General features: G+C 33.6%; 11 protein-coding genes across 17 annotated transcripts in view; 5 read left to right on the top strand and 6 right to left on the bottom strand.

Annotated features, from left to right (window-relative positions):
• The first annotated feature begins 963 nt into the window (after window positions 1-963).
• Window positions 964-1723, top strand: LOC118056331 (21 kDa protein-like). Its single transcript, XM_035068508.2, has one exon. It carries the CDS (start codon window positions 1003-1005, stop codon window positions 1633-1635), a length of 633 nt encoding a protein of 210 aa, XP_034924399.1. The 5' UTR covers window positions 964-1002; the 3' UTR covers window positions 1636-1723.
• Window positions 1724-2837: 1114 nt separating this feature from the next.
• On the top strand, window positions 2838-5413 carry LOC118056333 (protein RMD5 homolog). The gene is made up of 2 exons (XM_035068510.2): window positions 2838-3003; window positions 3981-5413. The coding sequence occupies exon 2, from the start codon at window positions 4031-4033 to the stop codon at window positions 5186-5188; it is 1158 nt and encodes a 385-aa protein (XP_034924401.1). The 5' UTR covers window positions 2838-3003; window positions 3981-4030; the 3' UTR covers window positions 5189-5413.
• Window positions 5414-9460: 4047 nt separating this feature from the next.
• Window positions 9461-10266, bottom strand: LOC118056334 (21 kDa protein). Its single transcript, XM_035068511.2, has one exon. The coding sequence runs from the start codon at window positions 10193-10195 to the stop codon at window positions 9596-9598; it is 600 nt and encodes a 199-aa protein (XP_034924402.1). The 5' UTR covers window positions 10196-10266; the 3' UTR covers window positions 9461-9595.
• A 3036-nt stretch (window positions 10267-13302) lies between these two features.
• On the bottom strand, window positions 13303-15381 carry LOC118056335 (pentatricopeptide repeat-containing protein At4g25270, chloroplastic). Its single transcript, XM_035068512.1, has one exon. The coding sequence runs from the start codon at window positions 15275-15277 to the stop codon at window positions 13688-13690; it is 1590 nt and encodes a 529-aa protein (XP_034924403.1). The 5' UTR covers window positions 15278-15381; the 3' UTR covers window positions 13303-13687.
• A 3658-nt stretch (window positions 15382-19039) lies between these two features.
• LOC118056336 (pectinesterase inhibitor 4) lies at window positions 19040-19990 on the bottom strand. Its single transcript, XM_035068513.2, has one exon. The coding sequence runs from the start codon at window positions 19821-19823 to the stop codon at window positions 19224-19226; it is 600 nt and encodes a 199-aa protein (XP_034924404.1). The 5' UTR covers window positions 19824-19990; the 3' UTR covers window positions 19040-19223.
• A 1855-nt stretch (window positions 19991-21845) lies between these two features.
• LOC118056337 (UMP-CMP kinase) lies at window positions 21846-25129 on the bottom strand. 5 transcript variants are annotated; one of them, XR_004688793.2, is made up of 10 exons: window positions 24579-25121; window positions 24397-24453; window positions 24099-24156; window positions 23797-23914; window positions 23543-23699; window positions 23133-23213; window positions 22950-23057; window positions 22687-22750; window positions 22222-22319; window positions 21846-22151 (listed from the first exon to the last, which is right to left on the bottom strand). XR_004688793.2 is itself a non-coding variant. In XM_035068515.2 (9 exons), exons 1-9 carry the CDS (start codon window positions 24642-24644, stop codon window positions 22309-22311), a joined length of 720 nt encoding a protein of 239 aa, XP_034924406.1. In that variant the 5' UTR covers window positions 24645-25118; the 3' UTR covers window positions 21846-22308. The 5 variants fall into 5 exon arrangements, 4 of the variants coding, with proteins under 4 accessions (XP_034924406.1, XP_073260857.1, XP_073260858.1 ...); XM_035068515.2 differs by having other exon boundaries at window positions 21846-22319; window positions 24579-25118; XM_035068514.2 differs by lacking the exons at window positions 21846-22151; window positions 22222-22319 and having other exon boundaries at window positions 22328-22750; window positions 24579-25129.
• Window positions 25130-31173: 6044 nt separating this feature from the next.
• Window positions 31174-33794, top strand: LOC118056338 (MYB-like transcription factor ODO1). The gene is made up of 2 exons (XM_035068516.2): window positions 31174-31505; window positions 32660-33794. Exons 1-2 carry the CDS (start codon window positions 31243-31245, stop codon window positions 33216-33218), a joined length of 822 nt encoding a protein of 273 aa, XP_034924407.1. The 5' UTR covers window positions 31174-31242; the 3' UTR covers window positions 33219-33794.
• A 5523-nt stretch (window positions 33795-39317) lies between these two features.
• LOC118056339 (probable serine/threonine protein kinase IRE) lies at window positions 39318-50588 on the bottom strand. Its single transcript, XM_035068518.2, has 17 exons — window positions 49695-50588; window positions 49229-49296; window positions 48940-49119; window positions 47489-48823; window positions 46319-46491; window positions 45528-45777; window positions 44337-44429; window positions 44109-44249; window positions 43912-44004; window positions 42739-42940; window positions 42541-42626; window positions 41989-42077; window positions 41673-41724; window positions 41536-41592; window positions 41270-41428; window positions 40315-40395; window positions 39318-39931 (listed from the first exon to the last, which is right to left on the bottom strand). The coding sequence occupies exons 1-17, from the start codon at window positions 50209-50211 to the stop codon at window positions 39842-39844; spliced, it is 3666 nt and encodes a 1221-aa protein (XP_034924409.1). The 5' UTR covers window positions 50212-50588; the 3' UTR covers window positions 39318-39841.
• Window positions 50589-52481: 1893 nt separating this feature from the next.
• Window positions 52482-61214, top strand: LOC118056340 (mitochondrial intermediate peptidase, mitochondrial). Of its 3 annotated transcripts, none has more exons than XR_004688794.2 (18): window positions 52482-52790; window positions 53217-53298; window positions 53389-53441; window positions 53536-53590; window positions 53716-53854; window positions 54043-54097; window positions 54220-54442; window positions 54739-54834; window positions 55249-55368; window positions 55477-55602; window positions 55816-55971; window positions 56817-56933; window positions 57532-57657; window positions 57745-57812; window positions 58475-58610; window positions 58706-58871; window positions 59161-59577; window positions 60514-61214. XR_004688794.2 is itself a non-coding variant. In XM_035068519.2 (17 exons), exons 1-17 carry the CDS (start codon window positions 52582-52584, stop codon window positions 59412-59414), a joined length of 2181 nt encoding a protein of 726 aa, XP_034924410.1. In that variant the 5' UTR covers window positions 52482-52581; the 3' UTR covers window positions 59415-59834. The 3 variants fall into 3 exon arrangements, 1 of the variants encoding a protein (XP_034924410.1); XR_012168011.1 differs by lacking the exon at window positions 60514-61214 and adding an exon at window positions 60040-60269; XM_035068519.2 differs by lacking the exon at window positions 60514-61214 and having other exon boundaries at window positions 59161-59834.
• A 796-nt stretch (window positions 61215-62010) lies between these two features.
• Window positions 62011-63079, top strand: LOC118056341 (fasciclin-like arabinogalactan protein 12). The gene has a single exon (XM_035068520.2). It carries the CDS (start codon window positions 62082-62084, stop codon window positions 62802-62804), a length of 723 nt encoding a protein of 240 aa, XP_034924411.1. The 5' UTR covers window positions 62011-62081; the 3' UTR covers window positions 62805-63079.
• Window positions 63080-64592: 1513 nt separating this feature from the next.
• The window catches only part of LOC118056342 (uncharacterized), a 4783-nt gene continuing 183 nt past the window's right edge, over window positions 64593-69192 (bottom strand). The window contains exons 1-14 of the mRNA XM_035068521.2: window positions 68938-69192; window positions 68545-68678; window positions 68241-68390; window positions 68032-68143; window positions 67621-67924; window positions 67111-67324; window positions 66860-66949; window positions 66438-66693; window positions 66194-66306; window positions 65537-65635; window positions 65407-65454; window positions 65209-65319; window positions 64993-65083; window positions 64593-64900 (exon numbers count right to left, since the gene is read on the bottom strand). The exon at window positions 68938-69192 is cut by the window's right edge and continues 183 nt beyond it. Coding sequence (XP_034924412.1) covers window positions 64800-64900; window positions 64993-65083; window positions 65209-65319; window positions 65407-65454; window positions 65537-65635; window positions 66194-66306; window positions 66438-66693; window positions 66860-66949; window positions 67111-67324; window positions 67621-67924; window positions 68032-68143; window positions 68241-68390; window positions 68545-68678; window positions 68938-69187 — 2073 coding nt within the window. The 5' untranslated portion in view covers window positions 69188-69192 and the 3' untranslated portion in view covers window positions 64593-64799. The remainder of the gene's footprint in view (window positions 64901-64992; window positions 65084-65208; window positions 65320-65406; window positions 65455-65536; window positions 65636-66193; window positions 66307-66437; window positions 66694-66859; window positions 66950-67110; window positions 67325-67620; window positions 67925-68031; window positions 68144-68240; window positions 68391-68544; window positions 68679-68937) is intronic.

A 69192-nucleotide genomic window follows, 5' to 3' on the forward strand; every position in this document is an offset into this window, starting at 1 on the left:
AATATTAAGATATTTGGTTGATTTTTAATTGGTTTCATAACTTATTTTTTATTTTTATGAGGTTATCATAATCTCAAACAAATATGTTAATATTTGATTTTTTATTAATTTTGTAATAATTTATTTTTATTATAGTATAATTAAGAAAAAAAATTAAAAAGACAAAATTATCAAAATCTAATGAGAATTCATGATTCGAGCTGTGATTCAGTGGGATAAATTATAAAACTTAGGCAATCCATCATGTCATGGTTTTAGTATTCAAAGAAATACCATCTTAACAAAATTAAAATTAAAACATATTTTTTACCCATTGTCTTTTGGATTTGGGTTTTCGACACTAACTATAAACTAGTATGGTACTAATTTTTAAAATCTTTTGCAATTGGGTTTTCTACACTAGCTAATTCAATCATTTTCATAACCCACTACATCAACAAAAGGAGTTTCAAACGTTAAAAGAACTTACATGACATTAAAGTACGTGGAAAAGGATAGGGTGATTACAAACTTACAATTAGACAAGAGTAAAAGATAGGCATATGGGCAGTCATCTAGATAAGTCCACCTTCGTAATTTATTTTTGGAGGTATTTTTTACGTACCAGCAACCATATAAACTGATGTAACTATTAATTTTTATATATATTTTGCATATTAATTGAATTCGTTTCCAAAGGAAATATTTGAGTAAGTTATTCGTATTTGAAATATTTTTCTCGTAACCTTTTTTCTAGTACTCAAATCTCAAATTATAACGTGATTAGCATGCGTACCTTCTAGCTCTTCAATCATGTGTGACATCTCATATTGCATGGCTGAGAGCCACCCATGTGATTTATTTAAATTCCATCTGATTTCTCACAATTTTATGTTCATACGTACGTCACCTGCACAGTTGACAGATTTAATTTTCCTATAAATTGGGATCTTCACACACCAACCAATGCAAAATAGAGATTAAGAGATCATAGAAAGAGAGAAAGGGAGCTCTAGATCGATCATGGAGGCTAAAATTATTCCAAGCTCAACATCTTTCAATGTTTTATCGTTGCTTCTTACATTTCTTCTTATATGCATCTCAATATCATCAAATGTGCAAACATCCTCCGCAGCTATCACCACCACAGCAACTTCAAGCAAAACCTACACAAACTACCTCAAAACAGCCTGCAATTCCACCACATATCCACAACTTTGCCTCAAGTCCCTCTCTTCTTACACCTCCACCATCAAAACCAATGAGATCAAACTATGTAGCACGGCGTTAACTGTGGCCCTCAAAGCTTCCAGAAACACATCCAAATTGGTAAAGAGTTTATCGAAGATAAGGGGGCTAAGCAAGACTGAAGCTGCTATCATTAGAGATTGCATCGAAGAAATTGGAAATTCCATTGATGAGATCAAGCAGTCTGTGAAGGTTCTACGCAGCTTAACAGGTTCTGACAGAGGATTTCAGATTGATAACTTGAAAACATGGGTCAGTGGCGCGATAACGGATCAGAATACCTGTACAGATGGATTTGACGGCAGCAATATGAATTATGCAGTGAAGCGCGCGATCACGAAAAGTATAGTGAATGTTGCTAGGTTGACTAGCAATGCTTTGACATTTATAAATAATCTAAGTTACTAGGTACTTTATTCCCTTTATTTTTATTCAAAATTTGTACACAGGTTCTTCAATTCTGATCTTCATGAATGTTATATCTGTTTCGACTTCTTCTAAGTCTTTAATGGTAGGCTATCCCCAACCATTAAGCTTCACATATCTTAATTACTTGTTTAATATTGGTAAGAACTGATGTGTCTCGTAGTTATTTAACTAATAATGATACTTATTCATTCTCACAAAAATAATATATTCTGACTTTTGATTGCTGTATTCTCTTACTCATAATTATTTTATTATAATTCCATAAATTAAGCGTGCTTGGTAAGAGAGTTAGGCTTTTGATGAAGTGAAATGAAAGGATTAAACTCTGTCCAGTTACAAGTCATTGATGTTCCAAGACTTTACTCCAACTAGATTTTAAATTAAATTGATAATTAATCAAATTAAAATTGTTCAATTTTAATAAAAAAACAAGCCTAATTTTTCTCAAGAGAAAATGCAAAGTGAAATTGTTTTACCATTTAAAAAAACATCTTGAAATAATATTGTTTTAAATTGATTTATGTCAGCTTGTAAGCTAAATTTCGAGTTGAGTCAATAAAGCTGGGTTTAATAATTTTAGTTTGAGTACTGATATTTTTGTTTGTATATTTTTAAAATTCAAGGGCTAATATGACTAACGCCTGAAACTTAAGGGGCTACCCTACAAGTAATCAATCTAGATTCTTACGCTTCACGTTTCGAATCTTTCGATAAGACAATCCACCTGCTTCCAACAGTACTGTCATGATGGAACCAACGGTTAAACTCACCAATATCTCATAGGAGGAGTTTTTGAGCTTATAGAACTCTACCTAGAATTTTACCCACACCAATATCCACGTCACTATCCACGTCACTGGTAAGAAAGATCAACCCTGGTTGATAAAAAAGAAATTTAAAAATAAAAAATTCAAAATCAAAATAATGTTTGTTGTTTTGTCAAAAAAAAATTATTAGAGTTAAGATTCCTGTTTCGATCGATTTTTTCTTTAAATTATAGATTAATATCTTAATTTTTGTTTTTAACGTGGATCAGTTTAAATCTCACGTATCCTAATTGACCTATTAGTCTCGCAGAAACATAATATATAATTCGGGGATGACTTGTGAAAACTATAATACGTTGAGGGACTAATTTGTACTTACGCATTGATTTTTTTTTTTTATTTTGTAAAACAACCGATCTGATCTTCAAAGGCCAAGGAGATCAGCTTTTTCATTCTACCATCTTCTACCTCTCTCTCAACTCCACAACCGTTAAAACCGCCGCCCAAGCCGCCAGCAACCTCCTCCCTGCCGCCGACCAATCTCCCAATAATCTAACGCCCAAGCCTCCAGCATCCTGTGGTACGTCCCTCCTCTCTTTCTCCCTTGTTTTTTTTTCTCTAACGTTGCTCATCTTAATGTTTTTTTTAACGATTTTGTTGGGATCTCTGAATCATTACTCTTGTGAAAATGGTTGATAGTCTCGTGATTAAGGCGAAACCCAATATCATACTGTTCTTGTTTCATTGCTATTGTGAGTAAAAGTGAAAGTTTCTGTTTTTGGTTATTGGTTTTTTTTCATGAGATTGCTGAAATACCTTGGAAGATTGAATCCTTTTTTCAAGAAAGTGAAGCAGAAGGTGTCAGTGGATTTGGATTTGTTTCATTTTTCCAGTTGTTATTTTTTAGTGAAGTTTCCTTGGAAACTTATGATTTAATATAAATGAATTGATTTATTGACTATGTTGTTTGTACAACGATGATCCTGGTGACAGATTAGCAACGGATGTAAAGGTGTTGCTAATTTGCAATGGATTAGTGACAGGATCTTCAATGAATTTTTATGATTTGCACCAGATTGACAGCAATTTTTTTATATTTTCGTTCAAATTTAGTGTCAGAATTTAGAAAATCCATTGCAAAAAATAAAAATAAAATTGCAACGGTTAATCTAGCAACGGAATTATGAAATCTGTTACAAATGCTTTGAGTGTTGAGGCTTTTTGCAATGGACTGGATCGGTTTGACAATCTGCTGCTAAATCAGATTTGCGATGGAGTTCTACTAACTTGCAATGGGTTTCTGCTACTTTGCAATGGATAAACGTCGGTTTTCTTGTAGTTGAAAATCATTTACTCTTTTCTTTTATTTCTTGTGGCAGTGATAACAGCTAATATACTCTTATCCGCACTTTGATACTTCAAACTCAGCATGAGACATTTTTTGAAAAGCATTGAGATTTTTGTTTGAAAATATTACCAATTAAGTATTACTTTGTGTTGCGTTGGTGATCTTTGCAATTGAGATTGGTGATGACCTTCCCTTTTCTGATATTGCAGGTGCTTTGTATAGCTGTTTCTCAGCTCAAACTAGTGACAGTGAAGTGAAAATGGATCTGAATCCCATCAAGGATGCATTTGATCGTGTTGCCAAAAAGCAAAAGATGTCTGGTTCTAAAACACAAGAAGTCGTTGCCCAGATGATACGAGAGATTGAGAATTCATTAGAGATAATTAAGGCAGAACATTTTGGTTCTGAAGTGGACTGTAAATCTGTCTTTGGTGAACTTAAGAAAAAGTTGCTGGAAATTGCTCCACTCAGTCAGCTGGAAGGCACACAGAAGGAACTAAATATAGCACTGAGCAAGTACCCAAAGCAGCTTGAGAAATCGTTCAACCCAGATATATCCAAAGCTTATAGAAACATCGATTTTGATGCTCACACTGTTAACCAGATAATTGCCGGCCATTTCTACCGGCAAGGACTGTTTGATGTGGGTGACTGCTTTATAAATGAGGCCAATGTACCAGAATCTACTGCTGCTATGAAATCTCTTTTCTCAGAAATGTATCTGATACTCGAAGCTATGAAGAACAAAAATCTAGAACCTGCGCTAAACTGGGCTACTGCTAATTCCAATAAGCTCAAGGAAAATGGGTCAGACCTGCTGCTGAAACTTCATTGCCTGCAGTTTGTGGAAATACTGCAAGGTGGAAGTAGAAGCAAAGCACTCTCATATGTTAGAACTCACATTTCTCCTTTTGGTGCCAACCATTTTTCAGAAATCCAGAAGCTTATGGCCTGTCTCCTGTGGTCTGGAAGGCTCCATCAGTCTCCATATTCTGATTTACTATCACCCACGAATTGGAATGTGGTGTCTGAGGAGCTTACGAGGCAGTTTTGCAATCTTTTGGGGCAGTCTTTTGATAGCCCATTGAGTGTGACAATAGCAGCAGGGTTCCAGGGTCTGCCACCTCTTTTGAAGTTTATGAATGTGATGGCAGGGAAGAAACATGAGTGGCAGTCAATGAAACAGTTACCGGTGCCAGTGGAGTTGGATAGGGAATTTCAGTTCCATTCCATCTTTGTATGTCCCGTGTCAAAGGAGCAATCAACTGACGAGAACCCCGCTATGTTGATGCAGTGCGGCCACGTGCTATGCAAGCAGTCTATCAATAAGATGTCAAAGAACTGGTCCAAAACTTTTAAATGCCCTTACTGTCCGTCTGACATCGATTCAACACAGTGTAGGCAGTTGCATTTCTGATTTGTACCCAAACTTGTACATTAATTTGTATAAAACTCACTCATGAACCGAGTGAAATGATGTAGAACTGGTGGTTGTGTGTTGTGTAGTGTAGTCAGGGGTGTGATGGTGGTGGCAAAGCTGGTGTGTGGTGTACTGTTTCTCTATGAATTTGTTGTAAATAGACATTCTTTGGATTTTATCGTTGGCCGTCGGAAGCCATTTCCACAGGCTTTTGTTTCTCAATGCTTTGGTAACTCGTGTAAATGTCCTCACAGCTACTATCAAGCCTGTGGCCTGCGGGGCTGTCTCGCAAGCAGGAAATGGGTATTTCAGCTGTCAAGTTAAGGCAAATGGCACCTGGCTTTCACCCTGTCTTCCGCCGCTCCTATTACCTGCGTTGGTGAGTTACTTGGTCCTTCACCTGAGTTCGTTTTGTGAGAGTTTACATATAAGATGGGTTCATCTTATATATATACAAATCAAACTTTTTATTTCCAATGGAGTGGAATTCCCAGCTCACATGTGATTCCCAAACAAATCTCCTCTTCACATGAGAGCCTGGCTTTCACATTGAAAATTACTTCCTCTCCAATGGAGGGTGCCTTCACAATCTGAGGGCCTGTCATGATTTGTGGCTCACAACTCTTGTAAGGGCGCCAACCCTTCACTCCTATCATGGAAGTCTCTGTCTTACTGCTCCATGAGCACAGCCATGAAAGTCAATCCACACTATTTTCATACTCCTCTTACAGTGTGTTTGGTAGTATAATAGTGGTTGCTTTTCAAATAACTTTTCGTGTTAAAATGCATATCAATGATTTTTATTTTTATTTTTTTAAAATTATTTTTGACATCAGCACATCAAAACGATCCAAAACATACAAACTGTATTAAATTTTAACAAACAAAAAAAATTGAATTTTATGAGTATACAGTTTCTACCTCATTCTCAAACGCTATTAGTCAATATTGTGTTTCTGATATTCAGTTTCGGATTTCTAACATAAAAACATGGATAAGTGCTGCGATTACAGATGAGAATATATGCACTCTAGGATTCGATGACAGGAAGATATCTGAATTAGTTTTAATAGTTAGATCTGAATTAGTTTTGATGAATCAACTAAATTCTAAAATATAAAATTAAATTAACTGAATTTGATCATATCAGTACTATTTTTTTTTTATACTGGTTCAAGCTTCAAATCACAAAATGCCAATCATATCAATCTAGGTTTTAAGGTATGATAATTGGAGCCAGCAACCCAATAATTTGAACCACCAGCACCCCAGGTGAGGGGCTCAATAATTGGAACAGAGGCCACCGGCAAGCAAGCTGGATCACGTTCAAAATAATTAGAAGCAATTGCGCATTCCTCTAGAGATATGGCAGCTAGCTTGAATTGTTGTCCTGTGTTGGATCAATTGAAGCTTGAGAGGTTCAAAGGAAGTTTCTTAATTTTTGTGATTTTTTTTTTTACCTTTTAATTAGCTACTAGAGAGTTACACTGTGATTAAAAATAATAATAATAATAAAAAAAAGCTTGATTAGGAAAAACTATATATTCTAGGGGCTTAGTTGTTATTGATTGGTTAATTGAGGGCTTCCCCATCAATTAGCCACCAAATTAAGCTCTCATACAGAGTGTGTTTGGTATTGAGATAGTTATTATGGTTGTGATTTGAAAAAAATTATTTTTATAAAAAGTACTTTTAGTTGAGGTTGGTTTGAAAAAATAAGTGTTTGGTTAAAATTATAGTTAAAATTGAGGTTGAATAAAAAGTAGTTTAACGCGTTTAGTTAAAAATACTTTTGAAATTGAGGTTATAAAATAATTTAAAATATATATATATTAATGATTTTTAATTTAAATATTGTGAATTTAACTATTGCTTTTACATAATAAAATAAATCATACTTTATATAAAATATTTTTTATTATTCCATGAAATCATCTACAATTCCATTACATATGAAATACATCCGACAAGAACTACAACTTCCATAATTTTTTGAGCATGTAATAAAATTAGATAAAATATTATTAGGTATAAAATTGATATTACAATGTGAGTGAATTTAATTTACTCTATACTAGTTTTTTTGGGGGGGAAATATTGTTCACATCACAATGCAAGTAAAATTAATTCACTCTAAACTAGTTTTTTTTTTTTAAATGTTAAAAAAATTAACACAAAAAAAAGTTCACGCAGTACACTGTGAACAGTGGAATTTACTTCTGAACAGTGTAAGTAAATTGCGCTATTTATTATTTTTTAGGTGAACACTGCAATTCTCTTGCACTGTTCACATGAATAGTATATCAATGAACAATGCAATTAGTATGAACAGTGCAAGAAAAACAAGAATTCCTTGTTTTTCTTTAATTGCATTTCCAACGCAAAAAAAACATGTGGGATCCATGAAAAATAAATCATGTATTTTTCATTATTAAATAGCTACAAACTATATTGTAATTAAAACATAGTCACATCCACGGCCTCAAAGTCTCAACAAGTAAACACTTATGCCATGAAAATCACAGCTAACGCAATAATTTAATTAATCCACAAGTCAAATATTTCTGGCTGACACAAGAAGTGCGCATGGAGAAAATCCACACAAGAAAATCCCGATTCATATATATATATTCTGGATCTTGCAAACCATTTTGAAAAATTCTGTACAAGAATTATCTTATGATTCATGTGACCCTGCTAATTAACTGATCAAATTAATAACATGTTACACTGAGTTAATTCAAGGTTGTGGGAATTTTTTAAAATTTACTATATGTTATTATTATTATTAGCATATACTAAAAAGGTTTGACTTTTTATTATAGCAATGAATGGTGAAAAACTAAGCTCTTTTTAGGGTTGTTTTAAACAAAATAATATTATTTTAATAAATAAATAATTTAAAATAAAAATATGCTTAATCCAGATTTTAAGTTAATGGATCACTAAATTAATTTATCAAATTATACTGGATTTTATAACAATACACTGAATTATTTTGAGGGCATTTGAGAATGTAATAGCGGTTGTTTTTCAAAGTAATTTTTACTTAGAAATATATAAAATAATTTTTTTTATATAAAAATTATTTTTAACATTAACATATTAAAATAATCTGAAAATATATATACAAAATATTAATTTAAAGTAAAAAAAATAAAAAATAAAATACTTTTTTATACATTGCAGCACATCAAGTTCTTTTTTCTCTCTCTTTTATGACTCCAACCATTTCTTTAGTAATGTTATGAATACCTATTAAAGACTCAATTGGGAGAAAAAAAAAAAAATATATATATATATATATATATATATATATATATCTTCAAATTGGAAACCTGCCTGAAAGGTTGAGAAAGCATATTCTAACCTTCGAAAACCAACGAATCCACTTGATCCACTTGGACACTTTGACCTAAATGATAACTGAAATTCCACAATCCTTTGAAAAAGTGTAGACTGTGGCCGTGTGCCTGCTTTCTTTTCCAGAAGCCGAAAAGGATGAATGTGGCCATACTGACAAACATATCTGAAAGCAGAATCCAAGCAGACAGGTTAGAAAACCATGGCTGCCGCTATGGGTTCAATTAGGCTCTGTCCCATTAGCTAATTTCTTGAAGATATCCATGTGCCATCCCCCTCTTTCAACTAGATTCACATGTCACCTGCCTAATTAAATCTCTGAATTTTCAGTAATTTATTCCAAGAAATATATTTTTTCGTCTTCTTACTGCTTCTTAAAGTCCTCCATGGCTGCTCTTAGCTCTGAGCTTTCACACCCCTCAATCCCGTCAATGTGTTCTTCACGATTGCCTGATATTTTTGGGGTCCATGCAGCCTTATTTCCTTTCAAGGGTCAAGGATTAGGGCCCATGTCCCGTTCAATCAAGGGATTTTATTTTTTTTCTTTTCTTTTCTTTTTAGTGACATATCGTATATCACAAGAGGGAAATAGTTTTGAAATGAAATTGATTTGTCCAAAAGGAAATATTGATTTGAATTGAATATAGCTATTTAGTGCATGATGGTGACTTTGGGTCATGTTACCTTCAATTAAGGAGTTTTTTCCTCATTTAAATTAAGAAAAGCATACATCATCAAGAATTCATGAAAATTTTGCTTCTTTTTTTTTTTTAATTTAATCAAAATTTGAATTCTGGGAAATATATCTCTAATCATCAAACCAACCACCTAAAACTGGGTTATAAAGGGGATTCTAGTTCTTGATTAAGAAAAACAGATCACTCAAAATGCCTCTACAAATTATAGTACATTATCACATAAGTATTTTTTTATATATAAACATAAAACCCTTACATAACTCAAAACTCTTTGTGATACACAAACAGAAAAACCCAGACTCAACAAGAAGGAACCCAGATCAATCCCACTAGCTGGAGTCACTTAGTACTTAGAACCAAACTTGTTAATCAAGGCAAGAGCATTACTGGTAACCCTTTCAACATGAACAAACCTAGCCGTGATGGAATTCTTTACCCTTCCATCCAAAGCCTTCCCAGCAAAACCATCAACGCAAGTATTCTCATCAGTCAATGCAGCACTAATCCAAGTCTGAACGTTACTGATATGCCATTGATAATCCTGGCCCTTGGATGACCCCATGTTCTTCAACTCCTTAACTGACTTAACAAGCATGTCCAGAGTATTATCAATCTCTTCAAAGCAATCCTTAATGGCTGCCTTTTCTCTAGGCTTGATTCCCTTAAACTTTGTTAACTTGTAGACAAATGTCTTAGTTGACTGAGCCTTGTCTAGGCTGACAGACAAGGCTGTCTGAATTAATTGGCGTGGACTTTGGTTAATTGAGGAGGCATAAAGGGAGAGAGATTGGACGCACAAGGCAGGGTATGTTGTGGCACTGCATGAGGCCTTGATGAAATTTGAAGCCCTTGAACTCGACCTTGTGGCGGTGCTAGCACAATTTGCCGTGCTTGCAATGTACAATATTGAGAGGAGGAGCCAAATATGGCTAGGTTTTGCCATGTTAGACCGGAACTTGGATCTTTTTTTGGATTGCAGAGTGGCTTGGTGAGTTGGGGATGAAGGAGAGGAGAGAGGGTTTAAATTTATAGAGGAGGCTAGTGAGGATTTTATGCCCTACTGCTGCGTGCTAACTTGCGCTAGGTGCGTTGAAGTGTGGGTGTACGGAATTGTGGGCGGTGATTTGATCACTTGTCGGTTTCAGAAAAGAAATGTGAAAGAAAGCGAGCATTTCTTTTTTAAGCTTACCTGGAACTGTTAGTAGCCGGTTATAAACAGTTTTCTACATAGTTTTTTTTTTTAAAAAAAAAAACAAATAGCACATGTGATGAAAAGAAAATTTGCAAATTACTACATTTTAAAAAGAGATATAAAATAGCACATATTCAGGGGTGTTTTGTCTTGAAAGTAATTTTTTAAAAATTATTTTTTTATATTTATTTATTATTAAAAATTTTAAAAATATTAATTAAAAAAATTAGAAAAAGCGATTTCTTTTTATTTTAAGTGAAATACACTTTATAAAAGTTGTTGTTATTTAGTACATATCATAGCGCGTATTTCCTTCAAAAGTAATTTTTTTTAAAAAATAAAATTTAATTTTTTTTATGTTTGCTTATCATTAAAAAAAAATTCATAGTTGGAAAATACTTTTCAATTAAAAAAAAATTAACTTATTTTTTAGAAAAGTGTTTCCTTTTTATTTTAAGTGAAATATATTTTTTAGAAGTTATTGTTAGTTTTTTGATTATATTAAATTTGATTTTTAATTCTTTAATTGTTATATATTTTGTTTTGAATTATTTTTTTTTATTTTATCCTTTAAAACTTGATTTAATTTTATTTTTATATCAAATTTAAAAATAATGCAACTCTTTAATTTTTTTTTTCAAAATTTTAATTGCATCGCTCAACTAATTGAACTATGTTATTTTTTTTAATTCTTTTAAATATAATAATTTGCAAATTATATTTTAATTTGTATTTGATTTATCTAAACCTCTTATATGAAATCTCAACGATTGCGCTATTTCTAGAAGCAAAATCTTTGAGATTTTTTTTTAATTTCCAGAGTTGCATTACTAGAAGTAACACAACTCTTTAATTTATTTTTTAACAAAATTTTAATTGTACACAACTAATTGAACTATGTTATTTTTTAAAATTCTTTTAAATATGCTAATTATTTTTGTCATCCTTGCTATTTTAAAAACAAATCTTTTCTATACTAAATCCTATTATTACCTGAACAAAGGAGGGGTTTTGATGTATATTTTGACTACGATTGGCTTCAATCCAAGAGACAAGCACCTTTCATCGGACGTGAAGGAAAAATATGTCATCGCGAGAGAAAGAGGAAAGATTGTATAGGTGTTTTTCCCAAAACTGGCATTACTAGGTTCAGGTTAGCTTATGATTCTTTAAGAAACACGGCATTTTGCGAGTATCCAACCGCGTCGGCGGTGGCCCTCCTCCACTCAAAGTTCCTGACTTTTGTGTACCGACGGGACACAAAACCGAATTGAAAGTACGTTCATAGTTCAAAAGAAAAAAAAAATGTGGTGCCTCATAACCTCTCGGAGAAAGATAAGAAGCAGTGATGGTGGTGGCCTTGGCCACTAGCCACCGACGTGCTGCCGTTACTTGGTTACGGTTGTGAAAATTGACCTGAAAAAAAAAACTGAAATTATTGTATCAGTATATGTAATTGAATCAATTCAGTTTAGATTAATTATTTTTATTAGAATTATATATTTGTGAAAATTGGTTAGATTAATTCTTTTTATTAGAATAATTTTGTTTTTTTACCATATCAAATTTAGATTTGATTTAGCTAGGTAAATCTAGTTTTATCAAATTATAATGTCCAACAACAGAAGGGATTATATACAACCAATTGGCATGCATAAACAATTCCATTCAACTCGTATATTAAAAATTAAACAAAAAATTAATTAGTTAAATTAAAGAATACAATAAGAGAACTCTGTGTGCGAGCCAGAGAAAAACAGGCGTGAAAGTTCATATTATTTTACAAAGGAATGCGAAATGGTATTTAAGTAAGGGCTGTTTGGGAGTTTGATTATGATTATTTTTTAAAATGTTTTTTTATTTAGAAATATATTAAAATAATAATTTTTTATTTTTTAAAATTATTTTTGAAATTAGTACATCAAAATAATTTAAAAACACTTAAAAAATATATTAATTTGAAAATAAAAAAAATATTTTTTTAATTTATTTTAAAATACTTTTAAAATAAAAAAATAAACAGGCTAAGCAGAAGATAGAGCAAAAAATGGTAAAAGAGTCTCAAGAAAGAAAAGAAAAGGTAATCTTGCACGCAAAAATGATAATGCGTGTCAAAAGCTGCATTATGGAGATAACGACTAAATTAAACGATGGCCAAAAGGCTTAAGAGATACTAATCCTTCAAATAATTCATCAAAATCCCTTTTACTAATCATACAAGCCAAACAATTAAAATAATAATGGAAGATTGCTTTGCTGACAAGCCCCTCAAATTAATCATGCATGTCGCAGGGTAAAACTATTCTACTGAATTGTGCTCTACCGCGAGTTTGATAAAAAAAAAAATTATAAAAAGTGTAGCCATTAACAACGTATTTCTTGTGGCGGCAATAAATTATTTTTTTTACCGAGTTAATTTTTTTTTTTTTTTATCATGAGTATAAACCTAGAGGAAGGATGTAAAAAAGGAACACTGGGTAATGTTATAAAATTTTAGGGAGGAAATCAAATAATCTTTTTGATAAAAAAAAAAAAAAACAGCGATAAAAAGTAATTTTAAAAAAATAATCATGATACAACTAGATTTAATAGTTTTAATGACAAAAATTTCTTATTAATATTTGTATTTATAACCTGTCAATACATATATTATTAACGACGAGCTCACAAACATAAATAAAAAACGTCTTTTCAATAGTTTATAGACTATAAATTTATATATAACAAATCTCATAAAAAAAAAAAAAATTAAATTCAGTGATCTTGAAGAGTTGTAAGGCAATGTAATCTTGTTTTTATTGTTTACTTGAATCAATTATAAAAAAATTTGGAAACCATAATCTATGAAATTTAGTGAATAAAGAAAAAAAATAGGATTGAGATTGACCACGGATGATCGTATGTTACACATTTACAATCACAAGAAGTTGTTTCAGCACCATTTTTTTTTTTTTTTTACAAGTGAGAAATTTACACCACCAAATCCATTTTTCTACTTTCCGCAACAGCTAGCCTTCTAAAAATCTTGATACTCCAATAAGCTTCCTATATACTCAAACTACACAAGTAAAACAGCTGGTTTGACCATGGATATCTTCATTTTGTCCCCTCAATTTACGTGACTTCCAAAAGAAAGATGCAGCTCGGCCGACGCCGCATCTGACAGCAACTTGGCTAACACAAAAATATTTCCTCCTTGAGATGGCGATCATATCAAAACAAATTCTGTACTGATGTATACAATTACAATCCCCTGTCAACCATCATTTTTCTTACTCTTTCTGCATCCTCCAATCTACCTGCATTGCCGTAGATCTTCATCAAGAGTTCAAAATTGTGTTCATTATCTGGCTCCAAGTCAAAAAGATATTGAGCTGCAATCTCTCCAGTATCTACATTACGGTGGAGATAACAAGAATACAACAACGCTCCCCACACAGTTGGACCAGCCTCGAACTCCATTTGATCCCTAACGATGGCGTATGCCTCGTTGATTAACCCTGCCCTTCCATAAAGATTCACCATACAAGCATAGTGCTCCATGATAGGATTTATCTTGTATTTCGCTTTCATCAGTGAAAATAACCTCTCCCCGTCCTTCACTAAACCCAAATGAGCGCAAGCTGATAGTAATGACACAAATGTGATTTTATCTGGCAAAGCACCATCCCTCTCCATCAACTCAAAGTAAGTCAATGCCTTGAGGTCTTTACAATGAGCAGAAATTATAGAATTCCATGATACAATATCCTTCTCTGGCATGTGATCAAACAACCAACGTGCTCGATCCAACTTCCTGCCATTTGAGTAGACAGCAATCAAAGAATTAGCAATAGAAAAATCCCACTCCATTCCTCTCCTGACAATCCATCCATGAATTTGAACTGCAACCTCAAAGGACGATACATTGGCAAGGATTGTTGAAACAGCCACCGAATCAAGCTCCATCCCATCATGAACCATACTATGAAATGTGTGTAATGCCTCGGCTATTAACCCATGACGAATATAACCCGTAAGCATAGAATTCCATGAAATAGAGTCCTTACAATCTATCTTATCAAATACCCTTCTAGCCTTAACAATGTCACCACATTTCGCATACATATCAACAAGCGCATTTAACACAAACCCATCATTAGCAAAACCCAACCTAACTAAATCCCTATGCACCGCCTCGCCTATCCGAATCAACCCAATTCCCCCGCAAGCTTTCAAAACCCGAGGGAACGTAAACTGGTCCGGTTCAACACCCTCTTCTTCCATTTGAAAGTAAAGCGCCATGGCGTCCTCATACAGACCCAATTCAATATACCCTGCAATAAGCGAGTTCCATGGAAACGCCGACTCCCCTCTCTTAAACATTTCATCAAACACCTGGTGAGCTACTTCAACATCCCCACATGACGAGTACAACCTCACCAATTTCGACGAAATGCCAGCATTTCTACGTAACAGATTAATGGGTATTAGCCTATGAATTTTAACACCAAGTTCTATAGCATTTAAACGGTAACATGTTTCTAAAAGTGAAGAGAAAATTTGAGTATCAATTCTAATGCCCTTTTCCATGGAGGACTGGAGGTCTTTGATAACATTTTCTAAGGCTTCTAGTTGGGTTTGGGGAGGGGGCCTGTGGTTAATAAGGAGAGGAGTTGGGGAAGATTTTGGGAAAGAAAGGGTTCTTTTGTTAAGGTTTTTTTGGAACTGTGTTTGTTTGTGTTTCTCTTTTAGCTCTCTTTTTTTCCTGCTTGTTTTGCTTGTGATGGAAGGGTAGTGGTGGAGAGTTCTTGAAGGTGTGTGGAAGCTTGGTGGCTGGAGAATGGTTACCATTTTGGGAAATGTGAAGAGGTGAAGAAGAGGAGGGGAAATTGGAGGGAATTTTATTTTTATGGATTATTTCATGGCATGGAAATCTATACTCTATAGAAGGCCATTGCTAGGGTCATAGTTAAGCTGGATCTATCAATTATCAAGAGGTTCACTTTTGGCACTTTTTTTTTTATTATTATTATTGACGTGATGTTTGAATCAATCTATGTGTAGTTTAATTAATTTTATAAATTTTAATATTAACAACTTATACAAGGTTTTTTTTTAGTACTTTTAATAAGATACTCTTAGTATTAAAAAAAAATGTAAACTAATTCTTGTCATATATTCCTAAACTTCTTAAAAAGTTGGGATTCCGTATGATTAAGTCAAAAATGGATCTGTAAACAGCCTATACAGTTGGCCAAATAAAAGCAATTTTCCTTGTTTTTTATTTATGTTTTATTGGAAATTTATGTAAGGTCGTCCTTAGTGAATATACGAGAATTTTCATCCTTAAGTGATTTAATTTAATTATATCAAGGAAAAATAGACAAAGTGAACGAACTTTTTATTTTCGTGAGTCAAAATTAAAATATTTTAAAAGAAAAAGGACCAAATTTACCATATTTATATAAAGGGAGAAAGGGGAAGCGGTAAAAGTACTCTTTATGCAAATGTTTCATATATATATATATATATATAGAACTGATTGAATTAACTAGCTAATCTAGTGTTGTTTTCTTTTCGAAACTCTATTTATTTTCCCTGAAATTATGAATTCTTTTGATAAAATTAAAGAAATAGTTGGAAATTACTCACGTAATTATTAATTAGCCTACAATTTTATAATTATTGAAATCATAGCTAATAAACTTAATCTTACAAATCAATTACACACGAAGTTGGAATCACGAGTGAGTAAGATGAGTTTAGCCATGTTAATTTTTTTTAAAAAAAATCAATAAATTTTAATTAGATTTGTGAGATTTTTTTTCTAAAAAAATCCAACATTTTAGAATGTGTTTAAAAATATGATTGTAATTATTTTTAAAAATATTTTTTTGAAAATACATTAAAATACATAAAAATAAATTTTATCCATGATTTTCTTGTTTGAGGAATAAAGTCGCAGTATAAATAACTAAATAGTGGAACAAATTAGTAGACAAGTTATGGACATGCTGGCACTTGATTAATACGGTCCTTAATTTTGAATAATTAACGATTGGACATAATTTTTCAGATGATACAATTAATTAATTATATCATCAGTTGTAAATTATGCATCCCAATGGCAACGTTTTCTTTTGTTTATACCCTAATGACATGCATCTGATAACATTAATTAAATTAATATGAGACAAATCTTGATAGCTTAGATCTTAATCGGTTTTCGCTCCTTGAAATTTTAAGCATCTACTAATATATTTAAGTTGGCTTCTAAAATTTTTTAATCTTCATTCAAAGAAAGACTATAGACGTCAATCGATTATTTTATTAAATTTATGGATACAATGTAGTCATAGCGCACCAACAATTTGTTTTCTATAAAATATTTTTGGAAATAAAAAATATTTTATATATAAAATGTTGTTACATAATCTTTTTTGTAATATTTTATGAGTAATAATTGAAAATACAATAAAAGTAGAATAATGATGATGGCAAGCAATAAAATATAAGGCAGCAACCATGGTGGTGGAGATGAAAGTGGTAATTAAAATAAATTGTATAATATTTGAAGTGAATTATTATTTATAAAATATTTTTTTTATAAAAAAAACATAAAAAAATTAATATATATATATATATTTTTTTTTTTTCAATAAAATATTTTACACAACAAACATCCTAACTATCTATCAATATTCTCGTGGATAATGGTAGCACTAAAATACTCATTAATAATTTATTGGGGGGTGAGAAGCAGTGATATTCGTCGCCTTGGGAAATGGGCAACGGCCTCCGACGTGCTGCCCATTAAGGCCTTTGAATAATGATTAGCCGAAGTCTTCAAATGTGATGTATTAGTACGACAGTATAAAAAAAAAAACAAATCAATTATCAATATTGTAGGAGAAAAAAATATATAGAAAAAAAAAAGCAAAAGAGATTATTAAGAAGATATTTTTAAGCTTAGATGAAAATACTCTTAATATTTTATTCAATTTTTTATAATTTTTTATCTTTTAAAAATGAACTCATGAAATAAATATTAATAGGTACTTTTTGGATATAAAATTTCTCCTATTAATATATACCTCTAATGCCATTCTTTTTAAAAATGAACTCGTAAAATAAATATTATAATTACTCTTTGGATATTATAAGATTTCTCGTATTAATCCCTCTAATGCCATGCTCTAATTAATTAATAGGGTCGAGAGCTTAAATTAATTGATGGTCATTAACTACTCTAGCAAGCATGTGTGAGAGATCGGCCATGATGTGCATTTCTTCACCATTTGTCAACTCCCACCATATATATATATATATATATATATATATATTAGTCTCTTTAGCTATTACAATGCTTGTGTGGAATCGAAGTACGATGATTATTATTATTATTTGGTTCGACAGTGTGCTGTGATTATCATGACATATAAAAGTGTATATTTCATTGAGATTAAATTACATTAATGGATCTTTCTTGAGACTTTGTGAGATCTTAATTAGGTCACTAATTGGTCTAGATTCCCCTCAATTACCAGTCAACTACAGCTAAGCACCTTATTATTAAGGGGTTGTAGTTATGAAGCTAATTTTTTTATATGACGTACGCAGCTCCTTTTATTTTCTTCTTTAAATCCGATGATAATAAAAGGTAGTTTTATACCAATTTGAATGTCAATTAATATTAATTTTATTTTCAAATGATTTAAGGATGTATTTTTTATATTAATTTCTTGCATTTAAATAAATAAATTCTTTTGTGAATTATGATTTCAAGCTTGAAATAAAGAATGAGACTGTAACTAATGTTTTTAACTATCAAATCAACCTTTTGTAATGAATGCAAGTTTAAACACCTCTTTGACCATTTTTGTAGACTTCAGGGATGGGATTGAAAACTTAAAAACACTAAAAGCCCATTTGTTTATTATAATAGTAATTGATTTTTAAAAATATTTTTTTTATTTAAAAATATATCAAAATAATATTTTTACTTGATTTTTTTTAAAATTTATTTTTAGCATAGCATATCAAAATAATTATATGAAAACAGAAAAAATTAATAAAAAAATTAATTTTTTTTAAGAAAAAACACTTTGGGCTAAAAAAACTTTGAGAATTGAGATTTTTTCTTTCTTTCTTTAAACTACTATTTATTCTCTATTTCTTACGCATAATCAGATTTTATAAACATAAATTAATTAATTTTTGAATTATATTTAAATTAAATCTTGATTTGAGATTTAATGGATCTCATTATCATATGATTTTTTTCACATTTTTCAAATATTTTTAATACTTCATCCATCAACTTAACACCTTTCAATATTCTAATTACTTCATTCATTAACTCTACTTAACATTTAATTTTAACATTTTATAAGCTTAATGTGATTCACGGACGAAATAAATAAATAAACACTTACTAATTCTTACTACACAGCAACCTCTCAAAGACAAGACAACAACATTTGATCAACCACAAAACAACAATTCAATAAAGCCAGCTGCCATATCAGTGTAGGAATTGTCGATTGCTTCTCATTAATTCGAACATGAGCTTGCTTGCCCTTGGCTTCTTTTGCAACTGTTGCTGTCCTCACATGTAGTTCTGGGCCTGATGACATTTTTTTCAAAAATAATTTTCATGTTCATAATCCTTCATTCGAGACTAAATTACAAATTAATTAGCCTTAATATTCATGAATATTAAGATATAAGAAACCTTATATAACAGTTCTTCAGAAATGAAGTGCTTCCATACAAATTGTTCAAAAAAAAAAAAAAACTAGTAAGGAAGTTTATTAAGAAGAGCCAAAGCATTGCTAGTGAGCATGGCAATATTCACTATAGTCTTCCTGATCTTTCTCATCACCTCATCACTTATCTTCCTCTCATCAATTCCATCTGTGCAGGTAGTTTCATCCGTTAACGCAGCACTCATCCATGTTTTTATGTTAGAAATCTGAAATTGAATATGATCAGAACCATTTAGGCTACCTAAAGCCTTCAAAGACTGCTTCAACATATCAATGGAGTCTCCCATTTCATCAATGCAATCTTGAACAATACCAGCTTCTGTCTTGCTTAAGTTCCCTCCCTTTGATAAATTTGTTACTAGTTTTGATGTGTTGCTTGCAGCTTTGAGGGTCACAGAGAGCGCTTTGGAACATAGTTTGAGGTCATTGGTTTTGATGGTGGAGGTGTAAGAAGAGAGGGACTCCAAGCAAAGTTGTGGATATAAGGTAGAATTGCAAGCTTTTTTTAGGTAATTTGTGTAGGTTTCGCTGGAATTCTTGGTGGTGGTGGCATCTGCTAAGGATATGCATAGAAGAAAAGCAAGAAGTAATGCTAAAGCATTACTTGGAATGGATATTTTAGCTTCCATGATCTCTCTTTATCAATTTCTCTTGATCTCTCACCCTATTTTGCATTGAAAGGTGTGAGAATACCCCAATTTATAAGAAAAATCTGTCGTGGATGCATGCAAGGACTCCAAGTCTTGGAGGCTTTAGCATATATTTTTAAAATAAATATTCAACAAATCAGAATGAGATGGCATAAATTAGTATGGTGGCTGTAAGCCATGATGAGATATGAGATGGCACATGCATGAATGACTGTATTTACAGCTTATCATTCTATAAAATAATTATATTTTAAAGATTATTTTAAGATTTTTATTCTATAAATTACTATATTTTAAAAAATCATTTATATACAGCATAATATTGTTCTTCAAATAAAACCTTTTCAGCTGGTCTTTTTATACAGGAGTTGGTATTCTATGATCATGAGTTTCACCACCGTAATTTTTAATAATAGTATATAATAGCTTATTAACACAACCATGAAGGATATTTATTTTTCCAGAAAAAGCTACTGCATTAATAAAATACCACTGAATATTCGCCCTATTTTAGTTCACAAAATATGAACCCCCCTTGCTCCATCAACAGATTGTGATAGATATAGCTACTTATATGAGAATATGCTCTCTGAGAGGCTCCGATCAAACATCAGACCTGTAAATGAAAGAAAACAAAAGATCAGGTTGCTTAGATTGTTAATGCAGCAGTGTTACCTTATCTTGAGTTCAACTTGAAGTTATAAACTCTTTGCTTATGTAAAGGGATAAGGTATTTATGAGCTACAAGCCTGTTAACTGTTTTTTTTCTCTTAGTGATTGTGCTGCATTTGTGCGTGATAATTAGACAATTATTGAATTCCTTAGCTTTCAAATGGAGAATTTACCCTTGATCTCAACATTGAGTTTCCAATCATTGGACCACTGCTTCATTTGATGGACCACTTCTTCCTTTCTGATTTCAACAATTCTGATTTTGACTTGTTTCTTATAATGATGAGTAGATTTGTAGAGAGAGTTTTTGGTTGATGAGAATTTGAGTGTGGAGCGGATGATTTTGGAAAAGGAAAGGTAGTCCTATGTTGGTTTTGGGAGGAATCGTTTCTGTTTCTGGTTTAGTTTTTGCTCTGTTAGGTTACATGCCTTGTAGGAGCAGAATGAACACGGTTTCGGGAGATGGGGTTGACTGGTCAGCTGTAGGACTTGTTTATAAAGATAGGCAAAAAAATTAAAAAATTAATAAAACCGAATAATAATAAAAAAAAAAGAACCGGATAGAAAAATTAAAAAATAATTCAGTTCAGTCGGTTTTGATTTTAAAAGGTTATAGCTGAATAAACCAACTGAAACAGTTTAAATAAAAATAAAAAACATGGTGTTATTATAAATAGCAATCAGAATTCAGATAATATACCATGAAATCTTGATGCAATTCCAGGAGGAGATCTAGCTTGAAGGGAAAGGAACGTTGAGATTTTAGAGATAATCAAATGTTCACCATCGAAGATTGGATGGTTTCGTTGCAGCATGAGATGAAAAACAAGAGGCCCAATACTAAGGAGGTTTTGCACACACTATCTCGAAGACCTTCCAGCAGAGGCTTCCCCTTTTAATTTTTATTGTGGTGTTGCTGATGAAGATTTAACCAGTTTTTTTTTTTTTTTTTTTTAATTAATCAAATCAAACCTGATTTCAATTCAATTTCAATTTCAATTTTAATTTTTTTTTAAAAAAATAATTTGATTATTTTTTTAAATAAAAACCAAATCAAACTAAAAATACTCATCCAGTGCCCCAGTAGATTTGCCATTAAATCCGGCAGTGGAGGAGAAAAGTACCTTCCTTTTCTCTTAACAAAACATGCAGCGAGTAATCAATGCAAATAACGCAGCACCTTCTCATGTTTTGGCACTTGTTACACAAATTGCAATGCGCTTCCCTTGATTCAACCCCCATGGATTCCCCTAGGATGATTTTTTTTTTTTTTGGCAATAAAACGATACATCTTACATTCAACCACAATTAAATAACATAAAAGAAGTCTGAAGTAAAATACTAGATGCCTTTCTACTCATTAGCTGTGAAAAATAAGTCATATAATTTGGAACATTCCATTCCGAAACTTTAACATAAGAAAAGAGAGCATCTAGAAGCATACAACTTTGTATAAAGCTGATTTTGTTTTCCGTTGATCATTCAAATATTGGAGTTTACCTGCACCCTCTTTATTCCACTTATTGAAACATGTTGGCTTCAAGGGTTTCTTGCACCTTGAACAATGTACACGCACCCGTAAAACCACTAGCACTGAAAAGAAGCTTAATCCTCGAGGCTGAGAAATGTTTGTCACTGTGGAGTTTACATAATCCTTTAGCTGATAATTTCACTCCTTTGAGAAAACTGAGGTTTGCCAACTTACTTAAGAGTCATTTGCAGTCCAAAAGGTTGCAAGTCCAACTAAATACTGGAACCTTTTGATGCTCAGCCTTGACTGACAATTTTCAGTTCATTTTCCAGCTGCAGAAAGATTAACTCCATCATTGACATACACTAATGCTTTGACTAACATACAGGATAGGCAGAATTTTCCATGGACGTAAATGCCTTGAGGTTTTTAGATACCTTTTCAGCTTCACAGAATCTGTGTTAGAATCAAAAGCATAGAGGAATTGATAACCTAATATCTCATATTAGTGTTTAAAAGTGTGGAGCAAAAGACTTGCAGTGTTTCCTCCAGTAAAAATCAGATTCAAAGTAATCCTATATTCCAGTCAACATTGAGAAAGCTAATATAAATGTGGCCATTAATATAGAGCAGATAGGATTTGAAAGTGATCAAGGAATGGCAAGGCATGTTAAAATGCGAAATAATGAGACATCATACCACAAGCAGAAAAAATAGGGCGGACTTTTTCAAAAATCTCATCTTCTGTTCCCACTGCATTGATCTGCACACATTTATATTTACCACTATAAGTCTCAGAGTTCATTTACTTCATATGTAACCGGAAACAGAAGTGAACTGCTATTTAACATAAATCATAACAAATATGCATAAAGAATCTAACAGAAATGCAAGCTTGAAGGATAGAAACAAGATAGTTATAGACACCGAGTTATAAGGTAGTTAAGTTTCCAGATACTTACCTTACGAAGTTTCCCTCTCTTGGAGTAGTAGTCAATAACAGGAAGATTTAGGATTTCAAACACTTTAAGACGTTTCTTGACTGTATCTATGTTGTCATCAACTCGGCCCTGCAATGAAACAATATACTTCAACAATTGCTCTTGAATATTTGAATGGGGAAAAACTATATAACGTATATGCACCTGATTGCGGTTTAGCACTCGTTTTACCATCTCTTCTTCAGGACAGTCAAAGAAAAGCACAACATTTGGTTCAAGCCCAATCTGCATCAATACCAACATGATTATACGCTCCACAGCCAGCACAAAAATCATTTGACTCCATGAAAATCATCCATTGACCAAATCAAGCTTCAAATTCCCATCAGTTTGATTTCTCCACTGTTTTCCTTTCATTATCACACTGCTCAGTTTCCTTTAACATTTATATGATTGTCTGCTAAACCATTACTCTACCTGGTGAGCTTTAACATAACTGGAGATCATAATCAAATTGATAGGAAAACTAACCAGATCCTTTGAATATCAGTGCAAACATCAGGATGAGAAACTACATCTTTCATGAAAGTTGTGAAAAAAAAGAGGAAACTCACTAATTGTTCAAATGCTATTCGATTCTCCTCAGTTCGTGGGAAACCATCAATGAGAAATTTATTGCTGTCACTTGATTCCATCTCTTGCTGGATCAGTCTGACAGTCACTTCTGAAGGAACAATCCTGCCTTCTTTAATTGTGTTAAGCATCTGGGACCTGGAAATTTGATTTCCTTCATCAGTGGAAATGTATTTAATTTCAGAATGAGCTAATAAAGGATTCTCAAAAACTCTGTTTCACTTAGAATTATTACCAATGTTCACTGTTAGAATCTATTTCTCTCCTTAACAACTCTCCTGCACTCAGATGTTTGAATCCAAATGTTTCAACAATCTTTTGGCATTGTGTGCCTTTTCCACTACCAGGACCACCTGAAAGTTAAGGAATTAATTTAATTATCATGCATGACTATTAGAAGAAAGGGAGGAAATCAGATACGAACAATTCACCAACAACTAATTAACAAAAAGGGCAAAGTAAAAAAACAGACACGTGCGCGCGCGCACAAACAAATTATTAATAAGTATTATAAATGCAAGATTCTTAATTACCTACCTAGGACAAAAGTAATAAATGGGTTTCTCTCTTTGAACGAAGTAGTTCCATCTTTTACCTTCAGCATGCGAATAAGCAACAATTAGGAAGCAAATTATTCCCAACATAAAGTCATGAACAAATCAAACACTGTAGATAAACAATAGCAATTGACAAAATTGCCCATACATTATTAGACAAGGATAATCACAAGTTAAAAAAATCTTTCACAATTTATGTAAACACAAACTGCCTAAAAATCTGACGTATCATTAGCTCAGTTACTACAAGGAAACCAAACAAGATAGGAGAGCAATACCAAAGTGGGTGTCTCTGTACTAAATGACGATCTCCATATCTTGAAGCCAGAAGCTGCCTGTAAGAAACCCAACAAAGAAAGCAGAGAGCAAGACAAGACAAAACAAAACGAGACAGAAATGAGTATTGCTAGATTTATAAAGATGATATCTTTTTTGTCAATTCAAGAAGTGGGTTTGGCACCTGATCAAGTGAGGCTGGTTTTGAGGTGGAGATCACTGGAGAAAGTGAAGTCACGCGCCGCCACATGTCTCTTTGTTTCCTTCAATCTCTAGCTCTGGTTGAAGCGTTTTTGTATGGTTTCATTGCGGTATATCGTCGAATAAGTAACGCGCAATTGTTATTGCTCGAGGCAAGGACAGACTGATCGCGGGGTTTTCGGTCTGGCAACTTGTGATTGGTTCCAAGTTACGATATAAGCTTACTAGGATTCTAATAATAATATATTAATAATAATAAAAATGAGCTAATCGTGTACAAGTAACCCATGGCAAACTGGTCTAATTAAGCAAGCTAATTGAATTTGGCACTTGGAATGAGTCTGATTAATTGGAGCGTCTGGTTCAAATTCCTCACCGAATAATTTAAATAAATTGTCCTTAGAGGAATATATAATGTTTTGAATTAAACGAAATTATGAAAAAAAAACATGAAAGAGTGATACAATGATTAATTCTTTAATTTCAGAAAAGGTCAGCAATAAATCCCACCTGCCGTTTTGAAAGATGGACTGACCTGCATTAATTAAAAAGAAATGGATTGAAATTTGATACCGAAACCCTCTGATTTCATTAAATATCTGGCCAAGATTTTTTGAGGAGGCTCACGGATAGAGAATCATCCACCGATCTGTAAGAATGCCGTACACGTAGCATAGGTTTATTATTAGTCTCACACAACAGCTCTTGAATCATTCAGCCGGACTTTTGTATTTTAAAAATATTTTTTAAAAAAATAATTAATTTTTTTTATAACTTTAAATTAATATTTTTTTTTAGGGAGAGCGTTTTCCCTCAGGCTGGCTGTCTGTAATAGGCCCAAGCCCCAATGGCCAATGGGTGTTCAATGACACCCAGAAGTCCATAAGGCTCCTTGTGGATTGGACTCTCAATTCTCAAAGGTCAGACATGAGAATTTGTTGAGCAAATTTATGCTGCTAAATTCCCCATGTCCGTACTGCTCCTTCGCCCATTTTACTGGTTAAGGCCTTAAGGAAGACTGGGCTGCTTTGCCAATTTACCATTGGAGGCCCAATATCGGTGATATCAAGCCTATAAGTATTAAACCCAACCTACAAGTTCATCCAATTACAAGTTACAGATAATACAAGGACTTGTAATATGGTACGTACCGTTTTAATTATAGTTGTTAAACTTAGCTTAATAAAAGTATAGAGTCATACAGGATAGATGAATTAATCTAGATAAATTTATAAAAATATTATCTCTGTTTTTTAATTAAGATACATTATTTAAAAAAAAAATCTTTTAAAAAAGTCAAATCTTGGTAAACTCATTCAACTGACACTTAAATTTTCTTGTTTGCAACATGCCATCTACTTTTAAAAATCAGGTTTAAGTTTTTTTTTTTAATTCAAAAATATATTTTTAAATATAATTTTGATCTAAAACATTTATGAAATGTCATAGAAACCATAACAAATTTATCTATAATCTTGTAAAACCTAAGAAACTAAAATCAACCCGAAACAAAAAAATTATTCCGAGCCTAAATATGTTTTTCATAAAATTTAAAGGTAAAAAACATTTAATATGTATTTTCATTATCAAATAAAATTATTTGACATAAATATTATTATTTTTGTAGTTTAAATCGGTGTCAATGACACTTTTTTTTATTATTACTAGAATCAGACGACCTTCTTGTCTCTTTCTTCCAGAGCTAAAAAATAAAAAAATAATAAATTTTTATATTAAAATTAAACTGAAAAAATATTAAAATTAAATAATTTTTAAAATTCAAGATCAAAATACATATTTTACAAAACTTATGGACGTCACTCAACTCTATAAACTGGCTCAAATGGAACGTGGAATTTCCTATACCATTATTGTCTATCTATCTTTACAACTCAAGCTATTTAATCGTCATAATGAAGTAAGATTGCTGAACTTATATTAGACATTCCATTAGTTGATTTAACCATCCAATCCTAACCAAATCACAAAGTCAAAAAAGAATCAACCACTTTTGATCACACAATCAATCAATTCAAATTCATTTGAGCCAAAAAAAATATAAAAAACTACACATTTTACCAATTATTCCAAGGTTAATCATTGAGACCTTTTTCTTTACCCTTTTCTTTTTTTTTTTTGGTTGGTTGGTTCAACATCTTTTTCCCTTGATTCAGCATTAAAATTTATTATCCCTAGCAGTGGGTCCACAACATTTTATCACGAGGGAGGCTAACCTCAGCCCATACAAGAAATTATGGATTGCATGGAGAAAATTTTAAAGGTGTTGCCAACATAGCACTCAAAGGACACGACAACTCTACTTTTTATTTCTTCCACAGTTCAACCAGCCGAGACATCCCATGAAACCTTGATTGCATATGTGTGAGCTTCCACAAATTGAAAGGATAATAATTTTTTTTTTTTTTTAATCTTTGCTTTTGTTCGTTGTAATGGATAGTTAGTTTCTTTAATTTGTGACGATTTCAATACCCTAACATTACATCATTAATCACTAAGATTAAATATTTAAAATAACCCATGGGGGATATAGGAGGTGAGAATTAAGAAAACATCTGTTCAATGGAATCTTAAGATTTGGTATGATCATGTTCAGCTTCTCTTGGTATTGATTAAAAAACATGGGGAAAAACCAAGAACCAGAGCGAATTCTTGCCAGGAATCTGCAGCAGCAACGGCAACGTTGCCTAACAATGTTTTAATTTATGAGTAGCTAGGTTTTGAACAATTAATGCACATCGATCTTGATAAATAACATAAGACATACGAAGTTCATTTATCAATTATATATGGTGGATGGCATCTGCTCAGCTATTTCTTTATCTCTAGCATATATTAAGATCATATCCACCAGACCATTAATTATAATTTCTCTCTTCTCGTTGGCACTCTTTAGAAATAAATGGTAAGCATGTTCATACATGTACACACCTTGATCATGCATATTCTTAAACTCTAAAAAAAAAACACTTATATATATATATAGATCCCTCGTTTCTAGCTCGCATAATTATAAGATTTTTTTTTTTTGTGAAATAATAATATAATAAATAGTTATTTTGATTTTAGCTGTCTAATTAATGATCACATTGACTCATTAGATAGATTAAATGATGTGTATTAAAAACCCAAGTTCAAGAAATAGTATGAACACATCAATGGAGCTATTTGATGCATAAATAATAATAAAAAAAAAGAGAATAATTTTCTGTCCGATCATTGAATTTCATAGAAGTTTAACTATTAAAAGCATTATTTCTTATAAGCTAAGCGACCAACTGAAATCAGGTATATGTACAAATTAGACCAAAATATGATGCTCAACATTTCTCTTTATTTTACTTTTTAATTTAGTTTAAAAATCTTAATGCCACTTCAATTCTATTAACCATGTAACTTTCAATAAAAAAATATTTCTTAGTTCTTATAACAATTTTAAAATTAATTATTCAAAACTTTTTCAGTTTAGTATTTTATAAAGTTTAAGATTGTAATTTTTAAAGCTTTAAAAACTCTAGTTCTAGCTTTGGATATACCCTGCGTCAAAGTACATTAGCTTATCATAAACTTATATGAAATTATAGTTGTGGTTCAAAGTGTTTTTTATTTAGAAATATATTAAAATGATGCCTTTTATTTTATAAAAATTATTTTTGAGATTAACACATCAAAACGATCTAAAAACATAAAAAAATAATTTTCAACAATTTTTTTTAATTTTTTTGGAAACACGGGTTTGATCACATTTCCAAACGGTTTTTAAATAAACATAAATATTGGCAACATCACGCAATAAATAAGTGGGGCTTATTTAGGACAATATAAAAGCTGTACACATAGCATGTGAAACTTTATTATAAGAGTTTGGTTGGTTAGATCAACGTCTATTAAAAGGAGACACAAATAAAATTCATGACGCGGAGATGACTTGTTCGGAGACTTAGCTTGGAGAAGACCAAAATCAACATTTTCACAAAAGCATTCTTAATTTTAATGAAATTCTTTTTTTTTTTATGGGGATTTCTCAAAATGAAAAAAAAAAAATACTAGATGGTTATCAGAGTTAAAGGTGTTGAGCAAAATTTATAGTTACCAAAAGATAGAAACAACAAGTAAACTTGCTTTTGATGTTGAATATTCGTGTACAATATTCTATAAGATGGAGTTCATGCCTGTAATTTCAAGCGTTATTTCTTAATTCAATTTATGATGTTGAATTTGATAGAAGTTTGAGTATTGTATTTTGTCAATGGTTTCAAGTAAGCTAACTACAACGTTATATTTCAAATAAATGCATATTCCTTGAAATGGAAGAATTCCATTTTTTATCATGAATTCAAGCACTAGTTTTTAAGGTTGGAAAACCCCATCTTGGTATCTTTCACTACACAGTACACAGTACGTAAATTCATATAGTCTTGTACCAGCAGCGGTGTAGTATTGTCCCCCCTTTAACAGGATTCCGATCCTGTTCGGTGCCGGAAAACTTGAAGCCGGCCCTCCCAAGTCCCAACCTCACAACCGCGAGCAAAACGTGCTTGTGGCGTTGCTGTCATTTGGTAGCCATGGGCAAGTTGTGCTTGCGCTGTTGCTGTCATTTGACAACCATGGGTTGGTGCTATTACTTGTCGAGTACACATTGTGCCATGGGGATACAGCTCTGTTGAATTGCGATGACGACAGGGATGATGCAATGCTCAAATCAGAAATAAGGACGTTGAGAGATGGTGTAAGAAAATGGGAAAGGCAAAAACTTGAATGCCAATGTGTCGACTTCCTATTGGCCCATCTAGTTGTGTCCCATCACAATCATGGACCCTACTACCATTGGAGCTAAACCATGGGAGCATATCAAGTTTTAGGTCTCGGGCTCCTTTCATAAAACTTATGGTGGGTCCATTATCTTCCACCCTCCATGCATTTATCAGGCAAGTGAGTCTCACGCTATAATCAAATGCTGATCTTTCCCATATCTAAGGTAAGGTTGCACATATTTATTAAACCCGGTTTCGTGTGTGGATCTAGTTCTTGACTTGGAATAAATTATCCTGGACAGATCTTGTACACTCCATAGGTTAATCTAGAATTCGGTGGACTTGCTCACAACATAATTTGGACCACCATGTATTAAGACACCTTTTATGTTTAAAATGGGTTTGCATTAAAAAATATATATATTAAATTAATAATATTTTAATATTTTTTAATAATTTTAATGTATTGATAACAAAAATAAAAATAATTTTAATAAATTTTTAAACAAACAAGATTAAACACGCATTTGATATAACTATTTTATAATTGATGCCACTATATAATACTGATGTGATAAATTAGAAGGATATGTTTTTCCTTTTAATATCAAATTTTATAACCTTTTTTTTTTCAATTTGATAACAATCATGAAGAGTTGAATGGTTATGAATTCTAATATTTTAGTATAAATAATATATTTTAAAATGAATTAAAAAAGATGAATTTAATCTAGATATACAAGAGTTTATAAAAAATTTCTTAATAATAATAAAAATAATAATGAAGATAATGATGCATGTATTAAATACAATAGTCTATTTTTTTTTTAACTTATCTTCATAAAATCTTGAAAAACGAGCTTTAGGATGCTTAATATAAAACTATGTGATATTTCATTTTTAAAAAAAATATTTTTTCCTTCATGATTGATGACATGGTTTTGATTATGAAGGTCAAATCCTCGTTAGTCATACTAGAAAAAATAAACAATAGATTGATTTTTATGTGCTTGATAGGATGTAACTTCACGCAAAAAGCTCTATCCAATAATATTTTTCTGTTCTCCTCACTAAGAACATAAAATATTCATCTTTCAAATTTTTGTTTTGACCCACTTCTGAATGTACTAGTGTTTACACTTCATTTTCGACAATGAAGAAATAACCACTATATAATAATTAAAAACTATATATTTTACTAGTAAATTGTTTCTAGGTGATAATTAGATTAGATTTGTGACTCATATTAGTCTTCTATTAAAAGAAAAGATTCTGTAAGTCGAGAAAAATGTGGTCATTAAAAAAATCAAACTCATTATTTAAAATGTCTTCCATGTCTTTGACATGATATAACTATTAGTAATTTGCTATGTCATATTTATGTTCAACTCGGTTCAATAGGTGACTTAGAATCCAATTAACCCATCATTTAACTTGGATCGGGGATTGGATGTAAAAAAATCAACTCATAATTAATTAGATCAATTTGATAAATTAATTTACATCTCAATCGAAACTTTGCTTGATTTATTTTAAAAAATTAAAAATAAAATAAGTTTGTTAAATTTTTTAAAATCAATTAATCTAATTAACTCACAATTTTAATTTTATACCGAGTCAACTTAAGTTAATATCATGTTACATAAGTATTGAATGTTCATAAAAAATGAAGTTAGTTGACTTTCATACAAAGTAAGTGTGACTCACATACAAAAAACAAGCGTGTGGACATGTTCAACTCCAAATTAGCATTTTGATTTGCCCTGAAGCAAGAGAAATCACTAGTATATAAAGGTGGTGCGTGGAGCTTGGCTCTCCAGGAGTAAAATTTTTTTGGAAGTGATCATATAGCAACTAGTGACTTGAACTATAGTGATGGGTAGACAACCTTGTTGCGACAAACTTGGTGTGAAGAAGGGGCCTTGGACAGCTGAGGAAGACAAGAAGTTGGTCAGTTTTATTCTCTCACACGGCCAATGTTGTTGGCGTGCTGTACCAAAGCTCGCCGGACTCCGCCGATGTGGCAAGAGCTGCCGTCTTCGCTGGACTAATTACCTCCGGCCAGACTTGAAGAGAGGCCTTCTTAACGAGGATGAGGAAAAACTTGTCATTGATCTCCATGCCCGCCTTGGCAATAGGTAACTATATATTATCTAGCTAGCTAGCTATCATCAAGTCATTTCATTGCTATATGCTTCATGTCTCCTTTTTTGTTACCTTTCCATTACCATTAACTTTTCATGGTCAGTGGAGCATGCTCGGGGAGGATCATTTTCTGCATCTACATAAGAAATTTCAACATCAAAACTCTCTCTCTATTATAGTTGTCATAGTTTTCATCATTTTAATTAGTTTAAATATTGTGTCCAACCAAGCATGTTTAACTTCTTTTTTACACCATGCTTCTTGTTTTTTTCCCCTTCATTTTACAATTCACATGATTAAAATGACTTAATTTTGATGTTTTTTCTATATATATACACCAAGATGAAATCACAAGTTTAAAGACCATCAAAATTTAAACTTGGTGTTCATGGCAAGATACAATCTAAGAAAATAACATCAAATTAATGTTTTTAAGTGATTTTTGATGGTTTTGATACTAATATAAAATTAAATAAAAAATAAAAAATATATATGTAATTTTAATGTGTTTTTAATTGGAAAATACTTTTATAAAAATAGTTTTTACCGCAATATCAAACCCACATGGTAATACAAGGGAGGCTTCACACAACTACAATAATAATAATAATAATAAAGGTTTTTAACTTTTTCTTTTTCTTTTTTATTTATGATGCAAGCTATTATTAAACAAGTATACTAAGTATATAATGATTAGGTATTTAACACAATTTATTAATTTATTTTAAGAAGAAAGGCCTAGGCAGAGTTACTTTTTAGAGTATTCATCTTGCATCATCACATGCCAAGGATTCTGATCTTTGCTCACACTCGACATGAAACATCAACATGGGATGTGATAAGTTGAGGAGTAGACGTCATCGTCTGCAATTTGGTTTGATCCAATGGACATTCCTTTTGCTTCTTGTAATGCCTAGAATCGTCTTGGCCTATAGAAAATTAGGGTTTCGAAGTGGTGACACACAATTTAAATCTTCAACTTTATGAGTGCACAAAGTGCGTGAATTAACTAACATTTTAATCATAAATAAAAGATTTCCACTCAATTCTATTAACTAATATTCAGCCCATACCAATATTATGAAAGTTGAGATTAAATAGTATGAAAGCTCCTTATCTTTTTGCTGACTCTTTTCATTTGCTTTAGGTGGTCCAAAATCGCTGCAAGATTGCCGGGAAGAACAGATAATGAGATCAAGAATCATTGGAATACTCACATTAAGAAAAAGCTTATTAAGATGGGCATCGATCCTGTTACACATGGGTCTCTCAGTAGACAAGTGAGCCCACAAGAAAGCACAGTATCTTCTCACACTAATTATGATCAACCCATTATTAATGCTGATAATCAGCAGATTCTTCCCAAAATTTGCGCCCACGCCTCCTCTCGTACTGATAATTCAAGCACTACGACTACACCGACAGAAAATTCCTCAGTGGATGAATGCGTAGGGTCGTCAGAACCTAATAATGACTATGATCCATCAATGAGTTTCATATGGTCAGATGCATTTCTTGATGACTCATCTTGGGACTTCCAAGCCACGAGAGAAGATTACAGTGAATTTGGGGTATCTAATTCTTCGTCAGAGGATAGTAACTCTACATGGTTTTTAGACTGTAAGGATCTTGGAGATGAATTCTTTGGGCTTAGTTGCTTCAGTGACGTGGACTTGAGCATTCTAGACATGGTTGGCAAGCATTAAAATGCACTGCCTCGTAGAGTGATCGCAAGGTATATCTAAGTAACAAGGATGGAAGCACAAGGATTATTGCAGGCTCAAGCTTCCTGGATTTTAGTTTCTATGTAGTCTGGCACTTAGTTTTTTTCTTTTTTTCATCCCACCAATATTCAAATATTGGAAAAGAACAAGGGAAAGGAAGATATTGAAAGTGTTTAATAATGATTTTCCTTTCCTTTATCCAATTCCAATAAGAGTTTCAAGACCCTTATAAACATTAGAAAACTCCCAAAATTTCAGTTGCCTAGTTCCTTCTGAGGAAGGTTGATGGATTGGCGCTGTGTCATGTAGCCCGATATTACACTGACATGCTTGTGGCTACAGCTTTTACCATGAATGGTTGTATTAGTCTTAAGACAACATTATGTGTACTAAATCTAGCATGTAATAGCTGACTGATTGGAGCCAGAAACTTCATGGCTGCCACTTTGTAATTGCATATGATAAAAGAGATCGATGGGTGGTTGAAGAGGAACACTCTTTATATGTGATAATAAAAATATGGGGAAAGCCTCGTCTTCATCCCTAACATTTTACCAATTCTCGATTTGATATAATTAGACAAAGTTTGCGCCTCTATGAAGGAAAACTCAAGTATTTTTATCATGTATTTTTGCTATAGAGAGGCATTATTCGTATCAAAATTGAGAATCAAATAACGCATTAAAAAAAATACTAGTTTTTCTAAAAATATCATTATTAAAAAGTTAAATTGTTTATTTTATATTTGAAAAGTATACTTATACAATAGTAACGAGGTACTCCAGGGTCGATGCAAGGAAATTCTTGATTCGAATCACATCTCTTGTACTTTCAACCTCTATGTGTGTTCTTGTTGATAAATCTTATATTGATGAGCTCTTTCTTATGATTTAAGTTTTAAGAATGATTACTATATATATATATATATATATATATATATATATATATATATATATATGATAACTATGATCATACGTTAATGATAGTATGTTGATGTATGAATATTGGGAAAAAAAATACTAGAAAACATCAATGATAACGCCGACATTATTAAAATAAAGGTCCTGAAATTGAAATCCAATCCCATCTCAGAAGTATCAAATTCAAACTCCATTGAAAGTTGGAAAACGAGCGACCAGATCATATTATATATACTAATTAATATACATTACAATTTATCACATAGCTGTACTCAAACTGGACATGTCAACAACCGTATCATTGCATATTAATATCAGCATGCTCGTCATGATTACAGAATATTATAACTTCATTTTTTTCATAATATATATATATATATATATATATATATATATATAGCCACATCGATGCATTTCACAAGAAATATTTTAATTTTTTTTCAAGATAACTTAAGTACTTTTTTCAAAATAATTATTGCAAGACAATATTGCACAACTAAAGACAAAAATACATGTCACTTCAGAAAAATTAGATGAAATATTTATGTAGTTATAAAGAAATGCTTTCTTTTCAACCGTGTAAAAAGAACTTCCAAGATTCTAAAAGACTAAAACCCATGATGATGCAAAGATTTATCATGGGAATGCGTATATATATATATATAAAAGAAAGGAGGGAATGCGTACAGTATTGCTACTGTATTTAATTATGAAAGCACGACTTGAAAAAATAATCAATTTCCTTGCCTGGGAAGAGACAACTGCTAAAGTTTATTCTAAGGGATGCCCACATTGCGGCAATAGATGTAGCCAATTTTATTAAAAACAATTTAGTGTTTGGGACAGAATAATAGTTATTTTTAAAGTATTTTTTTTTATTTTAAAATATATTAAAATAATAATTTTTTTAAAAAAATATTCTTAATATCAGCACATTAAACTATCTAAAATCATAAAAAAAATTAATTTAAAATAAAAAATAAAAAATTTTCTTGAGCTAAAAAATAAACACATGTTTATATCAATAACTATTATTTTAAAACTTGGAGAAGCCTAATAGGTCAATCTGGGATCCAAATCGATCCAGGTTAAAAAAAAAAACACTTAGTTGACCAAGTTAAAACTTGATCATCAATAAATTAATATTTTTTTCAATACAACATCATTTGGACTTTTTTTAGAAAAAATATATAAATTTTTAAAGTTAATTTCTCCAACCCATAATCTAGGTTTTGCTCCTGATTAATCCAAGTTGAGTTTTAAAATTATGTAAATAACATTCAAGCTTACTATTTTTGTAACACTATACATGGGATATCTATTTTATTTGTTTTAACCCCTAGGGTTTTCGAGTTGTCCATTTCTCCTCGTGAAAGGAATCAACATTCTGCAGATTTTATGATGAGCTAAGACGATATGCTTGGCCTATTGAAATTAAGTCGAGGAAGCAAATGCATATATTAATTATTTGAGTAACACCTCAAATATCAGCTGGTATCTAGCTTAGTCTAAAAGGTTATATCCAAGAGTAAAGCTAGCTAGATTGTTTATGATGGTTACGTAAATTATAATCTTGGCTAGATAAGTGGCCTTAATCTTCAAACGTTAATGTCAAAAGCTAACCAAAGTGGAACTCTAATCAAGTGATTTCATTACTTGGCTTTCATCCATCTCTCAGATTACATCTATCAAGCTGTTAAAGATGCTTCTTTTTAGAGGTCCAAATTCACTTGAGAGATGAATTGAAAACTCTTGAAAGTTTCTTCTAGATTTTGCTGTGATAGTTATCTTGTGTAGATTTCAATGTTGTTTTTTCAGATTATATCTGTTATTTTTTCTTTTTTGTATAGATCTTGTTTCGTTTGGTGGTTCCTACAAATTTAATATATTACAAGCTCTGTAATTTCACATACCGCTAAGTTATGGCGTTTAATAAAATCATATACCTCTCATAAAAAAAGATGGCCTACTTCTAGCTGTGGAATTTGAGTGTGTTATATTTCATAAACCAACCATAACAAAAGCCATTATCATTGGCATGAGAGTGAGAAAGTATCGCAAAGGAAGAGATATATACCAGTGGTGGGCTATGGCTAGCAGGCGCTGATATAAAATGTAGATTGGATCATCAATTATTTTGAGACCATCTAATTCTTTGTCTTGCAACTTGAATCGTTTACTTTTTGATTTTATATATCTACTCATTGTCTATGATAGTGTGTGTGTGTGTATATATATAAAGGTTATAAAACCAAGATGGATGGGTAAACTCAGTGATTCATTAACTTAAAATTTAACATAAGCTAAGTTTTATGTTAAATCGATTTTTTATTAAAATAATATCATTTCAATATTAAATAAAAAAAAACCTAAAATGGTGTTATTTCATGAGTTTTTTATTACATTTTATTTATTTATTTTTATTAATGTGGGGTGTCCGGGTCAGTTTTCATATATCTCGATTAATTCTACAAGCCTTGAAATTAACGATCATGCAAGCCTCTAATAGCTATGAGATTTGTAGGACTCGAACTTGTAACCTTTAGACAACAAACTTAGGATTTGACCAGTTAAGTTACACCCTCTCAGATTTTTTTATTATTATTACATTTTAGATTGATATATTAATTCGTGGATGAATTCACTCAACTTACAACATAAATGATAGATTATCTTGGACCGTATCAATTCTTGAATTCTAGTGGAAAAAATAAAAGAAAAAATTCCTATATTTAAGAGGTAACAGCAAGTAGAAGCATATTTAAGACATTAAGCTTGGGCATTTAATTGGAAGGTATCAATTAATTCCACTCAAAATAAGATATTAAATTTTCCTAATATATATTCTTCTCAGAATCACGTCATAAAATACATCATGTATTGAATGGGTGAATCCCACTAATGAATTCCATAAATCAACCAATGTTTTAGATTTTTTGGAAAGTATTCTCGATGAGATGAACATTGCTCTAATTCATCAACTTCTACACTTGATATTTCGTGAAATTATCTTTGGCATATGCGTAAAGAGTAATGGTCTGTTACAAGGAACTTGGAGCCATTCCAAATCAGCTAGAAAAAAGGAAATATCCATTGCCAAATCCACTTCAAGTAAGATTAAAAAGATAATGAAAGTAGTTAAAAAATAATCATGATTTCCTCTTGAGTTAAACAAATTGTTAGGGAGATTATAATCATGGAATGCAGACAGTGCTTTTAAAAATAGTTTTTGAGAAAATATAAAAATAATTACTGTTTAGATTTTTAATATATGACATGAAAATCATGGGAAACATGGGAAAAAATTATTAGTTTAATATTTTTAAAAACAAAAAAATTGTTGAAAAGCTTTTATAAACCGAAAGAGACACTGTGCCAACCACCATCTGAAGAAAGTAAACTAAGAAATAAAAGAAAAAATTGTTGTTTATACAAGCTGGCAAGAAAGAGCAAATGCCACTTTCTTTTCTGTCACAATCTAAGACAAGCTTTTATGGATTTCAGGGGGGAGAAAAGACCTTACCTACCTACTTTCAGAATGTTGAGATCCAGCCTGAAACTATCATTTATTTGTCTCACCTACTTTCCGTTCAGTGCAGTGGTGTCACCATCAAATTCAAGTATAAACATTTCTGTGTTTTTTTGGATTCTGACTCATGAAAGGCAATCCTCACGTCACATGTGAGGGAAGATAGGAACGATGCCCGGTGAGCTCTTCGGGAGCTTTTGTATTGGCCTTTGATTCAAAAAACAATAATAAAGAAATCTAGAGCTATGTTCGATAATGCGTTTGGACTGCGTTTGAAAATGTTTTTGGCCTGAATCATGCTTTTTGTGTGCTTTTATATGCTTTTTATATGGAAATTTTAAAATCATTGAAAAAAAAATTCAACACATCTGCACTTTTGCAAAAGCACTGTCGTCGTTCTCAATAGTTGGTGGAAAAAAAGTTTCAAAAGTATATCCCTTTGGGTATAGTGCGATCATAATAATTGCAGAAAGCAAGAGCGTGCAGCTGTTGGGAAAGCTGTGGGTAGGATCCCAACACGTCTTTTCAAATTCTTAAGGCAGTTTATGGAATGCTGATGAATATTGAAAGGAATATAGACTAAACACGAGTGCACTACACAAATGATTCTCTTGTCTGTCTTATGTTGGGTATTTTAAGATTATATTTGATAATTTATCTTATTTTATGTTTCCAACATCAATTACAACTCAATTTATCTAGAATGTAGATGAGTTCAAGATTTAAAAAAATAATAATTAAACATGATTTAATAAAAAACTCAGGTTAATCTGTGACCCGGTTGCTTTGAATTTTATTTTTTTTAATTTGAATCAACTTGAGTTGACATTCTTAACCCGTGACCTAAGATTTATCCTGAATTGATCTATGAGTCAAGTTTTTAAAACTATAATAATAATCAATTTCATTCATAAGTTAACTTCGGTAAACCCAAGTTAACCCTCTTGACTCGTGGCCTATATCTTGGTGTGGATCGACCCTCAAGTTAGGTTTTAAAACTATAATAATTATTATTTTTATTTGGATATTAACTTGGATTAACCAGGGTTAACTCTCTTAACCAATGACCTAGGTCTTGCCCTGAGTTAACCCCAAAGTTAAGTTTTAAAACTATGATAATAATCATTTTTATTTTTATGTTGCCTTGAGCCAACCCGAGTTTTCCATCTTGAGCAATGACTTGGACCTTGTATCAGGTTGACCCCCGAGTTAGGTTTTAAAATTATAATAATGATCATTTTTATCCTTACTTGGCTTAGGTTAATGATCAACTTGAGTCGACCATCGAGTCAAGTTTTAAAACTATGATAATAATCGTTTTTATTCTTACGTTGACTCGAATCAATGGTTAACCAGGCCCATAACCTAGGCCTTACCTAGAGTCGACCCCAAGTCGAGTTTTAAAACAATGATAATAATCACTTTTATCTTGATATTGATCGGGTCAATGATCAACCCAACCTGTAACTCGAGTCTTATCCCAGGTCATCCCTCTAATCGAATTTTAAAATTATGAGAATAATTATTTTTATCCTTGCATTAACTTAGGTTAACTCTTATGTGAAGAATTAAAGAAGCTTATTCTATCTTTTTTAGCAAGATAAGAATATCTCTATTAGAGCAACTTGAATAAAATAAAAATTAATTTTTATACTATCTAAAGTTGCCCAAACAACTTCAAAAAAGTTATTGTGGTGTCCAGTCCCTGTTTGTCTAGCTTACCTAGTATCGTGTGAAAAAATATGTGCCAGATAATTTCATTCTCTAAGCAGGAAGATCTATGTATATACAAAAGACAAGTGGAGATACAAAAAATGTCCATGACCTGTTGTTTGGCGCAGCAATAAAACTCCACTTTCTTGTGCTGAAGCTTACTATGCCATGAGATAAGGAAAAGCAGAACTATCATTTTGTTTGGCCGCTAAATACCTGTGAAGGGGGGCATGTAGCATTCCTAATAGGCTGCTTCTTCAAACCCCGTTCCTGTTCAAGGAAAGCCTCTTTCTGAAATTTTCAGATGAAAGAATTGAAAATGAAAGTGACCATGTAAAGCTACTGTGTAAAATTTTCAGGAAGGAACTTCAGCAGGTAGCAAATGAAGAATTGGGGTGGGTCGTGGAAGCACATATATTCACCAAAACGACCGCGTAAAAATGTCATGGAACTGGTGGTTTGGAAGCATCTGCTGCTTCCTTGGTGCTCTTAACAACTAGATCATGATTGATGGATGCCAGCTGAGACAAATTCTGAAAATAGAAGTATATTCTTATTCAAAATGCAAAAAAATTAACTCAGTAAGCAGGCGTTAGGAGCTTGGACATAACGAGAAGAATTATTTCTCATCATTCAATTGCTGCTGGTACACAGTTTCTACTCGATAACAATAACTTCAATGGGGAAAGTCAAAACTCATTTGGCAAGAATGATTGTGGAGATTAATGGAAATTTTTCTAAAACACCATAATAGAACTTTAATAGCAGAAATTTATGGAAAAGTGCATCGATACATTGTGCAAGCATGTAGGGACATTGAAGAATATTTCATTGAAAAAAAAAAAAACAAAACAGAGAGATGATTTCAATTTCATGCAACATCTAATCTTGTTGAATAAAATCTAGCATGACTAACCTTAAATGAGAAATTACTAAACGAATACTTCACATCAAGAGTTGGAGCACCAAACTCTGCCATGCTACCACATTCATCCACCTGGCATAAAAGAGTAAAATCAGAAGACAATGCACCCGTAAAGCTGATGATTGTATCAGGGGTTAATGGCTCAATCTGTCTTTTATGTAATGGGGTAGTTCTCAAATATGTCCTTATATCCCCAGTTGAGTCAATTGCATCCTTGAATATACATTAAGTTTCTAATCTATCTTTTGGCAAGATTTTCAGACTAAACCACTAGAATTAGTCAGGTGATTTGCACGCGAAAGCCTTACATTTTTTGTGGCTTACAAGAGCATTTTGAAAATAAAAATAATCATGTGTAAATCAAGTGATTAATTCTAGTGGTTTGACCTGAAAATCTTGCCAAAATGATAGATTAGAAACTTCACTTATATTCAAGGATAAAATTGGCCTAGTTAGAAATATAAGAACATATTGGAGAATTACCTTATTATATAAGGATAGATTGGGTCATTAACCCTTGTACTAGATCACCTGCATCAATTTGAATCGACTTCAAATGGAAGATTTCTTAAACCATTCTACAATCACCAATGATAAGCTTTAAGTATGAGTTCCCATCCCAAATAATTCCATTCTCTTTCCATTAGGCCAAGATGTTTCTATAAATTAAGCTTTAATTTGAATTCAGAATTTAACCTTTTCTATAAATCAATTCCCAGCACCTTGTTGCTATATATATATATATATATATATATATATATATTGCCATATGGAAAATAATGGTTTTCACCAAATCAATAAAAGCAATAATTTCAAAATCATAATTGTTGTTGGCATCTGGAACCACTATAATCTAGTGAGATTAGAGCCATGTTCAAGTGACAATGAACTGAAAGCAATATATGCAAAGAGACAGGAGCAATTTTCAACTGCAATATGTACTTACATCGACATCATGTGTATTGCTGAATGAACCACTGCTGCATGTGTCCGTCAGGTCCTCAAAGTCACTGCTTCCATGAACATTTTCACCTTCTGGATTCCATATATAACGGCTCAAAAAATAACTCGTGTCATGTGCTTCTCCCGATGGAATGAACATAGCCTGGAGAGAATAAGAGAACTTACTTAGTGTTCAGATATGATGATAACTACTACTTAAAAAAAAAAAAACATGACTTCGAGATATTTAAAAAATAAAACTGAGACAACCTTTTGCCTTGCAAGCGTTTCCCAATTTATGTCTCTAAAGAAAGAATGATTCTTGACCTGCCGGAAAATTGACCTGTTTAATTTTCAAATCATTTCTGCTTGTAAACAAGTCTCATCAGTGACCATAAAGCGTTTACCTCTCTAGCTCCTATTGCTCCTAGCCTTTGAAGTGGATTTTCTGTCAACAATCTGAAAGTGACATTAAGGTAGAAATTTAATGGTTTATAAATTAAAGGAGGACCTTGATAGTACCAAAAACATAATTTACATATGGTGCCAATGGAATTGATTCCAATATATGAAAGAGCTTGTGATACAGAGAGAAGCCAATTGTCCTCGCTTATGCTTGTAGGAAACACAAATAATCTTGTGAATGCAATCATATGCTTCAAAGATCATTATATCTTGAAAGAAGTATCACAAGTTACATCTAGGGATTTCACACAATCTTACTTGTCAATCAAATCACAGGCATCAAAGCTCATCTCTTCAGGAACCCTGGGCCAGGGTATATCTCTATTCATTACATTGTCAAATATTTTCTGCAAGAAATATGGCCTATTAGTATGACATCAAGCTACTCGCATAAAATGTTCTGAAACTAAAAGGAACAGTTTCTCCAAGAAGGTCAACATATTCTGTTCCAACTTGAAGGATAAAAAAGCCAAAGATAGTTTAAAAAACAATATATTAAAGATCTCTACGCCATATCCATCTAACACTCTTTGAATGCATCCAACTTAGGAGTAAATATATTAGAAATGGTAACTTATGACATAACATGCTCCACAGTGGTGTATAAAAGGTACAGTCCATATTCCATTTTAACAAAATAGGAATAGACAAATGGTTACAAGCACAGCAAAATGTTAGGAAAGTAACTACAACCAAGTTAGTAACTTAACCAATATCAACAATAACTCGAACTAAATAGAAGAAATAAAAAGGAGAATAGCCAACTTCAGTCTGCTGACCAAAACCATTCATAAGGTTCGGATGACCTACCTGTGGAGTATCTGCATTGAATGGAGGTATACCAACAAGCAGCTCAAAAAGAATAATACCCACGGACCACCAATCAGCAGTTGCACCTGCAAGGAGGTAGTGTCCGATGATGAAAAACATGTAATAAATAAATAAGTAAATAAAACAGAACCATGCATCATACATGCACTATCAAAGTTAAGAAAGAAAATTGCTAACCATGGCCCATGCCGAGAAGTATCTCAGGTGCCAAATAATCAGGAGTGCCAACAACTGAATGCTTTTGACGCTCTGCTCTCTTGGATGACGATTGACCCTTTAGTTCATCATCATCAAGAAAACCAGAACCACTGACTAACGGAACAGATAAGTCATCTGTACTGTTGATAAGACCAACTTTTGATAGCCCAAAATCTGTCAACTGTAGCAGAAAGGACATTTAGAAGAAAACAGTTAAAATACTATATAAAACATCTTTTAAAGCACAGTGAGTGTTCTTCATAGATGTAAGAATCTATTAAACACTCTAGCCCAAATAATGAAAGCATTGTTTTAATGTTCTTTGCAGTAAAATACAGGATGACAATTCAGCATTCTTGAAAGTATTTGTTAAAGGAACACAAAGAAGAAACATAGAAAAACTAGATGGCAAATTGAATAACTATACGGAATAATGATCAAATAAAGTTCAATTTACAAAATAATAACTGCATCCAAACTAACAACACCAATTAAACATATTTTAGTAGTGGACCTAGCATGAAGAGATGATTCTCATCTGGTCTACTGCATGCCTATTCTCTTGAACATGCTATATAAATTAAACCTCAACCGAAGACTCCAATACAGTATCCCTTGAACAGTAATCACGGTCATGACAGATTAGGCAAATCCATTTTAGGCTTTTATATAAACTTGAATATTTGTCCGACACTTCATCATGCCACAGAATGAAACTCTTGTTACCTTTGCTCTTTGTATGGATCTCTCATAAGCAGTGGCATACAGCTATTATTATGAAAACCATACAGCAATATTCTTATATTAAAATCCAACAATCTACCATCAAATATGGAACCTATAACTCAATGTGCAATACAATTCCAGAATAATATAATGTTACCAAAACACATGAAGCCTGTAATACCCAGTTATGGTCCTAATGGAGTGTAAGATTCTGGGAGATAGAATATGAAGACAGAACTTTCTTCGGCATTTCTATTTTCTAAATGAAACATTGAGCCAAGAAAACCTCTCTCTACATGCATGCCCATGCGTTTCTAATATAGAGATGTGTGCACAAAGACAGACACGTGACTTTTGAAGAAGTTTCCTTTTTCCAACTAGGTGATGGGAAATAATAAAAAAACTTAAAAATTCCAAAATATCAACCTTGATGTGACCATCTTGATTAATCAACAAGTTGTCCGGCTTCAAGTCTCTATGAATGACATTTGAAGAATGCAAATACTCCAAAGCAAGAACCTGGGAAATAGAAAACCAACTATTTGTACCATTTGTTAGAAAGTTTTATAAATTGATATTTGAACGAAAAAGCCATAGATACAGGTATGCAAAGAAGCCCTTACAACTTCTGCAATATACATACGGGCCATGTCTTCATCCAAGCAGCCCAAGTTTCTCAATAAAGAGTACAGATCTCCACCATTTAGATATTCCATGACCAAATAAAGATTTTCACTGCATGTGAAGGAGTAGAAAAATCGAACCTGTACAATCACATAGACATTAGAATAACACGCTTTCACATGCAATACTCCCATAAAATGAGTATATATGATACAACGCATGCTCACCACAAAAGGATTGCACACTGATATGAGGATTTTACGCTCTTCCAAAATACTTTCAACTGCATTTTTACAAATCATATCAGCCTTCCTCAAGACCTGGAAAAAGTATTCAGTAAATAATCATTACATCAAGAAAAGACCACATTTAACCTTCTACAGGCATTTAATTCTCCCAAGCTTGCAAAGATGTGCATACATTTACAAGCAGGCTGGCATGCAGTTATGAATAATTGTAATGGTAATCTGAAAGCAGAAGCTCAAATTTACTTTTCAGCATTCAATTTCATCAGAAAAACTGGGTTTTCCCAATGAAACAAGAGGCTGATGAAAAAAGGGGTGGTAAATTGCCATTAATAGTCTCCAACAACGACCATGCATAACCACACAAAATTGAAACATGATAAATTTAAGATTCATAATATGATCTCTTGGTTTGAATTGATTTAGTATGTCTGTTTCCAAATTGGTTAGGAGAGCAGATCTACTGATAAACAAAGTTAGTAAAGAAAAAACAAATTGATTCAGGGAGAAAGGAAGAATTGGAGATCCATGTGTTTTCTCAAGAGGAAAAACATAAGGGATACAAAATAATGGAATTAGAAAAATAAAAAAGATAGGCTAGCAAAACTGGAAAGCCAATAAAATCAAAAGGCAATGCAGTTTTGTTTTGATATCAGTTCTTCCCTCTTAGAAACGAAAGACAAACCTACATTACTTTGCAATATAGCAGTGAAAGAAAAGAAAACAGTATTTAATTCTTATAATTTATTGCTATTCAGCCAGCTTTTCTCTTGATTGAAACCTTTTCTCCTGCAAATATTCGCTGGAACAGCCTATCATCCAAGCTTCCTTGCTTTTGTCCTCATCTTGGTAGTGAACAGTCAAGCAAGAATCAGACGTGGTAGCATCCATCCCTTTAACTTTCTATACCCTATCTAATCAAACAGAAATTTGGTTCTTCAAAGATAGATATATAAAAACCATGTAACAATATAGACTCTAAAGAATTGAATCAGAATTTGCAATATTCATTAAGAAAACGGAGGGATGCAAATCCCTGGCCATCTGATATCATATCTACCAAGAGGACAAATAGTCAATTTCACACATGTTCAATCATAAAGATTAAGAAAGCATGTTCTATGCATTTATGTATTTATGACAGCCACTTTCATGGTGTTGTTAGATGCTAACCTTTATAGCAAACAAATCTCCAGTAGCTCTTTTTCTGGCAAGGAAAACCCTTCCAAAGGCCCCTCTACTGATTGGTTTTATTATTTCAAAATCATCTATAGAGGTTCGGTCTTTGGAAGACATGTTAACAGGACTTGTACGCAAACTGCGAACTGCATCATTTTCCTCAGAACTGTCTTCATCAGCCATCTGATTTGATGGGTCCGATTTCTCATCATCTATTTGGGCACAGAGATGCACATATTTCTCCCTATAGATTTGAAGAAAAAGAAACATAATAAATTTTTCACTGGTGAAGTACTCGGTAAACAACATTGAAGTGATGGTTGTTTAAGGTTATTTTTACTGATTCTATTACTAAAATTATTTGATTAGTTTTAAAATTTTAAAGTTTGGTTAATCAAAATAAATACACAAATGAATTCAAAAGGATGCTAATGATAAGTAAATTAATTAATTGTTGAATGTGTGTCAAAAGATGACATTTTTAAGAAATCTTCACATGGCAAGAAAACAACCATTTTAAATTATTATGTGAAAGCTATCCATCAATCTGTTTTATATTTTAGTGAACTTTTGATTAATTAATATCTTAATAATCAGAAAAATTAATAGAGTCCAGACTAAAAACCAACCAGAACACACAAACAGAAGATGAAGCAATAGGATAACTAGAGCTAAAAGTAGGATTCTTTTAGTTATAGGATAAGATGCTAGGTTGAATAGTGAAAAAGAAAACTTCCTGAAAGCTTTATATAGATAACAAGGCTTGAACTTGAAAACTGACTTACAGAAGTAATTTCTCTATGCGTCTTCCAAAAGTCTCTACAATGAGGGCATCCACCTTCCTGTCCTGAACCGAATATTTTAGGTCTTCTAGACAGTCCAGCATGCTCTCTAGTGCACTATAGTCATTGTCATTTAGACTTGCAACAGAGCGAGCAATATCCAGTAGCTTGCTTATCTGTCATGCAACAGTAAAATTTAGGAAATAGAAACAAAGAGCTCAATGAAATAACAACAGTCAGTCAAATGACCATATTCACTGAAATTTCATTGTGTGCTCAATTTCACAACCTAGAATGAAGATTTGCAGTGATATATTAAGGGAATCATTCATGCTGGTGAGAAGTTAATTGACTGAGCCATAAGTGTTCAGATTTACTTTCACTTAAATACAAGGTATATTGAACTGCAGGTAACATGAAATTATGACCTGCTGCTTATGACACCAAAATTATCTGCATTTGCCATTTGTTATTGGTTATTATGGAAAGGAGATATCAAAGGTAGAATACAACTAGATCTGTAGGCGGTACGACCTAGATGTGATAACAATTTTTTTAAATTTACATGCTTTCTTGTCATTGAACACATGCATACTTCAATTTACATCAAGAAATCTTTTTTCATCAAGCATCAAGGAAACCACAGAAAACCAACCCGCCAAATTGTCTAATTCTTTATGGATTGGAAAGTACTAAGAACATCTGTTTTTTCAGTGATGAAAAAGATAGATTACTAAATGTATTAATGGGTTTATTTGTCTAATATAGGAAAAAGAACCATGTGGTAGAAACTTTAAATAGTCAAATTTGAATTATAGTATTTGTCAGAAAGGAAAGGGAAAAACAAACAAACAAACTACTACTAGCCTGATGCTGAAGAAAATTTACTTGGAAAAGGATAGAGCAATCTTAAGTGAGAAGCTGAATCTTAACCAATGAACAATTCTAGTGATAAAGTACTTTAGAGCTGAAGCCATCTAATTTGAGTTCACGAGATGTTAATCTTTGTACCATGAAACAACTAAAAGAATATGACAACAACAAAAAGTAAGGCTAGTAATGAAAATGATTATGGCAAATACCATACTAACAAAGATAACCAATATATGTTCAGAAGAATATCAATCCCTAACCAGGGTGAATCATCCAGAACAGTTTAACACAACTACATACCTGATGACAACCCTCAAGTTCTGTTATTGTCCTCTGTCCACTTAATAACAAACCAATTTGGCTAGTCCGTGGAGTTAATAATGGTGATCGTGGTGTCAAGCTTTCTCTTGATGAGGTATTTTTGTCTGCATCAGGTGTTTGAGTGGAACGTGCTTCACATGAAATTTCTGGAAAAACATTGAGATCTTCCATCACAAAAGAATCAGGCACAACATCAAGCATCTCTTCAGAGCAGCAAGAAGAAAAGTTGTTTCGTTTTGGTGATAACCCATCTGACACCTCATGAATACCTGATGTGGGCACTCTTTCAACCTCAGGACTTGCTCTTGGAGTATCACATCTTTTTGGTGTACTTTTTGGTGTGGTTTTTTGTGACCATGAGCGCAGTATCTTTTCAAGAGTTTCTGCAACTCTTTCAAGTCTTTCATTTACAGTAAAGCCTTTCAAGTCACATCTGTCGGCAATAGTACAAATTAGAGAGTGTTCCTCTACATGTACAATCGGTATTTCAACCTCACAGATCCGGCATATCATAGAATTTTCATATGCAACATTGTGTTGATTCACCCAGAGTCCCCAAGAAACTCTTTTTGTTCCTGGGGATGGAGGATGGTGTGGAGTTTCAAGATTTTCAGAAGAATCATCTCTATCAAGTAGTGGTTCTGATTTATCCTTGAAAGGTGTTTGAACAACATCAGTGTCCTTCCGATTTTTCTCAGCAGCGGATGGAAGTTTCCTCCAAGATGACATCCTAAAGCTGCTTGCAGTTGAATCAACACTTTTTGCAGTGCCAACCTCCAAAGACTGATCTACTTCATCCTGCTTTGTAACTTGAGTGTCTTGTTCAATACCACGGGATTTCTTTCTCTGCTTCTCACCCGCTGTCTTCCAACCCACCAATGGACCACTAAAGTCCTGTTGTGCAATTTCAATAATCTGTTCACGATAAACTCCAAGATCACTACATTGATGAATGCCCAGAATTTTGTCTTCATCATAACCACTCTCTTTTTGGAACTGCACAAGCCTGGTGCATCGAGTGAGTATAAATAAAAGCCGGGTGTGTGCTTGTTTGACAATCCCCATTGGAAGTTCTTGACGCTTATCGTCTAGGTTCTGGACGATACCCTCCCCTTTCACCCAGAATTCGTTAGAAGACATCTTTGCACATTGTCGAGCTACAACCAACAAGTCCTCCAAACTCTCTCTCCTTTTGGGGTGAGTGTCTGAGGTCTTTTCAAGTATACCCACCAAATCCCCAGCAAATATACCTAGATCAGAATCAACTTCCTCTTTTAACCTGATGAATTTCATCCTGATTGCCACCATAACTTCCTAGTATTGTCACAAATCAAGTTTATTTCTACCAAATAATCAAATTTTCAAAGGAAGGCAAATGGACAGCAATACAAAAAAAAAAAGTAGGAACAGAAAGAACAAAGCCAATGCACCTCCATATGACCAAATGCGCGGGACTTCCAAACTGGAAAAGCCCTAACCCCTTTGGAATTAAGCTCATGAGAGAAGCTCTTAACATCCGGGGTCTTCTTCATCCTACCGCTTGTAACACGCAATATAGCTTGAAAACGCGGAGACTGGATTTCCTTTGCAAAAAATGTTGCATGATTACTCTGCCCAAAAAGAAAACACAAATTTAATGTAGCTGAGCCACTTCACATGAACATATACACGCTCTTATCACACATATCAAATTACAACTAGCATGACCAAATTCATTACCTCCATTGCTGGATTGAGTTGCGAATGAGCTCTAAATGGTTTCGCTTCACCCCACGAAATCTTTTTCCCTGTATTTAAATCAAAAAAGAACTTCATTAAACTACCATAAATCCTCCACTAACAAACACATTACAATTTATTCCCTTTACTAATCTACAGTTGTTAAAAAAAGAATGATTAAATATAGCATTGAGTTCTTGCATAAAATTAACATTCATAAATAAATTTCATAGTGAATTTTGTAAGAAAAAAATTACAATTTCTGATATCTAATAATATTTCGTGAACCGCACACGAGCCTAACTCCTGAACTCATGTTACGTGGGTCCCACATGAAGGTCGTGATGGATGCAACTACACATGAATACATGGGATGAATACCATGCAAAAATTAGTAAACAATAATTGAAATCTGAATTAATCATGTAAAAAAAATTCAAAATCACATAATTATTTAGTTAGTTACCTTGTTCAAAGGACGATCCATTAAGCCTCGTGTCGACTCCAGTTTTAACCTCCTCCTCCTCCTCCTCCTCATCATCATCATCATCATTAATAGTATTATTATTATTAACCTGAGCATTCCCTAAATACGACGACGTAGCAGCTGACGACGAAAACCTAAGCGGAGAAGGAATCGGAAGGGAACGTGTCCTTATATGATTCAACCCGAGCGCCGACGCCATAATTATCGGCGAATTCTCGTCCACTTTACAATTTCTCTTCTCCAATTTCTCCTTGTCGTCATTTTTATCACCACCATCTGTGTCGTCGCCGTCGTCATTGTTGATTAATTCGGTGTCGTTCAGTGGAGCCTCGGGTTTCTGGTTTCGGCGGATTGGAATGGGAGGGATTTTTCGGAGTTTGAAAGAGGAAGGAGATGAGGAGGAGGAGGAATTGAGAGTCGATGGTGAAGGAAACGGCATCGTTTTTAACGACGACAACGATGAAGGATCTTCATGATGGTGATTGTTTGTCGACATGGATGTAAATCGGTACTGATTGAAACGATCAGGTTCTTCATTGCATTGTGAGTGTAGAGTGAGAATGTTAAGGAGATAAAGCGAGAGGATTTGACAGAGAGAGAAAACGTAGAAAGAGAAAGCGAGAGGATTTGAAAGATAGAGAAAGAGAGGAGATTTTTGCGGGAAATGGAGCTACAGATGGTGACACGATGCTGGGAGGTTTTCTGTTAATTTTGTACGTACTTGCCGCGAAGAGAATTTTTCTTTTAATAGGCTACACTTCTGTTTTACCCCTGTAGTTTGGAATTTTCAATATTACCCTTCTAGTTTCTTAAAAAAAGCTTCAACGGTACTACTTTTTATTTTCTTTTTTCTTTTTTAGGCTTTTAAGTTTTTTTATGAAATGCTATAACCTATATGAGAATTCTTAGTAGGGGACTAGCTTTACTTCTCATGCTATGCTGGAGAAAAATTTCATGACGTAACGAAAGTGCATGACTTTTCATCTGGTTCTAATTAAGAATCCAGATCCGGCCACCACTGCGGTGCCCAGGAAAATACGAGCAGGGGTTTTGGGGTTGGGAATTCATTTTCGAACTCATTTTCACCTTGATTGTTGTGTATTTTATATCATATGTTTGGGTGCTGAGAAACTGTGACAGAACCAGGGGATTTGAAGATTTTTACGTGTGATGTGATGTTCTTATGGTTCTTTTGTATTGACATGGTTTTAGTTCAAGTCATCTATCTTATGTCAAAGCTTAAGTTTTTTTATCTGTTTGTTTCTTTTGTGAAAATTAGTTTTGGTTTGATTTATGAAAGGTTTAAGTTAATTTTTTTTTCCAGAGAAGCTGCAAGAACTAGAATCAGACTGTGTTGGGAGTAAGTATAGCAAAAGTTTTTTCGATCCTCATTCAACTTTTTTATATCTCCATGGGATTTTCATCTTACTACATCAATGTGATTGTGTGGTCCTATTATATAACTTTTGTAAGCACTCTCTCTGGTTCGATGAAAATATTAGAATGATCTGGGTCGTGTGGATATACTTGTATGGTGCATGTTTTGCTGCAACTATATGGGAAAAGATATGCAAGGAGGGTCCACTTTCAGTACTGGCCACGGGAAAATATTAGGAACTCTAAACTGTTGCAGCCTGGTGGAGGCAAAAACGCAGCTGAATTGTTGAAGGATCTAGCAGGGGGAGGGATTGTGAGGGAATATGCAATGGAGGAATAGTTCCTGACGTGACGTCTTTTTGAGGATTCAAAGTGGAAAGTGAGTGGAGATACTGCACATCGTACTGAACCAAAAGTAAGAAAAACATCAACATCTGTAAGCAAGAAAAGTTCTGCTGCTTCTTATGAACAAAAGAAGCAAAAAGATGGAAGAAATCTGTGGGAAAAGTGGGAAGCCCTAGGAAGAAAAGGGTTGAGAAAGTAGAAAACCAGGTCACATTATTCTAGTTGATCCTACAGCTGTAAATTCAAACAAGGAGGTTGAATATTTTTATCGATTCATGAGTTATAGCAACCAAATAAATCTCAAGTTGCATTCACTTCTCGTTAATGGCTGCAAGATTGTTTCTTTCTGTTGACTGTGGCTACTGAGATCTAGGATTTGCTATTCCCTCTTAAATGCATTTTCTTACAAGCTATGATCAGGTAACAGAAAGAATGCTCTCAGTTTTCTGTCCAGGTCATCACCTCTGCCCTTTGTAGGAGCTGTCTGTAGGATCAGACGGGCATCCTCTTTGCCGAGTCTCCTGGAATCTGTGCTGTAGAATTCTCCTAATTTATACTTTTAACTAACTAATGTTCAGTAATGGATGAAAAAAATGCTTTTTAAAAGTATTTTTTATTTAAAATTATAAAATAATATGTTTTTGTTTTTATTATTAATTCATTAAAACTGTCAATAAATATTTAAAAATATCAATTTAATATTATTTTATATAAAAAAATAACTTGAGGAACAGGTTAAAAAAACAAAAACACTGCCCATTCGTATCTATGCCGGTCTCTTCAGATACATCTCGTAAAATTAGAACGAAACTAATTAGGTCCTTAATGTACCTCAAATAATCTTAATTGGATTCTTTTGTCGGCAGTTGGACAAAGCAGTTTCTCAAGCATGTGTGTTGATGAGAGGATCAAAATGAGAATTCCTGGTTATCTTGAGACAAAATTAGAAAAGAATATAGATTGGGGACTTAAATGGAAAATGTGTTATACAACGGGGATTCATTTGAGGTTATCCGAGAAATGAATTCCTGCACCTTCTTGACACGACGGCGTAACTTCCAAATTTCACGCTTCAAAAATTCAAGACCTCAACAACCACTCTCTTGAAAGCCTCTCGGCACCACCACACCACCACGACCAAGCAATGTCCGCCCTAATCCGCCGGTATACGGCGGAGCTCTGTCACAAACGCATGCTCAAACCAAACTATCCGACTCTTGTCTTGACCTGTCACGTCAGCACCCGGGTCGCCCCTCAACTAAACGGAGCTGCCGCCACCACGGGACTCTACGGTTTTGATCACTTAAAAACCCCTAAAGGGTTTCAACGATTTGTTGATGATGCCATTGAAAGGTAACCAAAAACATTTCTTGCATGTGTTTGGTTATTGAGAAAATGTGAGAAATTGAAAGCTTTTGTTATGTGAGTAGTGTAATTGGATGCTAAAGCTGAAATGGGTTAGATGAAAGTTTAAATGGTAGTGAAAATTGGGTATTGTATGTAAAGTTGCTTTCTTTTGGTTTCTGTATTGAACTTTAAGACATTATTTTAGTCTGAATTCTGGTTGTGTATAATGGGGGTTTAATACGTATATTATACAATGATGAGGTTGTAAAGCATGAAATTTTCAAGTTTTTTTATTTCTTGGCAGTTGAAAAGAAGGGTTTGAGATATCATTTAGTTTTATATCATACATTTTATTTTATTTTATTGAAGTTTTGACCTCGAATTTATATTGAGTTTTGGAGAATGTTTTAAGTTGAATTTCATGTTTGTTAGGTCAGGAGAGCTGGTTAATTATATTTCCAGCATGCCTTCCTCAGCTGAAGTTGTACGAGCTATGGATGAGATTTCTAACACGGTAATCTCTTCACTCGTTGCATTATTGCATCCTTGTTATGTTGTTCATGTTATTAGTTATTGGAATGATTGTGGTGTTTTTATTTGAAAGGTATGTTGTGTTGTGGATTCTGCCGAACTTTGTAGAAATACTCATCCAGACAGGTTTTTTTTTGTGACTTGAGTATTAACTTTTATCTGAACATGTGTCTCGTGTAGGAGATGTGCTTAATATTTTTTATTCACTGATATGTGTCAGGGAATTTGTTGAGGCAGCTGGTAAGGCATCAATGAGGATTAATGAATATCTACATGTGAGGTGACCAATTATGTATTTGGTATTTGAATTGCTTTAACAGCTTGCCTTGTAATTTGGTTCTATTCTTGTCTAGTTAGTGGATTAGCTATTTCTTGACTTTGGCATGCTCTCCTCTGACAGTACCTCAATACGAATCATAGTTTATATGCTGCGGTGAAAAGAGCAGAGAAAGATGGACATTTGCTCACAAAAGAGGCTCATAGGGCTGCCAATCAATTACGTATTGATTTTGAAAAGGGCGGGATTCATCTCCCTCCTGGTATATACCCTTTTTTTGTTGACTTTCTGTTCCACTGCCTGTAAAACATTTTCTTGTATAGAAGAAACAAATAAATTTAAGTTAGATAGAGTTATTAGCTGTTGACTTTAAGTTATGTTGTGGTCAAATTTTCCACTTGCTAAAATTTTACTTCCACAGATCATGAACATATTAATTTTGCTTTGCAGAGAAGTTAGCTAGAGTGAATCAGCTCAATTTAAGCATCCTTCAGCTAAGTAGAGAGTAAGTATTGCATCACTTTTGCTCAATTGGCTCTTCTATAACTCAATCACCTCATTGATTTGTTACATCTATTTGCTTTGGTTATTTATCCTGTTTTATACCTTTTGTGCATATTCTGTCAGGTTTGGTGAAAATATTACTATTGATCCAGGCTATGTGGATATATTTCCAGCATCTCGCATCCCAAAACACATACACCATCTCCTAAAACCCATTCACCGTTTTACTTCTGGAACTTCCTCGGGATCATTAGGGTCATGGAATAACATGAAAGAAAAAGGACTGCGAATAACAACAGATCATCGTACGCTAGTTTCTGTGATGCATTGGGTCTCAGATGAAGAGGTACTTTCATCTTGTTGGTTGCAAATATTTGGCAGTCTTGTTTTCTTCCTGTTTGGAAAGTTGAGTTTGTATGATGTGTCTTCTTGCTCCTGGATTTTACTATTTGTTGCTTTGATATTCTAGTCATTATTGCACAAATGAAATTACTCAGACCGGTTAGGTTACAAAATAGGAGAAAATTGGCTTATCTTGACTTGTTAACATATCTATATAAGTGTGTGATGTACATGCTTCTCCATTGCTTTTGCTAAATTTCATAGTTCTTTACCTTCTTTTTTTTTTAATTTTATTTTCAGGTTAGGAAGATGGCATATATCCAAGGAAACTCTGTCCCACATGCAAACCTTGAAGTACTTGATAAACTTGCTGCAGCTCGTCATGAACTGGCCCAGGTTGTTATCAGTATCTGAAGTGTTTGAAAATCATGTATGATGTAATCAGGCACTGATCATCTACACAAGTGGTTGCATTTGAAAAGTAATTTTAAGCATTTGATTTTCTTATTCTGGCATCTATTTGAAGACCTTGGATTTACTGTCTTGGAGAAGTCATCCCTCCAAGATTGGATTGTTTCTTCAGTCCTTTTATGTTCAGTGTGAACCCCAAATAGGGCATGGCATAAAGACTTCTTGTGGATATATACTCAGTTCAGAATTTTGTGTCTCTAATCAGCATGCATTTTGTTTTACCAAACAGAAATGGTGATGCTTTAGCAATTTAAACTTTAGAAATCCATGTTATTGTTTTGAATTTTGACGTTAATCCTGCAGTTCAAAATTAGTTAAATTTTTACTTGGTCAATGCAGATGATGGGATACAGATCTTATGCTGAATTTGTTGTGAAACCAAACTTGGCTTCATCACCTGAGGTTGTGATTTCATTTCTACATGAAATGAGCAAGATGGTTAGGCCAAGGGCTGATGAGGTATTCTGTTCTCTATAGTTATAATGGTGAAGAGTGGATTAGAATACTTTGTCATTGTGGTTGGAATCACATTTTTTGCACTCAAATGAATAACCGATCTCTCTGTAGGAGTTTGAGGCAATTAGGAATTTTAAGAGAGAGAAATGTGGTCAAAGATGTATTGATTTGGAGCCCTGGGATGAGACGTACTATACAGCAATGATGAAATCCTCTGGTCATAATTTGGATTCTTCTGTAAGTCATACCCATCTGATTTTTATTTATGTAATTCTTTTTCATGAATAGATATCCTCATGGTTGCCATTGTGAATGCAGAGTGGTAACTTTCCAAAGTTGAAGTATTTGACCTTTATATTTTCAGTATAGAGCCTGTTATCTGATATCCTTGTCCATCACTCTTTCTAATGACAGGTTTTGTATCTTGATATTTTTTCCTATTTGATGCAGATTGTAGCCTCATATTTTCCTCTGCCACAATGTATTGAAGGTTTGAAAGTGCTGGTCAACTCATTATTTGGTGCAATGCTTTGCAACGTCCCCATGGCACCAGGTGAATCGTGGCACCCTGATGTGCTTAAAATGTCTCTTCATCATCCTGAAGAGGTATGTATACATGGAAGATTTTAAGTCCAGATTTATGAATATTGGAAACCATTCTAACAAAAGTAATGATAATTCTGTAGGTGTTTATATAATTCATATTTTCTCTTGCCCTGTTCTCATGTGTGTGTGCGTGTGTGTGTGTGTTACATCGAATTATACATGAGTTTGACCGGTTAAAATATTTCCACGCTTGTTCCTGGTGAGTCCATGATGGCAAAATATCCTACTATTGTCAAAACATCAGTTCCCCCTCTCCAGGATTAAGAAAATTCATGCATAACCCATCATAATTGGATTACTAAACCTTCTTTAAATTAAGCTCCATTTCAAATCTTCGGTAACAGCACCCAAAGGGATACAAAAACCATTCAGTTTTATGGTTAACCCATGTTGGACTTGTTTGAGTCAAAGGGTATTGAGATCTTACTTCACTACAGTGGAGTTGAAACAAACACACTCCTCAGTATCTGTAAATAAAATGCTACTTCTCACTCAGAGACTTTTATGCAGCCAGGCCAGTTTCTGTACTCTCTTCACGTGGCTAAATGTCTTGAAGTTTGAGTTCTTGCTGCCTTGACTCTGTCTGATGTTTATACAATCATTCAGATCATTTCATGTTATTTTAGATGCTGCCATTGATCTGCCATTTCAGTAAAATGATTAAAAAGTTGATCAGTTACTTTTTACTGCCAAATTTCATGAACTTCTCAATAAATCCTTACTTTCTGGCAACATCCACAGGCAGCTTTTTTTACCATTTCTGGAGGCACAAAATACATTTTTTATTTATGCTCATGTGATTTGACATTGTTGAATATAGCTGAGGCATTATATTTTTGTTTCAGGGTGACTTGGGATATCTATACCTTGATTTGTACTCCAGGAAAGGAAAATATCCAGGTTGTGCTAACTTTGCAGTTAAAGGAGGCTGCCGCATTTCTGAGACAGAATACCAACTTCCTGTATGCTAATAGATTTTGTCATTCTTGGTCTAAGCATTCTTTTGTTTTTCCAAATATCATAGAAAGTAGTACTTTCATAGTTTCACAATTATTTTTAATTTGGAATTCCAACTTTTTCAATTGGAAAGTTCTACCTGTGTACATAAATAAGAATGTTCTCTTGTGTTGGAATTTTATTAAGACCAGAGAAAGATGAACTTATAACTAACCCTGGCTTTCCCTAAATATTCCCTGGATGAAGCTTTTTTTTTAGTATCTGGTCCATCATGCTAAGGCTGTTGAATGTTCAGTTAATAGGTATCGTTCTTCAATATTCACTTCTTTACCTGGAGCATGTAGGTTGGTGGTTTATGATAATTATGTAAACTTTTAGAAAGTATAAACTCTTGGGTGAATTTTTGTAACTAAAAGGGGTTAGTTAGTTAATTATGTAGGGCTGTGATTTTGTTCATTTGCTAAAAGATTTAAGCATGAATTAATGTTTTACACCTAAACTGTAAGATTTTAGAGAGAAAAAGAATTTTTTCCATAGATTCACTGAAGATTGATTCAGTTTTTTTTCCCCTTCTCATTTAGCTTAGTCTTGGTTATACTGCAGGTTGTGGCCCTTCTTTGCAATTTTTCTGGTTCACCCGGCTCATCAACCGTGAGACTTAATCATGGGGATGTAGAAACTCTATTCCATGAGTTTGGACATGCCCTCCATTCATTGTTCTCGAGAACGGTATGTTGTTGATAGCTTACTGCAAAGCGAAGTAATATGCCCATCGATGTATGCTCAATTACAATCATCTCTTGATTATTGTTGTAGGATTACCAACATTTCTCAGGCACCAGGGTGGCTCTTGACTTTGCTGAAATGCCTTCAAACCTATTTGAGTGAGTAGAATATTGCAATTTCTTAATTGTCATCCACCTTTTCTTCTTGTTTTTGTTGTTTGGATTATCTCCATTGCTTTTGGATATTATAATACTGTTGATACATTAAATAAAAAGTGGATGGATAGTTCATATTTTTAGGTGATTTGATCATATGTGGGTGTCCTGAAATCATTTTTAGCCAATAAGAATGCTCTATCAAGAGTTGGTCCCAAAAGAAACTGACTGATGTTCTCAATTTGGCTCAGCAGCATGTGACATGAAAATATAATAAGAATAACTATGTTTCCCGTCATCATTTGCATCCACCCTTCCCCATCTTTATCGCGGTTATAATTGCTTTCAAATATCTTAGAATTTTGTGATTGTGTCATTTCACATGCATCATAATAAATATTCCAAGATTTTTAATTAATCTCTTCTAACTTCCTTCTTGAAGTAATCCATTTCAACTACAATATATTGGAGAATATCTCACTTATATAACTCTTAACTTCCTAAGTTGGCGTACCTCATACTCACCGCTGCCTCTATCCCATTCAAAGTTCTAACATGGCTGGAAATAACCTGTTCCATGCTTATATTTATGTGTGTGAGCACTGAGAGTGAGCTTATTGTGTTTGTGGTAATCAACCTGAAATTTCTCTTGGTGTCATTCCTAGGTACTATGCCTGGGACTACAGAGTATTAAGGACATTTGCAAAGCACTACTCAACTGGTGAAATAATACCTGAGAAGTTGGTGAAGTCCATGCAAGGTGCCAGAGATATGTTTGCTGCAACCGAACTGCAACGCCAGGTTTATTTTCCTAAGAATGGTTCCTGTTAGCACATTTTATATACAAGCAAAGAAAAAAGTTTTACCAAATTTTGTTTGCTCGTGGTGTTAAATAGGTTTTTTACGCATTGGCTGACCAAACACTTTTTGGAGAACAACCAGCTTCACCCAATGATATGAACTCTATTCTTGCTGAATTCAAAACGCAGCACACCAGCTGGAAACATGTGGAGGGTACAAATTGGCAGATCAGATTCAGCCATCTTGTAAATTATGGTGCAGGTGTGATCTTTGAGCACTTGAATTTTCTGTGTTGATAATTATGTGTTTGAATTTGTTTGCTTCCATGTGCATGGACATACACTGTGTGCAAAAAGTTTTTGTACATCAATATGATCCGAATTCCTAAATTACTTGAGAATAACAAGCCATTAGGTTTGGCTCAAGCGCCATCCCCCAACCCAAAACACATGATAAGGAGTAAACAATATAATACTTCAAAGATGCTTCTCAAGCAAAGTTTAATATCAGTTGATACAGTTCTGAGATGATTTTTGCTTGATCTGTGCAGGTTATTATAGCTACTTGTATGCAAAATGCTTTGCTGCAACCATATGGAAAAAGTTATGCCAAGAGGATCCACTTTCATTAACTGCAGGAACTGCTCTTCGAACAAAAGTGTTGCAGCATGGTGGATCCAAAGAACCAGCCGAATTATTAAACGATCTGGTAGGGGAAGGGATTTTAAAGCATTGTGATGGAGGGATCGTTCCTGACATTACATGTTTCTTGGAAGAATCAAGGTTGGTAGTTGGTAGGAGATGAGAAGGAGCCATTCTGCTTCTAACCAACCAAAATAAATCTCAAGGGAAGCATGGGAAGAGAATAGTTTGTGTATGGAAGATACAAGATGTTATGTCATGTGGAAGATGATAGAGCCAGGAATGGCAGGGTATTTGCGACCGACCAATCACCAGAAGTTGTCAAGGTAAGCCTGTCCCGGCAGTCCTGTTGAATTTGAGAAAAATAGCACAATCATTTAAGCACTCACTGAAACCTGACATGGACTGATATGAATGAGTGCAGCTCTTTTTTAATCCTTGCTTCTATCTCATCTGACAAACAGATTAGAGTGATTGTAGATTTTAGCTATTTGATGTAATTTTTTGTTGTAATTGCAAACAAAGAGGCGGAATTTCACTGATTTTTTGAATAATAATAACTAAAAAAATTCGGGTGGATTAACTTGATATAGCCTTCTGCTCCTCTGGCTCCTAGCTGATTTTTTTCTGTAGAGCATGGTTTTTTATATAGCCTTCATCTCTTTCCAATTACGCATCTTTCTTCATTCATTAAAAAAAAAAAAAAACAAAGAAATAGCATTTAAATTCTTCATCTTGGTTTTTGATACTTGGCTGATATTTTTCATGTTCAATGGTTTTGCAAGGAGATAGTACACATCCTTTCAGAAGAACTATGTCTGCTCCCAAAAAGAGGATTGAATTTCCCAATTTTTCTTAAATGTTTCTTCCCATCCCCTCCTTTTTGAACCATTGCAAAAATGAAGAGAGTTGGTGTCAGAATTAGACTTAATTTTTTCAAGGATGGATGGTAAGAACTTGTCAAAAGGATTGATGTGTTGTATTTCAAAATATTTTTTGTTTAAAAATATATTAAAAATATATTTTTAAGATTAGAACATCTGAACATATATATATATATATATATATATAAACACTGTCATCAATGTATCAGGCACTGCCTATAACCAAGTCATTGGTGCCTGTATCCATAGCCTATTTGCAATGGAACAAGTATCACTTCAGTTACCTGATTTTAGAAACACAAAATGTTATCTAGGTACTGAATCCAAGCATGTGTTATTTACACTATTTGTTATGATATCTAATATACCCGCATTCAGGGATGAGGCCAAAGAATCAAGGAAGAATGTAATGACGAGGGAAAGAAAATGATGTCTCCTCTGTGCTAGGCAGCTATGAACAGTCTTGAGAGACATCTCTACTAGGCATGCGTCGCTAGAAACAAGGATATAGCTCTTAGCATTTCACTTAGTTTTCTGCAAGGCGAACGGCAGTAAAACAGGAAATCCCTGCAACATTTGGATGTGAACTGGAAGAACAGTGTGCAACATTTCACTTAAATGAATACTTACAGTTGGATAACAATTCTTTGTAATGCTTCTGGTTCCAGTGTTCAACCCAGCCATGTTGCCCCTGAATTCCGTCTCTCATGGAACATCTTTACATTACTAACAAATATCAAGATCTCTGAAGAGATTACTGTGCAGTGCAAGTATTTCAGGCTGAACAGAACTCGGAGAGGCAACTTGGAGGACACTGAAAAGTCCAGCACCGTTGGTAAGGACAGCAGACTAAGCTAAAGCTGGCAAAAGAACGCAACAAGAGCTAAAAATAGCCTGGAGATAGAGAGCAACAACCATTTGTTGAGCGTTAAACAGCAACTAATAGTCAAGTAGATGAGTTTTCGGATGAGTACACGGCGAAATTAGAACAGGAACATACCACCAACAGAGATGCATCGGTTCACCAAGAACTTTGATTATAAAAATCTCTCGCAAATTCAGCCTGCAAAAGTTCAGTATATATGGCTTCTCTGATTTTTTCAAATCCTAGAACTGTGATACCCTAACTCATTTCTCATTTTCGACAAACTGTGTATATTGTCACGGTAGTGCTCAAAAAATGCACGAAACCATGAATAAGAAGATTTGCAGGACCTTGATGGCCAAAAACTGAACTGAAATAGTAACATTATCTTAAAAAGAATGCAGAAATCTATTATCTATTATCTGATCTTGGCTAACATATTCTCTAGAATAAAATGCATAAAAACGAGCTGCAAAGGGAGTTAGAGAAAATCAACATGATTGAATCAGTTTTCAGCTGCAAATCTGATCATGTTTCTACGTACTGTTAGCTTTGGTGGGATTTCATGTTTAGCTTACCTAAGAAGGCAAAAGAAATGTAAGTCAACGGAGAGGGAACCCACAAGATGCAATCCGAGTTGTAGAGAGCATATAATTTATGGTCAGAGGATGACATTGATGTGGTCGGTACACCATGCCACCATCAATCTTTCTTGAGATTGTGGCAAGCAATATCATCAATTTTCACCCAGAATACGTTCACCGGTAAAAGCAAAGGAAATAATGCACACCTTTATTGTCAAGACACCCACTTGCTATTTATTTCCTTCCTGTTTTCTGTGTTTTCAAGCAAACTAGTTGTTGCAACAGTGTTTGTTCCTCTCTCTCCACTGATATTCCTTTAACTTTTGAAGTAAGATAAGTCATTTAACAGCTAAGTTTCTGAACTAAAATTGTACATTACACCTAACTCTAATCTTCCACCGCTATAATTATAAAAACCCTCTCCGTCCCCTCTCTATGCATCAAGCACTTGTAGCTAGTAGCAGCAATATAGCCCACCTTATCCAAAAACCACTAAAATGGTGCCACAATTTCTGTTCTCAGCTTCTTTTGTTCTATTCTTCCTTCTTCATTGCCCTCCATCCCTAGCTCAGTCACCAGCTGCAGCTCCAGCACCACCTGGTCCAATCAATGTCACCAAAGTCCTAGAAAAAGGTGGTCAGTTCAGTGTTTTTATCAGGCTTTTGAAAGCCACTCAAGAGGATGTCACATTGAATGGCCAGCTCAACAACACAAACAATGCTATAACCATCTTTGCGCCTAGCGATAACGCATTTTCAAGTCTCAAATCAGGCACCCTCAACTCCCTAAGCGATCAAGAAAAGGCTGAGCTAGTACAGTTTCACATTATACCACAATTTCTATCAAGTTCCCAGTTCCAGACTGTGAGCAACCCTCTGACCACACAGGCAGGATCAGGTGGCAGGTTAGAGCTTAATGTAACCACCACAGGAAACTCTGTGAATATAACCACTGGGCTCACAAATACAAGCGTATCCGGCACTATCTACACTGATAACCAGTTAGCTGTTTATCAGGTTGACAAGGTGCTTCTTCCTCTTGATATCTTTACACCTAAACCTCCTACTCCAGCACCAGCACCTGAAAAGCCAAAGAAGAGATCCAAAGCTGCAGCGAGTCCAGAATCTCCTGCGGATACTTCTGGGGCAGTAAGCTTTACTGTTCTGAACAATGTTGTGTTCTTTGGACTTTGCATGGTTGCAGCAATATATTCTTTGTGACACAGAAGGTTTTGATGAGGTTATTGCATGGATTGCTCTCCTTTTTTTAAGTGGGCTATGATTTTGTAGAGTCGGATCCAATCCAATGATTTGTGTGAATAATTGTTGTTATGGTCAGTCTCATTGAACCATTCAAGTTTATGCTTAAGATTGAATTTTGAGGGGTTTTTTTTGTTTTTTGTTTTTTTTTTTTGGGTTTACAGCTTTCATGTATGTTGGAATTTTGTAACATTTTTGAAATTCAAGGTTTTGTATCAATTGTACTTTCTCGGATCTTTTTCCTTGTTTCTCTAGTACCACAATAAATTTATGGACATGAATTCCAGAGCAGCTAATTGTAAAACACCACAGTACCTCCAATGAGCAGACAGCATCAGCTGCAGGCCAACAGTGACACCAAAATGGTGAGATGAATCCATCATTTCGTTCTTTCTCATATTTGATTGCTTCATAATGCACTCTCCTTCTAGACATGATACCAAGTCAAACAAATGCGCTTTGAAGCTTCGAATAAGAAACAAGAGAACATTTTACAATGCATAAGGTGTAGAAGGTGGAAAGTCTCCATGCTATACCAATTCTGTTTTCCAAATTCTATGCATAGTTACAGGGGGTCTACCAGGCACAATTGACAGGTCGGGTGGGTTAACTCAAAAAAAGAAAAATTTAAACAGGCGAAACAACTTTATTTTAAAGAGTTAAAAAAAAATCAATCAGTTTTAATTCAATTGACTATATATTAATATTTTTTTTAGACCAGCTTAGGAGATGGGTCGATCAAGTTCTAATCCGAGTCAGATTTACTAATAAAGCTTTATTTTTGGGGACCATGGTGATGGTTAGTTGAATTTTTCTTAATTAATAATCATGGCTTGTTGAATCTCCTTTCAGCAGAATTATGTCCTCACCAGAAAGAACGGTTTCATCACTATTTATGCACTGTGCAAACCCATGGTTGCTTCCTGAACCATTGCAACATTGAAGAGAGATCATATGAGCGCACAAAATTTATAAATTATTTTCATCTAAAAATACTATAAAATCATGTAAAAACTGATTGATCTTAACCCCTCCTTCTCTCCTCTCTCTGCATTCAAAGACCTCCATCTAACACAAATAAATTTCAAGAATTATTTTGTAGAATGTCAAGGACTAAACTGAAATCATTTTCAAAAATTCACTTATAACTGGTTTGATTTTTCAGCCCAGCTATACTTTTAAAAATTTTAATAAGATAAAATCAAAAATAAATTTTAAAAGAATAAAAAATATATTATTTTAATACATTTCTAAATAAAAAACAATTTAAAAAGCAACTTCTATCATACTTACAAATAAACCCTTAAAAATTTATATTTGTGTCGTAGCATCCTCTGTCTACATTCAAGGACCTAGATCTAACACGAATTGAAGTTAAAAAAGAATTTTGTACAAACCTAGACTGTTAAGGACTAAACTGAAATCATTTCTAAAAATATCACTTTAAAATTTTTGCCGCAACATCGTTTTGTTAAAAAAAATTATCAAAAAAAAAACTCAAAACAACATATTTTATGATAGCTACAGGAAAATATACAACAATCTATTTAGTTTCGTTCCATTTTCATGGCATGACACTTGTTAACGGCTGGCTTCGTGCCACGTAGCCCTACTCTTCTCTTCATACAGTAAATGGCGGGACCAAGTCAATGGTGCCCAAAAATGGGAAACGTATTTTTTGAGAAAATTGGGGAGTACCATGTCTTTTGAAGATATAAATTACAAAAACTTTAATAATTAACTTCCAAATGAAACAAAAAACACTTCAGTGATCTAATTCTAGAATCAGAAGTTGTTAATCAAATGCCAAACTCAAGCATGTGTGATTTACAGTATTCATTACATCATACAAATAAATGGCCCTGCATTCAGGGATGAGGCCAAAGAATCGAGTAAGAAAGCAATGACGTGGGAAAGAAAATGATGTCTCCTTTGGGCTAGGCAGCTATGTACAAACTATAAACAGGCTTGAGAGAGAACTCTACTTTCTATTGTCAATATCCATTGAGAAATTATAGAATTTACCTCTTCTGGTTTCTCATCGTGAGGACAGTGGCCTGAAATGACAATCAAATTAAGGACCTCTGGTTAGTGGTTCGCAGAAAAGATTGAAATAAGCATCAACTTGATGCCAGGGTGATAAAATTACCAGCATCCAATTCTCTGATGACGACCCCAGGACAGTGTTCTTTGAGCATAGCCACTTTAGACTTGGAGTCAGTTATAGGATCTTTCATTCCCTACAGCAAATAGATCAACCAATAGCTTATACACAGCATCTCAATTGGACTATCAAGCTATGCAAAGGAAGAAAAGAAAGCGAAAACACAAAATTGTAATATTTTCCACTATATTGAGATTTTACCTGTATGATTAGAACCTTGCCTTCGAAGCCTTCCAAGAGATAATTAAGAGCAAGTGAAAGATTGAAACTGAAAATACTTTCTAGTACCACTAGGACACCAGGATCATAAGACTTTGTGTGTGTTAAGGCCTAACAAGGTCAAATTAAATTCTGCAGAAATGAATACAAAAGGCTTGCTTTCACTAATGACAAGGATACAGCTCTTAGCATTTCATTAATAAGCCAATCATCAACTCTCTCAGTTTTCTGCAAGGCAAGATGCAGCGAAATAAGATGCAACATTTGGACGTGAATAGTACAACCAAATGTGGAAATAGATATCACTTACAGTTGGGTAGCAATTCTTTACTATGCTTCCCAAACCCAGCCTCAAGTAAAACAAAAGGAGTCGAGCACCAAGCCACGTAGCCCCTGAAGTTGCTCTCACCTGGAACATTATTAGATTACAAGCAAATAAGGAGATCACAGATGAAATTACTGCTTACTGAGTATTTCAGGCTGAACAGTACTCAAAGAGAGAACTTGGAGAACATGTGAAAGGCGTGCAAGGAACATAGTTTTCAGAAAAACTCCCATTGTGCCATTACTCCTAATATTGAAGCAGATTGATAAGGTGCATGTGTGTTCGTGTACATGTCCATTGCTATTGATACAGAGAATGCACAACCTTCACAGCATCCAATAAGCATCTTCCAGTTATTATTCTACTAAACTCCTATCCAAATAACATAATATGGATAACTTATTCAAGTGGATAGACAGTGTGGACAGCCTCAGGATGACATTCTATTTGATAGACAAATAGGCTGTACAACTTGATGGTGAAACACGGCCAAACAAAATTGAAAATGGTGAGATTAATCAATGAACACTATTTCATAAACAGCCCAATTGATCAAGATGGCACTTTTTAAGAGCAAAACAAAGAAATAAAGACATTATGAGTCAAGGATGACATTTGCATAAATCTTTATTTAAAACTCACTTTGGTGAACTGCGGAGAAGTATATGCTGGAATAATATCCCCAGCACTATTGATAAGGACAACAGACTGGGCTAAAGCAGGCCAAAAGTAGGCGACAAGAGCTACAAAATAGCCTGGAGATAGAGAGCAATAACAATTAGCAAGTATTGGAGAGCAGCAACTGATTACAATTAAATATATGAGCTTTAGATAAGTAAACAGTGAAATTAGACATGAACGCAGGAGATTAGAACATGTAACATACCACCAATAGAGTTTCCCATGAGATGCACTGGTTCACCAACAACTTCAATTATAAAATCTCTCACCAATTCAGCCCACATAAGTTCAGTATACACAACATTTGGTTTCTCTGATTTGCCAAATCCTAGAACCGTGACAGCCCAAACTCGGTTCCCATCATTAGATATACTGCTTATATTGTCACGAAAGTGCTCCAAAAATGCACCAAAACCATGAACGAGAAGAACTGCAGGGCCTCTATTGCCAACAACTGTATACTGAAATTACATTAAACAAAAAAATCTTAAGCAAAAATTACAAAAATCCTTTACTAATCTTGGCTAACATATTTTCCAGTATAAAATGCATAAAATGAACTGCTATCAGCAGGAAGAGATTCAAAGAAAAGTAATTAAATGTGTAGATCAGTTTTCAGCTGCAAACCTGAATTAGATAACCATTCCATCTCCATATCCGAATAGGATATGCTCCTCCATCACTTAATTGACTTTTTAAAAGCAGAAGCCAATACCACTGCAAAAAATTTCACTATAATCCATCAAAAGCTTATCTAAATCAAACAAGTTATTCCAAAAACTGGGAAAAAGAAAGAAAGAAAATCAAAGTAGATAATATAGAATGCACATGTAGAAAACATTTAATGGCATGGGCATAGTAGATCTAAAGCAGCCTACCTCCATTGAGCACACTGTGTCAGCTGAAGCAGAAACTGTGGCAGTAGAATATCCAAAGGGTGATAGAAACCCAGCATTTCGTTCTTTCTTATATTTAATTGATTCATAATAAACTCTCCTTCTAGATATGATACCAAGACAAAGGGCAGGGCCAAAGAGCGCAAAAAATGAAGCTCCATCACGAATTTCAGCAGTTCGCAATTTCTCATGTACCCTGGCATCAAATCAAGTCAAACAATTGTGTTTTTTGAAGTTTCAAATCAGAAACAACAAATGTAGCACATTTTACAGAACATAACAAGTAAAAGGTGAGCAGGGCTCTACGTTAAGGCTATTCTTTTTTCCACATTCTATGCATCAATTTGACTATAATACTTTTCCATCCAGTTAGCATTTGTAATTTCTTAATACAATAAAGAAACCATAAAGTCAAATAGATAAACTCAAATACGGAGCACAACTTCCTAAATCATTGTTCACAAATTAATGATGCACATTATCAGCACATACTCTTGCCAGTAATCCCGAGCAGTTCCCTCCAAATATCTCAAGTATGCAGCCAATGCATTAAGCACACTGTTTGTCCCACCACCCACAACATTTTGCTTTTGTGTAACAAAAACAGATTTATCCAGTCTCTTCCTCTTGGTATGCTTGAAATTTGAATTATTCAAACTTACTTTCCCTGACTTTGATAATTGCTCCTGCAATATGGTTTCACTTGACATCTCCTTGAGCAAAGCCCAACTTTCATTCAATTTGGAAGGACTTTCATTCACAAACTTCTTCAAGTTATCCAAAGTGGGTAGCAAACCTGATCCACGGTTTAGTCATCATCTCCCATTACTTTAATCACAATTGTAAATCAAATACTTCTACAAAACAACCATTCTCTTCCATTTTTTGAACAAAGAAACTTACCCCAGTCCAGTTCCATTTCCGCACTAGGCAATCTTGATGGCAGAAGAGGTGAAGTTACAGCCAATTGAAGCTTCTCAAACTCATCGTACGAAGCAGGGAAGTCCTTCAGATTCTACAAACAAAACAACCCACAAAACCAACAAAGAAAACCGACAATAAAACACAACCTCGAATGAAAACATCACTTAATCAATGACAAAGATGGCTACCTTAATATCATAAAACGGAGTCTGCCACAACACAATCTCCGGACTCCTATCAAACGAAGGCATCCTCACTAATGCCTCTTCCACAACATGTATTATCTCCTGCAAGTGATACTCCACCTCCACTTCCGCAAACACATTGGCAGCTTTCACCTGTTCCAACAATCCTACTCTATAAGTCAACAAAATAACCAAATTGGCTCTTGAGGTTTCAGCTCAAAGTGCCTAAACTACAACTATAAATCATAACATCTACAGAGCAAGCACAAAATGTAGTAACAACTATAACAGCAACCAAACTACCTACCTCGAGTACAAGCTCTTTTATCACATTTTCTGCATTCCCAAACCTGATAATCAAATTAGACCCTTGCTTCTTTAGTGACTTTCTTAAATCTTCCAACGCAAAAAGAACCAGTTCTAGCTTCTCATCATTGTAACCTGCGCAACATTACCACCAAAAAAAAATATATATATATATATATATATATATATACACACACCCTTAATTTAAATCAACACACATGCACACAAACTTCTAACCGACAAGTCGTTTTTACTGTCCTCAGACGACGAGTCCCGATTTAAAAAAAAAAAAAATCTGGAACTCCAATTTTCATTTGCTAAGAACTAAAAGGAAAGGAGTCAGAAAAGAGGCAGCAAATTGAAAGAAAGGAAAGATTAAAAAACAACGACGTACGGGAGAGAATACGGTGATCGAAAACGTAAAGAGGGAGTAAAGCAGGAAACTTGGAAGCTTGTAGAAGGCCAGGGTGGTCATCGAGACGAAGATCCTGCTTGAACCAGAGAATCGCAGGCGAGGTGGCGTTGCTTGTTTTAGAAACAGAGAGAGAGCAGCTGAAGCATCGGTTTCTGTGGGAAGTGATCGCGTGAGACGGCGAAGAGAGGGAGAGGGAGAAGAAAGAGTGAGGGAGAGAAAGGATAGACATGAGGA

The sequence above is a fragment of the Populus alba genome, chromosome 15 (assembly GCF_005239225.2).
Source record: "Populus alba chromosome 15, ASM523922v2, whole genome shotgun sequence".
Taxonomy (NCBI): Eukaryota; Viridiplantae; Streptophyta; class Magnoliopsida; order Malpighiales; family Salicaceae; genus Populus; species Populus alba.

Coding starts and splice junctions, on each gene's coding strand:
- LOC118056331 (XM_035068508.2), top strand. CDS start 1,003: ATGGAGGCTAAAATTATTCCAAGCTCAACATCTTTCAATGTTTTATCG.
- LOC118056333 (XM_035068510.2), top strand. CDS start 4,031: ATGGATCTGAATCCCATCAAGGATGCATTTGATCGTGTTGCCAAAAAG.
- LOC118056334 (XM_035068511.2), bottom strand. CDS start 10,195: ATGGCAAAACCTAGCCATATTTGGCTCCTCCTCTCAATATTGTACATT.
- LOC118056335 (XM_035068512.1), bottom strand. CDS start 15,277: ATGGTAACCATTCTCCAGCCACCAAGCTTCCACACACCTTCAAGAACT.
- LOC118056336 (XM_035068513.2), bottom strand. CDS start 19,823: ATGGAAGCTAAAATATCCATTCCAAGTAATGCTTTAGCATTACTTCTT.
- LOC118056337 (XM_035068514.2), bottom strand. CDS start 24,644: ATGTGGCGGCGCGTGACTTCACTTTCTCCAGTGATCTCCACCTCAAAA. Junction 23,700..23,796: donor GATTCTAACAGTGAACATTG/GTAATAATTCTA, acceptor TCAAATTTCCAG/GTCCCAGATGCTTAACACAA. Junction 23,058..23,132: donor GAGTGCTAAACCGCAATCAG/GTGCATATACGT, acceptor GTTTCATTGCAG/GGCCGAGTTGATGACAACAT.
- LOC118056338 (XM_035068516.2), top strand. CDS start 31,243: ATGGGTAGACAACCTTGTTGCGACAAACTTGGTGTGAAGAAGGGGCCT. Junction 31,506..32,659: donor CATGCCCGCCTTGGCAATAG/GTAACTATATAT, acceptor CATTTGCTTTAG/GTGGTCCAAAATCGCTGCAA.
- LOC118056339 (XM_035068518.2), bottom strand. CDS start 50,211: ATGTCGACAAACAATCACCATCATGAAGATCCTTCATCGTTGTCGTCG. Junction 49,297..49,694: donor TGGATCGTCCTTTGAACAAG/GTAACTAACTAA, acceptor ATTTAAATACAG/GGAAAAAGATTTCGTGGGGT. Junction 49,120..49,228: donor AACTCAATCCAGCAATGGAG/GTAATGAATTTG, acceptor CTTTTTGGGCAG/AGTAATCATGCAACATTTTT.
- LOC118056340 (XM_035068519.2), top strand. CDS start 52,582: ATGTCCGCCCTAATCCGCCGGTATACGGCGGAGCTCTGTCACAAACGC. Junction 52,791..53,216: donor GTTGATGATGCCATTGAAAG/GTAACCAAAAAC, acceptor CATGTTTGTTAG/GTCAGGAGAGCTGGTTAATT. Junction 55,972..56,816: donor CTCTTCATCATCCTGAAGAG/GTATGTATACAT, acceptor TTTTTGTTTCAG/GGTGACTTGGGATATCTATA.
- LOC118056341 (XM_035068520.2), top strand. CDS start 62,082: ATGGTGCCACAATTTCTGTTCTCAGCTTCTTTTGTTCTATTCTTCCTT.